The sequence below is a fragment of the Neopelma chrysocephalum genome, unplaced genomic scaffold, assembly GCF_003984885.1.
Source record: "Neopelma chrysocephalum unplaced genomic scaffold, ASM398488v2 Primary Assembly neopelma1_59, whole genome shotgun sequence".
NCBI lineage: Eukaryota > Metazoa > Chordata > Aves > Passeriformes > Pipridae > Neopelma > Neopelma chrysocephalum.
This window is the reverse complement of record NW_020897714.1, coordinates 13,212,759-13,284,847: the sequence shown is the minus strand read 5'-3', so window position 1 is coordinate 13,284,847 and position 72,089 is coordinate 13,212,759. Positions and strand designations below refer to the sequence as shown.

General features: G+C 38.2%; 2 protein-coding genes across 3 annotated transcripts in view; both read right to left on the bottom strand.

The window, feature by feature from the left end:
- Nucleotides 1-30,095: 30,095 nt before the first annotated feature.
- On the bottom strand, nt 30,096-54,012 carry NEDD1 (neural precursor cell expressed, developmentally down-regulated 1). 2 transcript variants are annotated; one of them, XM_027679929.1, is made up of 15 exons: nt 53,880-54,012; nt 52,722-52,868; nt 50,741-50,835; nt 49,240-49,356; nt 47,938-48,078; nt 42,873-43,102; nt 41,651-41,852; nt 40,549-40,735; nt 37,737-37,868; nt 37,511-37,558; nt 36,877-37,100; nt 36,004-36,148; nt 35,541-35,697; nt 33,166-33,232; nt 30,096-32,478 (listed from the first exon to the last, which is right to left on the bottom strand). In XM_027679929.1, the coding sequence occupies exons 2-15, from the start codon at nt 52,855-52,857 to the stop codon at nt 32,374-32,376; spliced, it is 1,986 nt and encodes a 661-aa protein (XP_027535730.1). In that variant the 5' UTR covers nt 52,858-52,868; nt 53,880-54,012; the 3' UTR covers nt 30,096-32,373. The 2 variants fall into 2 exon arrangements, with proteins under 2 accessions (XP_027535730.1, XP_027535731.1); XM_027679930.1 differs by having other exon boundaries at nt 52,722-52,865; nt 53,880-54,010.
- Nucleotides 54,013-59,875: 5,863 nt separating this feature from the next.
- CFAP54 (cilia and flagella associated protein 54) overlaps nt 59,876-72,089 on the bottom strand; it is a 112,147-nt gene continuing 99,933 nt past the window's right edge. The window contains exons 63-69 of the mRNA XM_027679928.1: nt 71,955-72,089; nt 70,553-70,761; nt 67,418-67,591; nt 65,970-66,076; nt 64,979-65,168; nt 63,564-63,638; nt 59,876-61,071 (exon numbers count right to left, since the gene is read on the bottom strand). The exon at nt 71,955-72,089 is cut by the window's right edge and continues 66 nt beyond it. Coding sequence (XP_027535729.1) covers nt 60,952-61,071; nt 63,564-63,638; nt 64,979-65,168; nt 65,970-66,076; nt 67,418-67,591; nt 70,553-70,761; nt 71,955-72,089 — 1,010 coding nt within the window. The 3' untranslated portion in view covers nt 59,876-60,951. The remainder of the gene's footprint in view (nt 61,072-63,563; nt 63,639-64,978; nt 65,169-65,969; nt 66,077-67,417; nt 67,592-70,552; nt 70,762-71,954) is intronic.

The following is a 72,089-nucleotide window of genomic DNA, read 5'->3' as shown; positions in this document are numbered from 1 at the left end:
GGGAAGCAAATTAATTTTGATTTGTCAAAGCTGCCCATCTGGAGCTGTTAGTCACTTCTACGTTTACACTGGAACTTCAAAGCACACATTAGTGAAAATACACATTCCTCCTGAAGCTGCAGAGCTAACATCCATCTTAGCACAAACGTACTTAATTTCTGTCCTGAGCAGCATTCCAGACACTATATACCATACCTATGACTTTTGTTATGGCTTTTGTTTTGTCGATAGGGGGTTTTGTTGTTGTTTTTAACTTGGGGGTACTTTACCTCTACTACGGCAAATTGCTTCTTTCCATAGTGCATTGTCAATGACAATCCTGCACACTAAAATGGTGTTAAGTCTTCATAGTGAGATTTTCTGTTGGTGCCCAGAAACACATCTGCAAGAAAGAGTTTATTCAGAACTACGATTTTACACTAAAATATTATTGTTCGTGTTCCCTCTCCCTCACAGCTGGTGATGATTATAGGCTCAAGATGAAACACAGGCAGAGGTTGGTTCAGAAATACAGACCTTAAATATTGCCCTTTTATTTCACTATTTATCTTCTGATCTGACTCTTGGCATCCACAGTTTATAATCAACAAACATTTTTAAAAGCGTTCATATTTTAATTACAGATACAGGTAGAAATAGTTCAAAAGAACACAGGAAAAAAGACCTTCACATTCAAAGGCCTGGCTGTCTCCAAAACCCTGCCTGCCTATTTCACCCAGCAGACAGAGTGCTGTTGGAAGGGAATTTAAAATGTCCTCTGGTGATAATAACTAGAATTTCCCAATGTCAGACAGACACCTGTGCCCAAAGTCACCCCATGCAACATTGCCGTGTTTCTGCATGCTGCTGGTGTGCCTATGAAGGAATTCACTTCAGTGTGCTGAACAGAGTGATTTCTGAAGCTCTCACCTAGCAATGAAGCAAGTATGTACTCAGCTTCTAGGAATGAAAGGACCCTAGGGTTTAAGTGCATCATCCACACACATTTTGGAAACAGGCATTTGTTTAATGCACGTTTTGTCTTTAAACATAATCTCTGGACACCAATATTACATTAACAGTGACCACCATTAGTCAGGATGCAAGAGTAAACAGAACTGATACAAACAATTACCAATTTCTTTCTGACTAATTGAACAAAATTATTCATGTTGAAAGGGACCCTTGGAGGTCATCTGGTCAAACTGCCTACTTAAAGAAGGGCCAATTACAGCAGGTTGCTCAGACCTGCATCCAATCAGGTTTTGAATATCTCCAAGGATGGAGATGCCACAAACTCTCTGGGCAGCCTGGTCCATTGTTCAGTTGCCCTGAAAGAATAAATCTTTACTGCATCCAAACAGATTTTCCCATATTTCAGCTAGTGCCCACTGCCTCTCATGCTGCCACTAGGGACCAGTGAGAAGAGCCTGACTCCATCTTCTTTACTCTCCCCCCTCAGTCAGGTCGTTACACAAATGGATAAGATCTCCCTGAGCTTCCCTTCTCCAGGCTGAACACTCCCAGCTCTCTCAGGCTCTCTGTGCGTGTTAGATGCTCCAAGGCCTTTGATCCTCTCCATGGCACTTTGCTGGACACACTCCAGTATCTTGTAGCGAGATAGACAGCACTAGACACAACCCTCCATCTGTGTCTCACCAAGGCTGAGTAAAGGGGAGTAGGATAAGTGAGTGTGTAATTTTAACTAGATTCAGGGTTCATACACTCTTCCCACATGGCTGAGAAGGAATAACCAATCTGAAAGCTAGAGCAATCCTTTCTCATACTTCTGAACTACAGAATTAGAATTTATACTTCAAAAGTTCACACTCCTGTGAAAGTAAAACCACTTTCATTCTGACGTGTAAATCTGAGTTAATAAAATCTTTGGGCTTGTTACCACATAACCCATAAACTAAAATACAATCACAATTGTCCTTCTGCTTGTCCAAGCTTATCATTCTGATACCAAAAGCAGTATATCTGAACAAGTATATTTCTTCAGTATCAGAGAATTACAAAATAAAAGAAAATCATAATTCATATAAAACCATTATGACCTCCATCCTTCAGAACTTCCAGTAAAATAACACCAAATTAGAGACTTATAGCTAACAATAATAACAGCTAATGCAAAATCTACAGGACTCCATTTTTGTATTTGTGTACGTATATAAATCACACAAATACCCATACACATGATTCTAAAAAGGGACCCAGATCATCTTAGATCTTAGAACTTCTGAGCAAACACAGGAGTAAATATAGCTAAAGTTTAAAACTCTTTCTGTGATGATTCACTTGTTTCTGCCATATGTCTTGTGCAATGGGATCTACACATTAGGACAATGAAACTGCCTTCCTCTGCGTGGGCAGTACCTAGCGTGCTGTCAAGGCTACTGAAATACAAGCAGAAACAATAAGATTAAAAACAGCTTTTGAATGCAGGATATTTAAACAAAATTTAGAAAATAGATTTCCTGCCCTTTTTTTGAAGCTGGATTCCACCTTAACAGATCACATAGTTCAGCTCTTCGTACCAGCAATTTAGGTAAGACATTGCATTACAAAAACAACTGATGTGAAGGGCATTTTTAAAAGAGCATCAGTGTAGTTATTAGAACAAGCCACTTGCTCTTTAATGTGAATACATGTTCCAGCTGCTTTTTAAAAAAGCTGGTCTAACTCCACACAAGTTTTCACTTCCTAATGTTTAATATTTTAGAAAATAACTGAAAAAAATTAACAAAGGCATGAACACATCCCATTTTTGTACTACTAAGAGAAATCCTTCTAAAGTAATGTGGTCCTGTGATTCAAAATCTTGCACAGGCCCCCCTCTATACCTTCAGGACTGTATATAATACCATACAAGTGGATGCCTAGAATATCCTTGACCTAAGAAATGCTGGAGTGACACACATTATCATATCCTGAAGACAGTCTCTAAATAAGTGTCTGGTTAACTTAAAGTAATTGCCCTTTTCAGGATTATAACTTTTTCTTTGTCATCTGTGAGTATACATATAGATACATATTTGTCAGCAAAGGTTTAAAACTACAGCAGTAGGTAAGTGCAAGCTCACTCTGTCCATGGATTAGGAAGACAATTCTTAGTAGGATACAATCAGACTGTATATAGCATCACACATACCCAAATCCCATAGCTTTTCTGTTTTTTCTCTGGCTGCTGTTGTGTACCAGGCACCTTTGTGCAAAAAACCTGTTTGGGTACCTATTCTCCCCTGTTTAGGTATTTTACTGCCTTTTTGCTTTCTTTAGATTTTTCCAGATATAGTTATGAAGTACTAGTCAGTCAAAAATCCCATTTTTCTAGTAGGTATTCATAAAATTGGAGTTTAGAGAACAAAAATCCCATACAAGCCATTATGCCTTCTTTACCACCTCTTGAAGTCCCAGTGTTAAGCTCTTGCCATTCAGCAGAAGATTGTATTTATAATTCAGGAAAAATTATTTCAAGTTAAGGTAAAACTCTGCCAATGAAGTTCAGCCAAAGCAGAAGGTATTTTCAGGTCCAGTCCTAACAGCATTTAATCTCTCTGCCCCCCAACCTCCAGTCCCCTGCCATCAATTCTGGTTCTCAGGTCCACGTACCTGTATGGAACTGACAGTTTAGTTCAGTGACAAACAGGAACTGTTTTGAAAAGTGATTAATTCCACAACAGTTATGAAGTACTTCAAAACAGTCACTCGACAGACTGTCACTAGCATAACATGGTATTATTTTAATATACACACTGCAGATATTCTTCCTTTATGTTATAGGATCTTTAGGTATGAATTTGAATTTGACTTCTCCCTGCTTTGCAGAAAGAACACAAATGATGTCAAATCTCTTTTTGTTCAGGTATAAAACTTGCTGCTAGAGACTAAATACTGAAGTTTGAAGGCACAGCCTTATTAAATATTAATATTCAGCTGGATTTTTATATTCTGTTTCAATATATTTGTGGCCAATAACCATCTATTTTCCCTCACTTGCAGAAGCTGAGCAGGTGTGCAGGTAACTGGTTACCAAGACAACATACTGGCAAGGGATTAGAGCAGACACTTGTATGTGTATAACTCTGAATAATGCAAACACTTTTAAGTGATACATTTTTCATTATTTGAATATCACATGATGTTTTATGCCATTTAATTTTTTTTGCCTGTTGAACATGCTTCTGTTAAGGACCCAATTCAAACCTCACAAGCAAATGTAATTATAGTTTCATTATAACAATGAAAATACCACTTTATGCATTTCTTCCATGAGCTCAATAAGTACTTATACAAACATCTGTTCCATTTCCTACATCTCACATTTAGAAGGACTAAGCAGCAAGACACAGACATTTATAAAAACAAAAGTAAGATGAAGAAACGTATCAGAACTTTATCAAATATACCTGCACTTCACCAAGAAGGCTGGGTACCTTGACAAGGCATGTCTTTGCAGTAATTCTCATCTCAATGCTCTAGAGACAGATACGAGTCCTTTAACAATATCTTAAATTTTGTTTTGTTAAACTGTGGAAAGCACTGCAGAACATTTGTAAGTGTTATATCAACAAACTGTGAATTCAAATGTTAAGCAACAACCTTTAATAAAAGAAATGAGCACAGGTAAATAGAAGCCACATATTAAAAAGCCTTTCTGTTCTTAGGGATGACTTGAAATGCTCCTATTCTAAACAAAACCTTTATGGAGATTTGAATATATACCACCACATACTAATTTTAATGGTTCATTTTTATTTTACATGTACTGCCAGACAACAGAAAACCTATGGCCCTCTCCATATGTCTCATAATAATAGCACACTTTAACTACCAAAATATGTCATCTAGGAATGTGCAAAATAATGAGGTGGCCCTTTCTCGATACAAGATCAAACAGCTATGTTTTATAATTCAGCAAACCTCAATCCCCACTTTATTCATGACAATGGTCTATAATATGAGAGAGACAAATGCTTAAGTTTCTTCATATAGATGGAAAATGGTAAGTGCTACTGTCATTCTGTTTTCAGCAACATGAGGGACAAAGAGGTCCAAGTATACAGTCCTTCAAACATGTATTTCTAGAACTGGAACTAGAAGCAAAACTTTAAGTGCTGCCACTTTAAATTTGTAAATTTCAAAATGAAAAAGGCAAAACCTGATGTATATTAATGGCTACTCCTAGGCTTTTCAAAGGCAAAGAAGGACAGAAAAGACAAGTTCATGTGCTTTTCATCCTCCTTTACTGTATCTGCTTTCTGCTATGAGCAAACCACCTTCCCTTGCCCAAAAGTGTAACAACACTTGTTGTGCCTCAACAAACATTTTCAGATATATTTAAAAATCTTTATCGAAGTCAAATCTCCCCAAAATGCTTAAAGTTACCTGGGGGTTTAAATGGGTTTAAATCTCATTTCCAACTTTTCACTGAGCTCAGAAGACATAGAGGCATCTGGTGGATGTTACAAGCGCTTCTAGTAATTGAAACTATCTTTTCAAATACCTTGTGGCTAAATAACTCACCTGTCCCCATGCCTCTGAAACTCCCACTAAAATCAAAAATACCTTTGAAAAATCTGCACATTCAGGAACTAAGGGTAGACAAGAATTAAGGGTAGAGTCTCAACAGCTGAGTACCTAAAAACAAGCTTAGACTGCTGAAGTTCGTGGGGTGCAGTTAAGGGTTTTCGTATTTCTTAGTACTGTGGCTTTAGGGCCTTCAATATCACAGAAAGCCAGCAGAAATTAGACTCCCTGAGCTCGAAAAACCTTACCGTAGATCTTTACAGATTAAAGATACAAACCCTGGAAACACTTCAGCACACATGACTGACCAGTGGAGAAATTCCATTCAGTTCGATGAAGTAACTTGCATGGCCAAAATTATGCTTTTAATTAACTACCTCCTGGATTAGCGTTTTTACTTTTGCTTTAGATTGCTCAGAAAAGATGAGAGACTTAATCTGTCAGCTGTCAATCAGACTGGGTTGCAGTTCTCAGACTATCTTCCTCCAAAGAAACAGACATCTGTTTCACATTGCAAACATCACTAATGTCTCATGCTGCTTTATACTGAATTTAAGAGAAATACCTCTTAAAATCAAAAATCAAATCATGCAAAGAGACACTTGTAGGGTTAATACCTCCATAAGCTCACTGAAGTCAGTGAAACTTTACAATAGAATTAATTTTTCTAACTTCCATAAGTGTTTTGTCACAAATGTCAACAAAATATTACAGAGGCTTTGTCAGGATGCCAAGGACACCCCAACCCCACCGTCCCTGCCCAGCCCCCCGGGCCATCAGTCCCTGCCCCAGCAACTCAGCAGGAGTGCCAGTCTCCAGCTCCCCACATCCCTGCCCTGCCTGGCCACTGGACTGCATTCTCAACTACCCACAGTAATGAAGAGATAAAACGCATTAATTGAAATTCCAGATAAAACAAGATGTATTGAAATTAAAAATGGTTCAAGTATATTTCAGACTGTAATTCTTAAATAGTTCAACTAGATCTCTGCTTCTATTGCTTTTCACAGAATATTTGTGCCTAACATGCAACAGTGGTATAAAACACAGCTAAAGTTTCTTGCCATTAGAAGGCAGACCAGTATCTGCCTTTAACCTATCACAAGCACAAAGTGCTGGAGAAACCTTGGCAAACAGCCAAATGCCCACCCAGACACTTCCTCACTCATCTTCAGCAGGACAGGGGAAGAAAACAGGATGACAAAGCTTGTGCGGAGATAAAGGCAGCAATATTGCTTACCAATTACCTTCACATGCAATACAGATTTGACATGAGGAAAATTCCTTCAATTTATTGCCAAGAGAAACACAGAAACATTAAACCCTTTCTCCTTTCCCTCCCAGACTCAACTTCACTCCTTCAGACTTCTCCGCTCTCCAACCCCTGAGCAGCACAGGGGGAACAAGGGGACAGAGGCATTACAGTCAGTACACAGTACACATCTTTTGCCCTGCTCCAGCAGGCTCTTCCCAAAGGCTGTAGTCCTTAAGAAAAATTTTGGCTCCAGTAGGGGCTCCTCCTCAGGCTGCAGTATCTGCTCAGGCACTGTGAAGCATCTCCTGCTGATGCTCCTCCTCCTCCTTCTTCTCTGACCTCTGTTTCCCTCTGCTGTTTGTCACACTTTCCTCCCTTCTTTCTCTGTCCAGCCTTTTTTGTCCCCTTGTCAGTTGTGGCTGATGGGCTCTACTGTGTCTTGTGGTGGGTCCATCCACTGGAGCTGCCATGTCCAGCACGGGGCAGACCATGGGCTCTTCTCATAGACACCACCATTGCAGCTCATCACCTTCAAAACCCTTTAGGGACACCCAGTTCAATGCCAAACAGAATCCAGGTGCAACACCTAAAAGTTCTTGGAAAGAGATAGAGACTGAACAGTATATCAAAGTCTCAAATCTCAGACAGAATCTAAACATCATGGCATCACCCACAAGGAATTACAGATTAGAATGGGCCAAAAGATGAAAACAACCCTTATGATACAGCATAGAGCTCTGGTGATGTTAAGGAACAGCAGGAAAGAATTCATTCTCTCAAAATAGAACCACAAAGAAAACCATTTCAGCTCTTAGGGATGGGGGGAGATGGTTTACTGAACTTAAAATCTGGTCATCTTCACAATATAAGCAAAATTTCTCAAATGCATTTACAGCAGTAGGACTGCAAAAGCCTAAGCAATGCTGACCTCAGTGGCAGCACAGAACAGTTTGTGTCAGAGACATCACAGGCAGGTGAATAATTATCCACTCTGCTCCAGCCATTTGAGAGCTACTGGTTTTTGAGATTTTGTGATTCTTAACCTTTGTTTTATTGTGCTTATATCATGATCAATTATATAGGGTTTAGGTTGGTGCATTTGCCCAAGTGTTTGTCATTTCAGTTATCTCTGCTGTTGTCAAACTTTGGTCTCTAAGCTTTCTTCATTAAAAAACATATGCTTGTATCAATACACACTACATTTGCTTACAGCATTTCCCTTGCTGAAGGGAGGTCTCTTACTTGCCTTCAAACAGGGGTTTTCAAAGATGTAACATAAACATGACCCTGTTCAATTTAATTGCAATGGAAAGAGATAATTCCTGTGGTCTCTGGCACTCCAAACATTACAAAACAGAGACTTCAACTAAGAGCTAATCAGATGTTAAAAAACTTGTTTGCAAACACAGGTTTAGTTTAAGCATCCATAAGATTCTAATATGTTATATTTTATTTTCTTGAGGTTATGTATGTTATCTATTTAAGTGAGAATCTAATTCTACATTTTTAATAATAAACCTAAAGCATTTGAACTAATAGCTTTAAAAGATTCAATACCAATAACAGCCACCCTATTAGTCATTATCACACACACATAGCTGCCTGTACAAACTGTGATGGCCTCCAGTAAACAAAACTGGAATAGAAATTAAATTTTCACACTAATATAAATACAGGTCAGCAACTACTCTTTCATAAGTGATACTGTTTATATATCAAAGTAATATTTTTCAGGCAAAATAAATTATAATATCCAATAGTACTATCTTTCCATATGTTTTGAGTGGGATTTTTTGTTTTCTTTTTTAAAATCAAAGCACTGCTGTAATTTGATCTTCTAATTCGTTACCATAGCCTGAAACTTCTGAATTGCAAAACACCAATTTCTGCATCCTGCTGTTGATTCTTCTTTAATGAAAGAGAGCAAACATTGCTGGTCATCCTCTCCAGCCTTTCAAATACCTTTTACACAATCAACCTTATGGTTCTACTGAATCCTGTAGAGTTAAACGGAAGGATTTCTGATAAGGTTTTCTATCAAATTTAGTGCCACTCCAGAAACTGAGCATTAACAGTGTTTACAAAACTGCTCCACCATTTCCTCCCACTAACAAGGAAAAAAAATAAGCCAACTATACAGATTATAAAATCTTGTTGTCTTCCATACTTTAAGTCTCTAAAACTGGCAGAATTGCAGTTGCTTCAAACGTCTTTCTTCATAGCAAGAGACAGTTACAGGCACCTGTAAAGGTAACATTTTCAGCTGAGAACTCTTACAGGAATTGCTTTCCCTGGACATCCGCTTCTGTCAATGCATACACCAAGATGATGAATGCTACAATACCCACAGTGGCAATTTCTCATCATGTTTCTCTAACATGTCTGACCTAATCATTCAGAGGGATATGCTAATTGATTTTATAGTTGTGGCTAAAATTTAGTCCACTTGAAGCTGAGGCAATATGGCCAGAAGAAAACAAATGTAAGAATCTAGCAAGGATGTCAACTCATGCTTAAAGGGGTATGGTATGCCTCTAGTGTGCATAACATGCTGAGACTGTGTTTTGATACTGATACAGAAAACAAGTAATTGCATTTTTTCTGCATACACAATCATCTATTCTTCATGCTCACATTTAGCACAGATGTAAAACACTCCGACACCCTACAACAACCTCCAGTTGTAGAGCAGAACAATGGAAGACAAAAATCTGGTGTGGAACAAAAAGAGTCAGAGGCCAAGGGCACTGTCAATGGGCATGGAGGACCTGCGATAGCAGGAAGCAGGGACCTGCAATAGCAGGGAGGATCATCTCTGATGATCACAACTATAGAAAGAAAGTAGATTGCATCTCAGATGAAAAAAAGATAAAATCCCTTATTGGTTCCCAATAAGCAAGCAGTAGAATTCTTGAAGCCTACCTAGCATTTTTATATCATCATGGTCCAGACACACATAACCAAACATTTACTCCTTTCCCAAATACTAAGTAAACAGATAGCTAAAAACATGTGTCTTAAAGCTCTTGCTATAGGCTCACCTCTACTTGTCAGAAAAACATACTGCATGTCATCTTAAAAAAAAAACACCATCACACACACACAGATACATCAGCCTTGGTAAGGTGAAACAGCCACCTACTGCAGATGCAGGTCCAGCTAATCCAACCTACCTTTGTTTTACAGTTTGTGCAGTTTGCCCTAGGAATGCTGCTTGCCCCAGCCAGATACTTTGGGAATTAAATTCCAAAAGAACTGAGGTTAGTGTATCAAGGTACCCAAATCTTTATAGAAAAAACATGAAATCAGTTCAGGTTCACAGGGACTCATCTCCTGCCCTGATTTAGTTCTAACAGGCTGGTTCTGCAACGATAGTGGTCAGTCTGCTCTGAATTCTTTAGCACTCCAGTTCTGGGAAGGCTTGCTAACTCACCATGAGCATAGCATGAAAATCTGGGTTAATTTCAAGTTTAGTGCTCCAACCTGATAAACTCCCCAGAAACCCAAGCACCTCTTCATGGACCCAACTCGGCCTTAGCAGGTCTCACATGGTCAGACAATGTCCAGACACAGCAGTATTACTGAAATGAATTTTGTGACAGCACAGTTCAGCATGAATCTCACAGTACTAGAGCTACCAAACCCTGCCAGAACTGAACAGGTCAGTTTTCCCATAGTCTTTCATTTCCCGATCACACACTGACAGCTGGAACCCCATTTTGCACCTGGACAAAAGATGTGGACATCTTCCTCCCACCACTCGGCGCTGTCTCCTCAGGTCACAAACTGCTTCAGCTTCCAGAGTGCTACAATTTGTCAGGTGGATGGATCACAGTGGACAAGGCAGCAGACGTGGATATTTAAGTAAAGATAATAATGGCAGCATACCACTAATAATTTTTTCTGTGCCCTTTTAAGCCCAGTACCCTTACTTAATTTCTGTGTTTCCACAGAAGCACCAGATGAAAACTAAAAACACCCCTGTGTTGTTTTTCAGTTTCAATTTGCTTTCAGAAGGTAACAGAGTCCATGAATTGTCCACACAGAATTAGACTGGTACAGTTTAGATTAATTCAGAACTCACTGCATAGTTGTGCCCTTATCATGGAGCAATTAGAGCTGGCTAAAATGTTTCAAAAACCATGTTGCTTTTGCACCACTCGGATCATTCTTTGTTGTGTGAACTTTCTTCAGAAAGAAAAAGCTAGCATCAAAAGTCTGCAAAGCCCCTAATTGCTAGACTTCTAAAAAAAACCAGAAAAATAGATCAATGCATTCAAATTCTTCCACAGAAACACTTTAAAATTCTGTGGCTTATATTGTGATCTGCTCCACTGGCAACAGAGCTGCTCTGGAGTATTTCAGAAATATTGACCCTCTCCCTCAGTAGGTCACATAAGGCCCAATGCTAAAAAGAAGCGTCTAGCTTCAGATTAATTAAAAGATTTACCTGCAGTCTGCAGTACTTTTTACCGAACATGCATGCACTGGCTCTCATTGTCTTCTCTTTGTTATTTGAAAGACAACCCATGTAATCCTTCTGCTCTCCCACAATAATTTTCTTTATTTCCATAAAGTCATTAAAAAAAAAAAAGAGAGACCTGTCATGACATGTGTGCAGCAAGTTGAATTTCTTAAAGTAAGCAGTGACAGAGCTATTAAATCAGCCTCTACCCCAAGGGAAGAAAGTCTTCTAAGAGAAGGGTCCAGCCCCAAATAGTTACTAACTTCAAGTGAAGGAGAAACAGTAAAAGGAGATCTTATACATGGAAAAGGGTAACTGCTGAATGTGTTCTGCTATGCTAAAACTCACAAGCACGTGTCCTCAGAGTTCATGAGATACAAAGATAAAGGCCATGTTGCTGGGAAAGGAAAGAAAAAAACCAAACCACAACAAAAAGCCCCACACACCCAGCATATGAAAGAAGCATGAAGTTCTTCATTGGAGTAGATCTCATGTGAAATGTACACATAGCTTCCAAAAGAAATTACTATCTCCACTCATTAAAACAAACAAACAAACAAACAAAAAACCACAAGACCTGATGCTGAACAGTGGAGCAGACACATGACAGCTAATGAGTTTTCAGGGACAGAAATTACTGAGATGGAAGCAAAATCCAAAAAGCTTATTGCTGTCAAGTCTGGGCAGCAGAACAATCTTAATCACAGAACACCAAAAGAACTGGTACATGAAATTGCAAGTCTGATAGCACAGATATTAAATAAATCCATCAAATGAGGGAGTACCACATGACTGAAGAAAGCCAAATATGGCACCTACACTTGGGAGGAAAGATAGAGGGAAAAAAGTCATTTTGGTAATACAGACACATCAGTCATCTACAGATAGCACACAAATCTTGAAGAAAGAATGGAAAACAAAAGCATATAAAATGAATTACAGAAGACCAATCATGGCATACTAGTCCAAAATGTCTCTTTTCTATTTTATTCCCTCAAAAAATATTGTGAATATAATACATTTGGATTTTAATAAATCAATTGGCAAAGCACTATATAGGCTAAACTGGGAAAAGTGGGAAAAGTCTGCAAAAGTATAAGATGTATAAGACAGATAAACTAAACAAGAGCAAGGGAAAAGTACCAGAAAGAAAGCTCATTGGTAAGGAAGTTCCTTCACAATAGCCTCCAAGGACATAGAGTTGATCATCAGAAGGGAAAAATCATGACAATGGACAGTTTAAGATGCAGCACATGTAACAACTGCGAGTGCAAGTGCAGGATGATTCCAAACCATCAGCACAGTACCATCATGAGACCAGGAACGTGCAGCCAAGAGAACACGCAAATGCAACTGATATTGCTTTCAGAACTGTTTTGAAGAAGGGCCCTGAGGCTGGCCAGAGGCTTGAGGTGGATCACACTACTGAGATACTGGATCTCAATACTGAGATTTCTAAAGACAAGCACAAGTTTTCTCCAGCAGACTTGAGTCTTCAATCTCAAAAGCTAGATTCTATTAAAACCCCCCAAAACCAGAATACTCAAGTTGAGCTTGAACCTAGTCACCTGGTACTGACCTTTACACTGTGGCAACTGTGCTGCTATCAGTAAGCTCAAAGGTATTTCAGGTGTGTCTACAGGGACTCGCAGCAACAACTCTACTGTAAAGCATGCTCATGAGGTAAAAGCCATGTTTCTTCATGTAAAAACCACTGTGATTTATCTAAGCCAAAATGAAATAAAAAAAACAACCAAAAAACCAGTCCTTCACACCAGAGGAATATATGGGCATTTGTAACATGGGCACAAATAAATTTAAACTCAAAATTACACAGGTTTGACTGCTGAAGAGTTTGGCTTTAGAGCAGCTTTTCAGTAAAACGAACAATGGGGAGTCATTTGACTGATGTGAGGATGAAGCTGAGCTGGTTTTGAGGAGAAGCTTCACCTGCAGAGGACTATATGGTGCACCTGACAGTGTTAGCAGAGAATGAACCCCATGACTGGGTAGCACTGCCCACCAATCAACACCACACCAAGCCACATCTACCCATGCCATCCCATTCTCTCCTTTTCTCTCTGCTTGTGTGTGTCACTCACTTGCTATGCCTTTCTCAATTCAGATGGCAAACCCTCCAGGGCTGTAACTTGTTAGTTATACGTAGGGTTCCTGACAGAAGCCCTAGTAAAGCCTCAAGGCTTTAGCAAACATATTTAGAAATTATGCTTAACAGGTGGGCAGGATCCATGAGCACGGTCAGTAAAACTGATGTCTAATGTGGCAGTGCAGTGGGAATTTAGAGTGGTTGAGCTGTTAGATCAGACAATTTTTATTTGCTTCCTCCTGTATGGAACTGGTAAAACTCATACTATAAACTCAATCACAAAATATTGCACACATAAGAAAAAAACCCTCAAGATAAATCCTGTTTTGGATAACTTTCATCTTATTTAAATCATGTCTCAGGTTAGGTTACATCTATAAATAACAATATGTTTTGCCAAAACAATGCAAGAATTATGTAAATATATAGATAAATATATATAATATTAATATATTTTATATAAACATATATATAATCGAAGCTCAAATAAGGTACATATGAACATTTTACAAAACAAAAGGTATAAATACTTTCTGAATCTCAGTGGCAAAAGACACATCTCTGCATGAGAAAACTCAAAGTGCAAATGCAGTGGCAGCACTTTTGTTATACAAACAGGCAGAAATTGATGTGCAAAACCTGTTACCCAACCCTGGATCCAAAGACAGAATTTAGGCTCTCACAGGGATCCCTTCCTCAGGCTTGTGTAGCTCTTTATAGAAACAAGGGAGGGATGAGGTTTGAGGACCAAAAAAGACATTCAGAGACATCTCTGAGCAGATACAGAATATTCCAGTAGAACTCCTGTCTTCCAAGGCAACCTCCCTCCCTTTCCCACCTTGAGTCACCAGAGCCCATGTCCAAACCCCTCCTGTCTCATTCCTTCCCTCTTTCCACCTTCTGACACAGCCTGGCTTATATTTCATCTGCATTTAAATAACCTGCTGATCACCTGGTGCTTTGGATACAGAAGCTCTTTTTCTGTTTCAGATTGCAATTTAACCTCAGCCTGAAGCAACAAGGAACTTCTTAGGAAGATATGCTTAAACATACAGTAAACCCTGGGCTGCAACATTCTTGCTTGCTCAGCAAGGATGGAACATGCGCTGCTTAATTGCACAGAGGTGACAGGTAAGCTTTCAGAAAGTTATTACTGACACATTTTTCAGAGACTTCTAAACCTGGCAAAAATTAAATAGAAGCAGCAGAGTATTTTCCTCTAAAAATGCAGACTTCTGCCAAACCTACTCTGCAAAGCCCATGACACTGTGGTTGAAAGGGATTTTGCAAGCGATAAAACATTTTTTCCCCCACACATTCATTCTCAAAAATAATCCTAAACATTTTGATGAGGCAACAAACAAAAAAGACAGACAGCGTGAAAACCTTCAATATCAATATTTAAGTTTATTACAGCTTACCATGAGGGAGCTAGCAGGCCTGATAGAAAAGAGTATTCCCATCTTACAGTTCAGTAAGATAAATGTTTTTGATGCCTTGAGTTCCATACTAAACTCACTCCAAAGAACAGATTACATGTAGAGCAAAGGGTATTTACTGTAGCAGAAATACCAGAAACCATTTAGAAATAAGAAAAAAAGAAAGTCTTCTCTATGAAGTTTAATTTTGAAAAAGACTCGATAATTTGAGTTATCTGGTACAGATGATATTGGGATGGAATTTTAGGCCAGAAAAAAAAACATAACCAGCACCAATAACTACTTTCAACTTCATGGAAACCACAAACAGGAGGCTTAGAGAACAGAAATACCAGCTCAATCTGCTCCAGTGGGAACTGCAGTCAGCAGAAATACTAACTCCATTGTATTAAGCGGGGAAGAAAAAAAAAGAAAAGAAAAAAAAGAGGCACATTGACTAAAATCTGAACACACTGTTTACAAAACTGACTAACAGTATATGCCAGTCTGGTAAACAGCAGACTGGTTCTCTCTGTATACTTCCAGTCACCATAGCATGCTGAATAGACTGCTTTAACCAAACTGCAGCACTGTAAAGCCTATACATTAGAGAAGGACTAAGGCAAGCCATTCCAGAATATGCTGAGGTTCCATTTATGAAGGGACAAATTTCTCCCATTTGACCAGGGTTAGGCAGTTTAACAGAAAATATGATGATAACCAGCCTATGCAAGTGCTTCCATTTTTGATGGCAAGGCTAGAGGTAAAGAAGCACTAGAGGAAACAGCTTAACAAATCCTAACAATGACAGCAACACCTGCTCTGTACAGAGAGGGAACCAGACAAGTCTTTATTGCTGCTGTTGATTACACAGAAAGAGGAGCTTGTCCGCAATGTACCAAGTTAGCCAAAACTGTCCTTCCTCCCAAACTAATGTAAGATGGCTGAAAAACCTACCATGCAGTCTGATAGTGCTCCTCTAGTAAATTCTGAGCCTGACAGTTTCAACATCTACAGCACAAAGCTCAAAGAACTCAATGGGGAAGAGCTGGAATACTGCACATTGGTTTCAGGGATGCATGGGGAAGCTGCAAGTAATGGTGAGCAACCAGATAAAAATGAGAGGTACTGATGGGACATCATCCCCCACTGGGGATTCGGGGATAATTGATATCAACTTGAGTGGACAAGTGAAGAGTGAACAACAGTATAGGGAACCAGACTTCATTGATGCAAATATTCACAAATTATTGTTTCTTCATTTGTTGTGGTTATGTCCCATCCAGTCCTAACTTGTCGTGGTGAAGGGTACAGATAGAGGGAAAGAAAAAGTATAATATAACATTCCCTCTCTATCCCATTCCAAATGCCTCTGCATCCAGCCCCTGTTGCTCATGCATGCATCCTTTCTCACCTTCACTCCTCTCCATAGTGCAATTTTATATGAGTGTGAGAAAAACAAGGCTGCTGGAGCACACAGGTGGGATTCTCACATCTAATAACTTCTCAAATATTACTGCAAATCCCTTGCAATTCTCTCCAGAGACATCTTACTCCACTTATTATTTCATTTCCTGTTTGTAAGTTTCCTTTTATTTAATTTCATGCAGCTTGGCAGAATAACATCAAGCAATTAAAATGAGGCACATATAACACTCACAAAAATACTGCAGAAGTCTCCAGTGTTCTCTATATCGTTGGAATTAATTCACATTTCACAGATACCAGCCTACGATGTCTCTTTTACTCTGCACTTCATTCCCATTTGCAGATATTATAGTTAAATTATATAATTGAATCATTATTCATCAGCAGAACATCTAACTATCCACCTTCAATGTCTCTCATGCTAGAGTCGGCCCAGAGATGACGAGTCCCAAGGCAGGAAAGTTTCAGCAGCAAGAATGCAACCACTGATCTTGGCACACAACCATGCAGTAGGTTTTCACTCACTGTAGAAATTGCTCCTTGAGTGTGGGACCTCACCACACCAAAAACAAAACCTTTAATTTAAGAACAAAACACATTCTCCATTCTCACAGTCATGAAATCATTGACATGGACCAAATGAAATCCAATGCAATATCATCTTCCTTACTCTGGAGACAGCCTGAGCAAATCTGAAAAATTAAAAACAGTCATTCAGCTAATCCAGTTGATTCAGAAATCTAAACAGGGGAGGGGGACAGGAGGGGAGGGAAGAAGGTCTTAATCAATTTTGTGTCCCTGATGAGCTTCTCAGGAACATCTAGTTAAAACTGTCAATCTAAATTCAAAACTGTTTAAGTGTTCATCATCCTTTACTAAGCTATAAAAAGTCAAAACTCTTTCCAGCTCCTCTTTCAAAACTCTACAATGCAGTAAAGCAGTGTCAATATAAAAGTATAGCATCTTAGCACAGAACATACAGAAAAATTATGTGAAATGTAACTCAATTCATAAGTTTCAGGCACCTCTTTATATGCTGCACTCCTCTAAGTATCCATCTTGCTTTTCCATTAGAAGTTGCTAAATGGTTTCTAGTTTACTCCAAAATTAGACCAGGATATATGTCCTACCTTCTATCGCATCTTTGCAACTATGCTGGTGTGCCAAAAACTTCAGCTCAGGAGCTGCAAGGAAATCTTCACTGCAAATCTAATTTGCCCAGCAATCACATAACATAGAGCAATCTCTCTGAACACCGTGTTTCAAAATATCATGCATTTATTCACTCAGTCCTTACAGAAGCACAGTTAAAACATGCATGAGAGGTTTAATTTCTGAAGCCACTAATAAATAGATCATCCGCAACTTCGAATCACAAGGGGGCACCATATTCACTGCACTATTTCAGGCCAATTAGCACATTGCTTGGGAATGAGCTATTAAAACAACCAGTGAATTACAACATGAAAATAACAGTTTCCCAATTGTTCTAATTAATACAGAACAGGAAACTTAAGCAAATCCTCTGCTGGTATAGATCCATCTAATTCAGCTGAGCTCTGTTACAAATAATTTCAGCTTTATTACTTAGAAAGTATGCAAGTAACAATTCATTTGAAATGAAAAATCTCTGGCACTTTGTGTGGATCACCACATGACTATTAAGATAAAATTAATCACAGGTTTTCTATCTCAGCTTTGGTGGTTTTCATAGTTTCTCACTGTTGTAGCAGTGAGTCTATACTTCCTCCCTGTAAGTAAAGAGTAAAACACTGTCTAGAAGTTAAAGAAGTTTCCTGCATCTTTCCATTGTCACATTTATTCCCAGAGTATGAAACTCTTATGCTCTGTACTCGTTGGTTATGTCTTTCCCCCAGTTTCAGGATAACCACCTCTTCACATAATGCAGCTTTACAATCTCAGAAAGCAAAATCACAGAATCACAGAATCAACCAGGTTGGAAAAGACCTCTGAGATCATTGAGTCCAACCCATGACCCAATACCACCCTGTCAACTAGACCATGGCACTAAGTGCCACATCCAGTCTTTTCTTAAATACCTCCAGGGACTGTGACTCCACCGCCTCCCTGGGCAGCCCATTCCAATGTCTGATCACTCCCTCTTTAAAGACTTTCTTTCTAATGTCTAACCTAAAACTCCCCTAGCAGAGCTTAAGACCATGCCCTCTTGTCCTGCTGTTAGTTGCCTGGGAGAAGAGATCAATGCCCACTTGGCTACAACCTCCTGTCAAGGAGTTGTAGAGAGTGGTGAGGCCTCCCCTGAGCCTCCTCTTCTCCAGGCTAAACAGCCACGGCTCCCTCAGCCTCTCCTCATAGGGCCTGTGCTCGAGTCCCTTCACCAGCCTCGCCCTTCTTTGGACACTCTCCAGCACCTCAGTGTCCTTCCTAAACTGAAGGGCCCAGAACTGGACACAGTACTCCAGGTGTGGCCTCACCAGCACTGAGTTCAGGGGCAGAATCACTGCCCTGGTCCTGCTGGCCACACTGTTCCTGATCCAGGCCAGGATGCCATTGGCCTTATTAGCCACCTGGGCACACTGCTGGCTCATGTTCAGCTTCCTGCCAATCCAAACTCCCAGGTCCCTTTCTGCCTGGCTGCTCTCCAGCCACTCTGTCCCCAGCCTGTAGCGCTGCAGGGGGCTGTTGTGGCCAAAGTGCAGGACCCGGTACTTGGTCTTGTTGAACATCATACCATTGGATTCAGCCCATTTATCCAGCCTGTCCAGGGTCCTCTGCAGAGCCCTCCTACCCCCCAGCTTGGTGTCATCTGCAAATTTGCTGAAGGTGGACTCAATGCCCTCGTTCAGATCATTAATAAAGATATTAAAATCCAGCCATTCATCTTCAGCCAAGCAATCAAGAAACACAGTGAACATCATAAGTTTCACTTTTAAAAGCTACTGTTCCTTAAAATGGGATAATACTTGTTTCAAATTTATTTACAAGTTGTTTATCCAACTCATGCAGCTCAATAAAATTAGAGGTTCATTATTCTACCCTGCTTTAGCCACATTTTAGATGCTTTATTTTCAGCTAAAACCACAAGTTAATCTCTGCTTGCTTTCCCAATACATTTCAAACCAAATAACCATCAACCTTCACATATGGTCTCAAGCAGACATTTGACTTTGTTTTTGTTTTCCTCTGCTTCAACACCTCCTCAGATTACTCAGCTTAATTCTCTCATACCAAACACCCATTAGCATCCAGTCTTGTTTTATTTACTACCTCCTCCTGGGTTTCACCCACTCAAGATCTCCCTTATGGTTCCTCAAATCTGAAGCTGTATAGTGCCGAGCACACGGTGCTTGTTTTCCCTGTACTACAAATTCATGCTACAAGCATCAGTGTGACTCAACTCCAAATGAGCATTAGAACAGTACTTGCATTAATTGTTAGTTATTTCCGACAGCCCTGGAGAGTCTTCACATTAAGAAATAGTCTCTTGAAACCATTTTAAGCTTGTTCCCCCATTACACGGCAACCAAAGACCAAAATGAACAGAAAAAAAAAGAGGGCAGACACTAGAAATACACATTATGAAAAGCTACACAGAAGGCAAAGAAGGTGCTACTCTACTCTGTTTTAACATAAAATGTACACAATGAAACTACTATAAACTGAGAAGATCTTGTTTTAAGGAAAAACAAAAACACTGAACTCCAAATTAATTGTCTCAAAACATGATGTTCCTATAGACCACAGGAGAAAGTCATGTACATTGAATGTGAAATATTCCCCATTACACTGCATTAAAGTAGAAAAAGAAAAAAGAAGAAAAAAAAGGCAAAGAAAAGCAGATCTTTGTCCAACAGACCCAAGGTAAACCTTCCTTCTGGGCTTATTATTCAGTAATTACTCACCACACCATGTTGCACACCTTCCTGAGGCACCAGATTCCAGAAACAAGAGTATCAATACAAACTACAGTGCTTAAGCCAGGACTTAACCCTAACATTTCAGAAATGTGGAGTAAAGTAGCAGTATCTCTTTCCCAACCTGGCAAACTTCACTTTTATGCAGATTTGTGATGCTGTTCTTTATTGCTTTATTTCAGCCTATTTGTCAGGAATACACTGCTTTTCTCCAAGTAAACAGAATAGCACTCTACTACATTTTCTAATAATAAAAGCAGAAGCACAACATCAGTGCAGTGATAGATGAAGAATAAATAAAAGCCATCATAAAGTAGCTAGAATGAAGAAAAATGTTTTCAAAATAAATATTTAAAATAGCTCATAAAGAACTATGGAGACACTGCTTTAACTAACATTATTAAAGTCTTTGAACCCTGAACCATTGCTTTTGCTTAATGTCATACAAAATGTGGGTGTTCCCTTGTTTCTGACGTAAATGCCAATGGCCATTACCATTAGTAAACACGTGAAAGATAAAAACAGTCCACAGACTCTAGGGAAAAATAAGAAAAAGGGAGAAAAAGGTGTTTCAGTCATGTGGAAATGACTCCATGACCTCACAAGCACCTTGCTCTTCCTTGTCCTCGCTCCTTTAAGCACACTACTCAACAGCAATGTTCAGCACAGGCAGCAAAGCTGAAGTGAACCTGGACATGCCTGCAGACTGATGAAGGGCAGGATGTACAGATACTACCCAACGTTGAGCTCTTAAATTATCTACCTGGGCTTCTAGTCATACCTTCAATGAAGGCAAATGTTTCCCCAGGGACTTATGCTCCCATGTGCCCTCACAGAAGTGATGTCTTCACTGGGTGGAGAGGGGACTCAGCAAGGCTAGCCAGACAAGTTCGGCATCCATCCTCTTCTCCAAATGTCAGGGATGCATTTTTAAGCCAGACCCACTAGGAAGACAGCCAAATAAAGTCTCAAATGCTACATTCAGTGTCCAAGGTCCCCCTCCAGACACAGCATGTGAGAAAGAATGCATCACCAGATCTCCGATCAGTGAACCCTTCTACAGACGGATGACATACACCCACACATACTTCTGCTGGCCTCTTCCATAGCAACTAGAAGCACCAACCACCAAAAGTCTCCTTGTTGCGCCTATGGTGGCATCATAGGTGTAACACATCTCCAAACGCCGCCTCCTACCCAGAGTGCTGAAGCAACCTGAAGTTGCAGACAGCAACCTGAAGGCTCATTAGTGAAGATGTTACCCAGGGATGTTGCTCTCTGCTCCACCTCTCAGCTCTGCACTGAACATAACATTTAGTTTGAAGTCTCTCTCTCGATGAAAAACTGAGGAACAAAGGCATCTGTAGTACCTATACCACCTACTGAGAACTTTTTTTACCCTAGGACCACAGTTGTATGCTACCAAAACTAACAGATTACCCCAAGAGAAGGCAGTATCCTCAGTGGCATGACAGGAACAAACCATTCTCTCAGACAAACTTGATCAGCTTCTTGCCACAAGTCCATTTAAAACTCTTAGCAAACGTCTCCATTAAACAACTAATACATAAGACTAAAGCTAAAACAAAGCCATGTAACTCAATCCTAAGAAACGCGTGAGTGATAAAAGAATCCACAGAAATTAACACAAAATTCCTCTCCTTCCTGAACTACAGCCCTTTCACACAGAAACACAGTCTCAAAACTCTTGTCAAGTTGAAATGGCTACAAAAGAAGAAAAAAGTGTCTCTGAGGACAGGCTCTGCTGTGCACTGAAGCCTAAAAGAGTGGAAACTAGTGAGACAGAGGCTTTAAAACCTCTTTGTTGCCTTTAGTTCTTATTTCCTCTCCAACTGACCAGAGGCTGATAGGAAATTTTCTTATTGTTAAGAGATACAAACATGACAGTCAAAGTAGCTCAGAACCCAATCAACACCTTACACAGTGGCCACAAATAACAATTCTGATCACAATTCCTCACCCTGTTGAGTTAGCTTTAAGGTCATCTGGCCTTATTCTTGGTATTTTTTTTCCTATCACATTGCTAACTCCTTTAATCCACAAAGAATAGCCTGACCTGAATTTCCAACAAATGAAAACAAGTGTAAAGGGACATGCTAAAATGTCCCTTTAAGCATCTAAGTATAAAAGCCAAATGCTAAAGTTGCCACCTGGCCCCTGTAAGCACCTGGAGCACCCACATTCTCTGCTGTAAGGTACATGAGGAACCACTTAAATCCTGACAACACTGAGTAACCTTATGCCATAGTTTCTATCCAAGCTCTGGAAGGCACTAAATAACATTGTCCCATGACCAGGCTCATTCATAGGACCAGAACCATATATACATATATATATATGTATAACACTACACAAAGATGACCATTGAGAGAGCATTGGTTCTGTGCGCAAGCTTTTGGAGTTGAGAGATTGTATCTTCAAATTCCTCCAAAACCCATGTCAAAGGGAATAGGAAGATGAGACTGTAAGTTTTCACTTCTTTAAAAGAAAGGACTGAGCTACACAGAGCCTTAATTCCACCACAATATGCCCCCCCATGCATGCTGATGCAGCCTAGCCACCCTGGAGTCATGTCTGGCACTTTCTCTTAGTTATCTCACACAGATGAGACATTAGCAAGGATGACTGATCTCCAACAGCTGTCAGACCTTGTGTTAAGGTGACTATTTCAAAATTTAAGATAACTTTTCTGGCAAATGAGAGTGAATTTGATGATTAGTAAAAGCTAACTAAAAGATGACATGGTCATAGGACACTTATCACGAATGAGGAGAATTTTACCTCTAGTCCCTGCTCTACCTGATTTGAAACAGAAATACTGAGTAATCCTTCTGTTTGGCCGTCTTGAGCTCCACTACATAATCTTTCCTTGCAGCCAAGAGGTGCAGCAGGGCACCCCAAAATGTCAAAAAAACACTTGGATCTTTGACTACAGGGTCATATGCACCTCTACTATTAGAGGTGCAGAATTACAACAACATTGGATTAAAGAAGGTCTGGTCCTTTATGAAAGAGATTATGAATACTGACTAAAATAGTTTAAATTACTTTTCTCCTTGCTCTTAGCTTTAGGAAGTTTACTCTTTTCACAGTGGAAGGAAATGGGCCAATGCAAAAGAAGTCATCTGGTAGCATCCTATTTCTTCTTTCACTCTCTCTTCTATCCCTAGAAAGTAATGTAAGTCCTGGTGAATATGTCATATCTTAATTACCAAGAACAATAATCAATTAAGAAAAAATCATTAAGGGCATATTGCTTTCATGTAGCTCTAAAATGAAATTTAAATCACTTTGCATCTCTTCAGCGTATATTTAAGAGGCTTCTTCAAAATGGACTTAACCTGCTACACCAGACCGCTGCCGTGCCGCGTCCATCTCAAGAGGATGGGCACGGGCAGAAGGAAGCCCGTTTCGGCCGCGGTAGTTACGGCTCACGCTGATGGGTAACTTACCGGCTGCGGCCGCCCCCGCCGCGCCTGCCCCGCCCGGCTCTCAGCTCGGCACTGCCGCTCCCCCGCGGTCGCAGCCCTGTTTGGGGCCGGGATTCACCCACAAGCCCGGCGCGGAGCGGGGAGGGGGCGCCGAGCCCGCATCCAGCGCAGGGCAGCCCTGCCCTCTGCGGGGGCCGGGAGGTACTGCCGGGCCGAGCTCACGCCTGCGGGGGCGAGCACCGCGGCGGGGCCGGCACACGGGTATTACACCAGGGCGGGTCTAATAGGAAGGTGCAACCGCGGGGTAAACCGCGGCGCTGGGGACCCACGGAGGCCTTTTCAGCAGTCACGGGCAGAACCCCTACGGAGCAGGAGCCCACAAGCCCCGCACCTACCGCTCCCGCCCCGCAGGGCACAGCAGCGGGTGAGGCGGGGAGCGGCGGCGCTCCTCCTCGGGCCGCCGCCCTCCCGGCCCCCCATCACCTGCCCGCGGGCGGCCCTGCAGCCGGGACGGCAGCCACAGGGAAAAGGGGCAGGAAAAAGGCTGTGCCCGAGCAGCCTGGGTAGCTGCGCGGCGGAGAAAGGAGATCTCGCCCGCCCGAACACGTGGGCTGCGGGCACAGAGCAGCAGGGCTGCTGCCGCCCCCACGGCGACTGTCTCATGTCCCCCAAGCTGAGCGAGGTCCCACTCATTGTCGCTTAGCTCCATCCTTCCCTCCACCTCTTCCATGTCAGTGTTCATCTCACAACCCCACAGGTACCAATTTATTGTCATGTTTTTAAAAAAGTCCTCAGACGAGCTCTCTAAAGTCTGATCATTTTAACGTATCCCACCCTCGGGGACGTTAATTTGATCCCTGATGCTGAAATAGCAGAAGGAGTAGCTGTACTGCTTTCTCCTCCAGAGAAGCCAAGGCATTATCAGGAAAACGCAATATGTGGCCGAGATAAGTATATGGATAGAAAAGTTTGTTTACGTTCAGCCTTGGTGTGATGGAGTGGATGCTCATTGAAAGAAGCATTTCAAGGACCTGGAGGGCTCCTGTTATTGAATCCTCAGTGCTGTGACTCAGTGTGTGGCAAGGGCTGTAAATCCTTGAGAGTTGTTTTCATTCTTAGATGCTCTTAACACACAGCAACAGTGGCAAGAAACGTCTTCATCTTTTCCTCTGCAGCTCGAGCTGGCTTCTGTTATCTGAGCCTTGTGGTCCCTAGGTTAGGCTACTACCTAGTAATTTACTAGAAAGAGCAGATTCAGTGTAGGAGAACATGAAACAGCTGATCTGCTGTGTAAGGGAGACATTAGAGGGATTTAATTTTTTTTAAGCATGTCGATTTAGAGGAACAGTTGCACTAGTATTTAAGGTTTTCCCTTCAATTGTAGATCAGCTTCAAGGTCCCCATATTCAAGGGAGATTAGCAGGTGAACCAGGTTAATTGTGCAGTCATCATTAAGTCTGTCTCTCCTTCTCCCTCCTTCCTAAAGATGCTATTTATGATCTACAAGTAGTAGGCTTTCTCAAGCTCGATGTCGATTCCTGGGAAAGGAGGACAAAACACACACAACACAGCGATCTGAGAGGTGGACTCTCCCCGGTAGTCATACTCTCTGTGCAAAAAGGACACTGCTAAATTGATTGACAGCATTGTAATCAACTCCCTAAGAAAGACAAATCTCCATGGTCCTGCTCAATACTCTCTCTCCCTAATAACTCTGGTACTATGTATGCAGAGACTAAACTGATGGAAGGCAAAAGTGACAAGCAGAGTAAATCATCGGTGAAATCTAAGGACTAGATGTGAAATATTTCGGTTTCTTTACTGTTGAGGAATACATTCAGTGCAGGTAGCTCTGTGTGCAGCTGCAGTGGGAGCTGCAGGTTGAGTTCTGGGTGGCGAGAGCCACAGGCAAGGGGCCGTGACCTGCCGACCCTTTGCATAACAAAGGGCCCGGGGACCCGTGGCGCCGGCCAGGGGACCGGACACTCAGAGACACGGCAGGAGTCAAGGACTCCAGACTTTGCGCGCTTGAGCTGTAAGGGGATAAAAGTCCAGGGTTTCCTTTGTTCGCAGTCCCTCCTCGGAGAAACCAGCTCGAGCTGTTATTTTGTTATTTAGTTATTGCACCAGAATGAAATTATTTTAAGGATCGGGACGTCTGAGACTGCTACGGGAAACCTGGGATCAAGCCGGTAAGAAAACCTGGTCTGACTGTGTGAGTGTTGGGTGTGTAGCTGCTAAGGGGCTTAGGTCCCACCTCAGGTGGTGTGAGTGTGACTGCCAGTGTGGCTCCTGGATCATCGGACAGGGAAGTTTCCTTAACATTTTACCTTACCCTGAGACCTCTTGACAAAGATGATTATTAGGTGGTGACTAGACTTGTCATTTCTGCAAGTGTAAAAGCCTTGGTCATTGTTGAGAATGAAATACTGACAAGCTACCAATTCCCTAGCTCAGTACAAGACTACTCTTCCCATGAAGTTTGCCACACAACTGCCACTTAAGGCGGAAACAAAAGTCAAACGCTTTCAACAGCGAAATAAATACACATGCTTCATGACTTGGCATTGAATGTGTGAGAGGTCAGCAGCAATTAAGCAGTGTCAATTAACTAAATGAAACCAAAGTGCATTTCAACTTTAGGAAGATAAACATTTTTTAAAAGATAGAGCAATGCTTATCTTGTTCGGTCCCAATGGTACTCCCATGTGGGTTTATACACAAATCCCTGTATTTCTAAAAAGCATAGAATAGCTTTCAAAGCATTCATACCACTGACCTCTATAATTTTCTTAGAGGTGGCAACACCTAGCAGTCACACCGATGCTGCTGTTGTTTGTCTAATACCTGGTGTAGAAAGGAACCTTTAAAAAAACCCCAAAACTAAACAAAATAAATAGCAAAATCAACTATAGGATGGGTAAACACAGAAATTGTAGTATCATTGTTGGAGTATCATAGTATCGTTGTCTGTCACAACTGGGTTTTCTGTTACTTCGGAATAGCACAGGACAACTCAAACACATGTGACTGAAGTGCTATAAGCTCCTTGCATTTCTCCTGTTGTTCCTGGCTTTTTAGTCTTTTCCTTTCTGAAGCATCAAAGTTACCATGGAAACAAGCAATGGCATTTATGTAGATATTCGTGAGCCCTACCCATGTGAAGTCAGTCTCGATTAACAGTGTGACCTGCATCTGGTGGAGCACATCCCTGTGGAAGGACACCCTGCAGCAGGATACAGGCTCTGGCAGAATGAGACAGTGCCAGGCACCTGCCTGGAGAGGGGCTCTTTGAGCAGGGCCAAATGCCTCCAAGGAGAAGGAGACTTGTAATTCCTTCTGCTGTTGCTGAGAGGCAGGGAGTCCACAGCTTTCTCAAAGCTGAAGGAGCTGGTAGGACTCAGGGGACATATATTTTGGACACAGTGCAGTGACATTTTTTCCCCACACTCTGAGGAAGAGTGGAAGTATGACCTCCAGCACCACATGCAATTTCTTTAAGGCAAATGTGTCATGGAAAGAATTTGGGGTATTGTGGTATGATGACATAGGGTCTGTTTAATTTAAGCTTGCCTTAACTTACTGACTTCTCTTGTCAAGAGAATGTATTTCTGTAATAAAATAACCAGAGGACAAACCTGCAGACACTTGTGTAATGTGGGAAATTTAAAACTTGAGCGCAGACCAAAGCGCTCTGACTCTTAAAGCACTAGAGAGATCTAGCACTGTTCTGTTTGTTGAGGTAGATTTGGGTAACAATTGCATCAGTATTTTGACTCATAAGGAAGTTCAGTGGTGAGAACTGGACAGCACAAACCCAGAACTGGTTGAGTTTAGATGCTATGAAATTAGGGGGACAATTCCCTCTACTTAGCCCAAAGCTTTCGAAAAAAGATTAATTGGGTTTGTTCCCCTAATTTTTGATTGGCTAATCTAAGACCTTATGAAAATATGAAGAATTGGTATTCAGAAAACACAGTTCACTCTCTGTTACTTGATAATTATAAAAAATATCCCCAGCTGCACACCTCTGGGTATTCAGTCATTCTGGTAAGTAGTGTTATAGTAATGCAGCTGAGCACTAGTATTTATTTATAGTACTAATTTTTTAAAATTAATTCTGAAACACTTCTGTCCTGTGTTAGTTAATATGTATTTTTATAACCAGGAAAGGCACTTGTATGTAAATAACCTGTATAGGAAATTGTGTTCTTTTCTCATGTGTCCTTTTCTCTGTGTAATTTCTTTCCTTCTCCATTACTTAGATGACAACTAGGGACAAAAAGAATAAATCAGAATTACCATTCTTGCAAAGTAATAGGCTGAAAAAACATTGTCTCAGTGATTTCCATATAGAGACAGAACTTTGTAGTGTAAGAAATTGGAAAGGAACAACAATAACTTTCAATTACACGTTCCTTGCTATTTTTAGCTAGAATGAGAGGACAAATGGTGAATTCAGGAGAGAGAGAGCCCAAGGCATGAGCATTTGTAGTGCAACTCATACATGTTAGAAGTAAAGGAGAAAAACATTCTGCTAACAAGAACAACAGAAGTTTCTACTGCTAGAACAGATCTCACATGATCCTTAGAGGTATAATGACCTCCTCAGAGGTAAAATGATAGTTTTAAACTCCCTCCAAAGTCAGTTGCTTGGAGAGTGGATGACTTAGGACATTCATCAGCCAATTTCAGAGCTCCAAGCTAGACACTCACAAAATTCTAACAGAGTTCAGTATCAAAAAATATGTGCATTACTGTTCATATTGCACCAACATTTGGAGACCAGAACTGGTTCAAAATGGGCATAGTCCAAAATAAACATGGCAGTTGTTGCTCTACCAAACATCTTCAGTCATGATACAATTTGTTCAGCAGAGAGAATGATGCTTTCCACTTGAGTTTAGGTCTGAATGTTTTAAGTACCAATGAGGCTAAGAAATAAATATTAGCAGTCTACACCTCTCTTTCTCCCACTTTTAGTCAGACATTGTCTATATCCAGGTGAAGAGAGAGAATCTCTCTTTCTAGAGATTTTAGTGGAGGTTTCTAAGCTTGCTCTCAAAGTTTAGGTGCCTTCTGGACCAAGAATATTTCTTCTTGTGTCATCACTGCCATTTCATAAAGATGCTCTGAAAAATCCACAGTTTATTATATGAACTGCCCCAAAAATTTCTCTGTTTATTTTGAAAACATGAGATATGCATTCTAGCTCTAGAGTAGCTTTCCACACAAAGAAATGAAAACATCTCATATGAGATGTTTTACTTAAAGTGGCTCTTTAGCACAAAGTGTTATTGGCAACTTATGCAGACAGCACACTACATATGGCAGATCATTGTCCATGTCAGAAGGATTGTGGCTCTTTGTCCCACAAATGTATCACTGCTTGGACTGCCGAAATTAGCTAAAAAGGATGTGGTTTCAATGACTTTTGAAATCATCATTGAGTATAATTCCACTGTTAAGTTTCCTTGTACCACGGCTGGGCCAGAGACAAATATGAAGTGCACACGTACTGTCTGTACTCCCTTGGCTACAGAGACATCCAGACTCACAGCTAATTTCACAGTTATCTTGAAAACACTTTAGAATTTTTTATTCTTGTTGCTCTAGCCTCATACCTTATCTTTGCCAGTGCCTGGCACAGGAAGCTTAAGGAAGAATATGAGATTTTTTTCTTGTTTGTTCTTTGAGAAGTTGTTAATCAGCGTCCCCCAGATGCACCACAAGTTACATGAAAATGGCTGTACTCAGCCAAACCAGAAGGCACAGCTCTTGACATGCACCAATAATGACCACACAGACACAAGTGCACTGGTGGGCAAGCACAGACATAGCACCTGCCAGTCTTAAGCATTCAGCAGTATCAGATCTGTTACCTTTATATACAAATAATCTGCAACCGTTTTGTATTTTCAGTTTAAGTATCTTGGGTATCTCCTAGCAAGGAACTGTACGGTTTGGCAATGCAGTCTGTAAAGCATGTTCTTTCTTTCGGTATGCTGTGTTCCTTGTATAGGAGAAGCAGTGAGCAACTTCCAGATTCATCCTTGTGGTGCTTATGAACAGTATGGCGTGCGTATCAGGCACTGGTGGACTTGTGCCATGAAGTAAGGACATGCTGGCATCTTGCATTCTTATAAGAAAAAATCAATTAGTCAAAATCAGTTTTCAAACCCTACATACCTTGAAACTGCAAATAAATTTCTCATCACAAAGTCTGTATGAGCACAAGAGAAGGGAACTAAAAAATGAAACATCTATAAGTTAAACATTAGGAAGACACAGGATTTCCAACTCACCTGGAGCTTAGGAGACAAGATTATTCCCCCGTCCAAAACATCTGCTTGAACATTATTTTTGGCTGAGAACTTGATCTGTTATGACTCTAACAGTTTTCAAGTTGGAAGAAGAAACTGCTCATCTGTCCTTTACTCCAAAAGCACGAGGTATTGTGAACATTTCTGTGAAAATGATCTGATGGTCTACATGAACCCACAGAGGCAGAAGAGAGATTACTCAAGAATTTTAGACAGACTGCACCTGCTGAGGCATAACAATTACAACACATATTATTCTCTTTAATAAGCAAGTCAACATAGCATTTTTTTTCTTCAAAAAGGTTAAAATAAGCTTTATTTTAACATACAAATCAGATCGTGTACAAGGCAAAAACATACCTCTGTAGTGATAGGCATATTGGGTCTCCACACAGCATGTGTAGCCAGTTGTGCTATAGTAATCCTGAGATATGGAAAAAAGCCCTAAAAATATTTTTTAAAAGGCAAAAATACCTCCTTTTAGTCACTCTTGCTATAGTCACCTTCATTTGGGAATTAAGAAAAAAGATTATAGAGTTCTGAGTCAAGAAAACAAATAATCTACAAGCAAAATACCCAAGATTTGTCTAATTCCCTGCTTTCATCTGGATACACTAGCAAGAGCACTTGGGGAACAAATCAAGAGACGCAAATACACAAGGTTACTTCTTTAACACTGGAAAGCATGTCGAAGAATGCCAAGATATTTTTGCTACCTTCAACTACTACTATCTTCACAAACTGTTTGGTCTATGTGTCAAGTTTACACATCCTATTAACTTAACACACAGTGTAGAGAATTAAGTTAGTAAAAACAGCCCAACTATCTTTGCTTCCTTTCACTATGAGGTTATACGTGATATAGAAATATCTTCAAAAGCTTATAAAAGCAGTAGAACTACAGACATTTAAAGTCATGTCTCTAACATTAAAGGCTACTTGAACACCTGCATTTTGCCAAAAGATTGTATTTGTCATTAACTGACATTAAAAAAAGGAAGTCTCTTTTCAAAGTAAAAGTTAAGGACAAGTTATAGATGGGTTTGGGTTTTTTTTTTAGTTTTGCAACATACAAAAATAAGTTACACTATATATTATGGCTTTCATTATCTACTCATTTAGTAGAAGAGTGTTATCATGGATTTAAACACTAGATGTTGTAACTAATTAACTTGCCGTGTTCTTCAGACTTTCCTTCTTTGAGTTTTCAATTTATGAAAAGAAACAACCAAATATCAGAGGGAAAATTAAGAATCTTCCCAAACAATTTAAATAGCAAGAAGCACTTGTAGAAGAAATCATTCAGAGAATATTTTAATTTATTTTAAAATTTTCACTTCATTTTTAAAGTAATTTAAAATTGAAGTTTTAATTTAATCTTCTTGGCACACATAAAGGCCAGGCCAAACATCCCACACACTTCAACAGTCAGGACTTCATACTGAGCCTCATTTCAGAAATGTTTACACACCAGTATGATACTATTATGCTACTGAAGTAATCATCTGTCTTTAATGTTTGTTATGTCAGCCATACAAGATAATAGTTAGATTTGGTATGCAGCTATCTTAAAAAGGCTACAATAATGCTAAGTCAACAAGATTCGAAACTACAACACAACTGCTCAATATTAAGTGTTGTTCACTACAAATAGGGAGGGGAGGGTGGGCACAAGATGCTCGAGTCAAAGACTGGAAAGACCTTGTTTACACATTGCTGTATTATTAATGGCTGTGCATACTTACATTTTGAAGTCTAAAGTTGAATTCAAATTGGACAAGCTATGAAAATATTCAAATACATGTAAATAAAAAGAATTCTAGTTTCATAACTAAAGTAGTAAAAAAAAAAACCAACTTGTGCAGTTGAAGTAGCATTTGCAACAACAAAGTTTACAGCAGACAAACATAAATTTCAGACTTAAAAATTCAATAAGGAAGATCGTGGCACCAAATTTGAGAATATTTTCAAGCTCTCAATTCAGGACAGAAGAGTTGCCAGTTGAATAAATTTAACTGACTACTTTCCAGCTGCTTGTAAACAAGGCTCCATGTTGAGCAGAAGAGGAGCTTTCTCTCCTCTTTTTCATAAAGAGAAGTATCTGAAAGGCAAGCTGCAGTGATTGTTTCTGACAGCAGTAGAATAAAGAAGCAGACAGAAAAGTAAGTATATAAAAATGTTCTTACAGAAAAGAGATCTGTCCTGGTTTGATTTTGTTTATGAAAAGGCACTTCACGTATTGCTAAAACTCAGATAACATACTTGTCTTTTTAGTTTTTCTGTTAGAAGGCTGTATTTCAAGGTGGTTAGCATGAGTATGCAAATGTTCTTTATACAGTGTCTATCTGTTACAAACTTTATAATTACATATAGTATCTTACACCAATTAGTTAGAAGAACAGATTTATGTTCAAAATAATAGCAGGTCTTGAAACAATACTTCAGTGATGATGGACGATCTGTCATAGGCAACACACCACCTGTAGTGAGTTCATGCTAATAAAATTAGCAATATAAATCAGAAGTGAGTCCTCAGTCTTTTGTTTTCCTCTCGTAGTCTCTCAATTTCAGCTATTAAGCTTTCATTTACAGAGTACCTTTCAAGTAGAGCATGCATTTCATTCTAGAGAAAAGAAAAAAGTCCCAATCAGTAAAGTTAACAATTCCAGTTTTATCCTATCCATTTTTATATCTCTTTTGAAAATTAAATAACGTAGATAATTCTGGTTTTAAAAACTTTTGATAAGAAAAGTAAGGGGGTTTTTATGCTGACAGTATTTTGATCATTAATACATTAGTGAATATTTTATCAAAGGATATTTTGCAGACCTTCAGGAAGAGAATCTACTAATTCAGATTCCATTAAAATGCTCAGTACCCAGACAAGGTCTTTTTAATGCAGATCAAAAGAACAAAGATTCATAAAAAGGTGAAGCTAAAGAATACAGAACAGTTCAGTATGCATACAGTACCTACAAGTAAAGCTTTCTATTTGAATTCCATCTATCTCCTCCTTACCTCAGCCCTTGGCCCTTTCCAAAGGACAGCTGAATTTGTTTCCCTTTTGCCTTTTTTCTAACTCTTGAAGTACGGAATTCATACTTACCCAATGCATATGTTCCCTTTATTTAGCAAGCATAAAACAAGTTAACAGATTCCCATTCATACTTTCTCCCTCCTTCACATCAAATCCTCACTTTTTTGGTCTCAATAAGCAAAATAGATTTTCAGTTTTGAGAGAAGATGGCATGCCTTGGTATTACCAAAATGGAAAACTGAATGTATTTCCCATCATGGTCTTTGTACATACCAACTGCATATGGAATTGTTTGATCATCTCCACTTGCAAATTCACAATATCTCGATGGCATGCTTCTCTGGGGAAAGAATTGCAAAAGGACAATGCACAGATTTATTTAGGAAGCAGTCTTTCTCTCCAATCTTCAGCACCAAAAACTCCACAATTCCTCACTTCACAGCATCATGAAACAAGAGTCTAAAAACACTTAAATCATGAAACATAATCCTCTACAGCTTATTTTCTGGAATAATTTTGTTATGACATTGATTTTCATAAGTACCATTTTTTTCAGCATACAAAAAGATGTAGGATCTTTTCTGTTTAGAAACCAGTATATACATGGTAATATCAAGATTGCTTTTTCACTTGCAAGCTGTAAGCTTCTCTCCTTTTTACGATTCAAAGCTGATTTTCAATCCCTAGATCACAAGCACCACAGAGAAAGATATTTATCTGTAATTGAAGATACAGCTTTTCAGTACATGAGTTTCAATACTTTTGTAAGACAGCCCAAAACATCAACTGTGATAAGTGATACATACATTATTCTCAAGCCCACAAAATGCTCCAGGTTCATCTACATAAAAAGTAGTGGCAGTACTGCCTGTGAAGTGACATGAATTTGTTAATTCATACACAGCCATTCCACATTACAAAAACCAGGCTTGAAAATAGCCTCTACCCACTACATAAATACAAGAGTTCCAGATGCTGAGGAAGAACAAGCACAGCTCACAGAAAAGCAAGAAAGTTCACAAGCCCTTCTTGAACAGCATATCACAGTACAATCACCTGAGACTGAATACTGTGCTCTGGATACCAGTGGCCTGAGATAGTAACGCGTTTCTTAAGTAGACACACATAGATCTTATTTCGTTCTCCTTTCCTCAAACACAGACCAAACCCACTTTCTCTTTCCACAGGTTATTGTGCTACAGAACTCCTACTGGAGGCAATCTTCTTTCAGTGTATCAAGTACAGATGCCAGCTGGCAGCTTAGAAATTCAAAGATGTAGATTATCTCCCAAAGACAGGAATATCAACAAACAAACAGCTTTTTGGAACCAAATGAATTATATATTCCTCCTGGTCCTTTTCTAGAGGTCCATTGTTGGTTTTTTCCCATTCCTGGAAAGGGAATGAATTTCAGGCAAGAAAGATAAAAATCCTGTCCTCAGATTCCACGGGCTAAAAGGTAGTTACATCAATAAGAACCTTGCGATGGCTCCTTCCCTCTTAGTGACCCCATTACAAAGAATCTTTTACCTTCAGTTTGAATATATCTACAACTTACAACCAGGAAAAGGGCCAGCAAAGCCTTCCAGGCACTCCAGGATGCGTAGGTCAGAAGAGAAACGCAGTATCTAAGGCTCCAGATCTCAGATATTGGAAGTAAAAGACTGGCATCCCTTCCAACTCTGGGATGCCTGAACAGAGACTTTAAAAAAAAACACATCTGCAATACATAGACTGCATTTTAAGTCACGTGAAGTTACAGGTTTTAATCAGATGTGTGATTATTGCCAAAAAATCCCAGGAGAGTTCTACTATACTATATTTATGCAAAGACATTTATAACCTTCAGTGTATTTTTTCTGTTGGCAGATACAGAACAGCCACAGCACTTGGACCTACTAGGCTAGTACTGCATTGCTTTTTGTCTTCAAGACAGCAGAATTACCCCTGCCCAGCAACCCTTTTCCTCTCCATCACCTCCATCAACACACTTTATCTTAAACACAGGTTGGGAAGTGATCTTAACTGCTCCACCTTCTTCAAACTCCACTCTCAATAGAACCATGCTAATTTGACTTTTTTCATGACAATTGGAATGATGGTTAGATATCCACAAACTAAGTGATCTGACACCAGCCATCATATACAGCATGGACATTGTTTTAATGAGGAGCTTCACCAGTAGAAATACACACTCACTATTTTACCTTACACATGCCATGCTAACGACAATCAAAGCCAACACAAATCAACCGTCTAAATCAAACTTTCCACGGTGTCAGCTTGAAGAGCAATTTCTCCTGCTGGAATGGGGAGGCGAGCAGGGAGGGAATGAAATCAGCACAAAGCTTCAAGAAAAACAGGAAGGACCTCGTTATGCAGATTAAATTTACCATCCGAGAAATGTTCAAGCACTCATTCTGAAAACACGTTACCAAAGTCATTCACTGGCAGCCCTCAGAGACATCAGTGTAATTAGTCATCAGAGCTATTAAAAACTAAGTTTCATACCTAGATTTCCAAAAATAGGGCTATAAATGGGCTATAAATTTCTAATCCAAGTAGAAATTCGTTGAAGCAGATGCTAAAACATCTTACTAAGAAAACGCGTCATTGAAAACAACAATATTCTGCCTGAATACCAGTACCTGAAGTCATCCATTGTTTCTTGTATCATATTCTGAATGAAGTTTATTTGCATTGATGTCAGAGGTGCATTTGGTCTGCTACTCCCAATGGTTTCTACTATTTTTTCTGACAATGAACTTGCAACTCCAGCAGTGACAGGTGATGTTATCTTTGGACCTTTACAATTAAAAACAAATTAATTAAACAAATAATTATTTTTTTAAATATCAGTGTAATGGAGTACAAGAGGTTTTTTTATTTGTCTTGAGGCTTGTCAATATTTTACCTCAAATATTACTTAGTTTAAAAAATAGATTTAGAATGAGTCTTTTCAGAGGCAACTAGGGACATTCTAGGAGGGCTAGCAGGATTTAAAGAAGGATCAAGATCAGATGTTCTTTTTTAATGTTAAGTCCATTTTATCTGATTTCATATCAGTTTACAATCACCACACCTAGAACTGGGCCAAAATTATCAACTTACTTGTTGAGGTAGTACCATTTACTGGTAGATCATACGCAGGATGGGCCTGAATATTCTTCATTAGTCTCTCATTTGTATCAGGAGTGGATGATGATGGAGAACTTAAAGTTATAGATTCTATGTTTGATGAGCTTGATTTTGAAACCTGACAATAAAAATAGTATTTTTTTTATAAAAAAAGATGAAATCTACGTACTACAATTGTCTAATTGCACTTGAAGACTAAGTTTACAGGAATGCACTTTCAAACATTTTTGCTTTTTGGAATCTACTCAGAAATATATGCTTTTCATTTCCTAGCAAGATATGGAAAAATTGCTAAAACATTCAAAATTCCCTCAAGTGCACACACACAGAACTGAGTGCAAAAGGCGATGGCCTCTTAATTTTCACATCCCACATTTTGTGACGAAATTATAGCATCATTCCTAGCAAACTGAACTTCTGAGAAGCAATACAAAAGCAGCTAAGGTCTCCACATAGGCATATCAAAGATATCTCAAGTAGGAAAAAGAGAGAGATGAAGAATAGGGAAAGAAGATAGTGGAATTTATCTAATAAACAACAAACAATTATACAGGTGCACCCATCTAGTGATCCTTCTTGATTTTCTAGAAAAATCAAAATACTTGTCAGGCAACCCCCATTTTGTTTTATGTGAACTTATGTAACCAGAGTTTATTTAAGAGAAACATCCATTTATCTTCCATTGCTGAAGGCCAAGGCACTTAAAGTGTGCAAGGTTTTACAGATTTGTGTCAATAGTGTGAATAGAGTTGCCAAATAAGATTAGATGGGGCATTATTAAGGATTTTTTCTTCAAGTAGTAGTATTCTGCCAAGATTCTAACAAGACCAATCATAACAAGAATACCTGCTTTAAGACTTCTTTATTTTCTTGTTTTCCAAGACTTATTTTCTTAATGTCAGTCTCTGGATGTTCTTCTTCTTCTTTAATTGGAGACCCCACAAGTGCATGTATTGGGCTAGATTGTACCCCTTGTGCACTACTGCCCACGGGGTTTCTTTTTACTGGAAAGGCAGCAGTGAGCTGTGGGAGAAAATCCAAACCCGCAAGGTAGGACTGAAAATCCAGACCTAAAACGAAACAGAAAGATCAATAAACAAGCACACACCAAATCTATCCCACAATTAAAATGCCTGCACACCCATACAAAGCCAATTAAAAAAATAATTGCACCCCACAAAAACTAAATCCTTACATCTAATTTATGCTGACATTTTCCTTATCAAAGTAAAAACATGAAAAGCCTCTATATATCACTATAAATTGCATAAAGGAAAATAAAATAATCACTTTAGGACCATACTCTTGATTTCCTGTTGCCATGTTCTATCTTAGCACTTCAGTGTGTCAGACAATTTCCAGCAAAGTTCATTTGTTTCAGTGTCTGTTTTTTTCATGTGTTTGTTTTCAATGGTATGACAAAATTAGCATGTGAGAACTAGTATAGACCTCCAGAGGCCTGTCACTGGCATATGCTTACCATTTCCTTTTCCTTGAAGATCTTCAGTCCCTTTATTTGTAATAATATCTACAAAATACCAGAACATAGACAAATGAAGTATTTATTTGCGTCATTAAATCAAGTTCATAATCAAAGACTAATTAAAATATCAAGTAGGTATCGTGGTCAATAGCACACAAATGACATAATGTCATAGTACGTGCAGATGAATGATGCTTTACAAATTTCAGTATTAGCAACTTACCATCTCTGACCGGAGAAAACACATCTCCTAAACTACCTCGACCCAAATGATCAAAACTATTTAATTCAGCACTTTTCCCATGATCTGTTTCTTTAGATGGAATGACATCCAAGCTGCAACTATGGGGTAAACCTTAAAAGGACAAAACCATTCAATTAGTACTTGAAGTTTTCCAAAAATAACATACATTATGCCTAAACAATCTCACAGCAAGCATGATACCTGGTAAGTCCAGTAAGCACTTTAGAACCATCTACAGATGTCACTAGAGGGTCAATTTAACTCCCTCATTTGAGCTGTCAGCAAAGGTGGATGTAACTAAACGCTAAGGTACTTACTAACAAAAATAAAATACAGTCGGAACTAGTAACTGCACCTTCTGCTAAGAAGGTAACCACATTCAGATGATCAAAATTGAAATTTGCTTTCCAACAAGAGAAATTTGCTCCACTGGGGTCAGTAAGTATTCTAAGGAAAATTCTGTGTCACATCTCTTTTAAAGCTTACCTAATGTTAATGCTTATTTCTAATATTAGGAAATAAAATTGGAGTTACAGCTGCAGGCAAAAATAAAAAACAAAAAAACAACAACTTGTTCCTCCACCTTTCACCACTCTACCAGGGGAAAAAAAGTTAGCTTTTATATGCATGGTACCAAGGACAGTTGTCTGAAGAAGTCCCTCCCCAAAAAACCCCCAGTAAATATTCAAACTACAGTTTTTAGAGATGTGAATTGAACTGCTCAGCCAGACATCTGAATAACTTTCACAATTTAGTATGTTTGGAAACCACATCAGGACTGCAAGCAAGCCATTATTCTGTCCTTACTGTACTGCTAACTTGAGAAGTGTCTAGATTTTGAATTTAAGAACTAGGCACAGAGCATTAGTGCTGTGCAATATATAAATAAATCTTTTATAAATAAATCACCTGTATATACAAAACCTTTACTTTGGATCTACTTTAATTTAAGAAAACCCCCACCAAACGAACAAGGAAAAAACCCCACCACTGTTTAAGAAACCTCTAAGTACTTCTCTATGTGGGATTACTTGAACAAGTAATCCAATGTGACTGTGTGGATGCCTGCAATTAATCATGTCCAAGTATCTACATTAACTGGAACTTGAGTCAGGTTTAAGATTTCACTTTTAAATGTATTAATATATCACATTTTCCAGTCCTTCAGATGTGTCAGTTGTGGCACATACATATGATTGCACTTGCTAGTGAAGTAAATACTTGGCACACAGAGTCCAACTAGAAGTACGGTATCAACCTGTGCCAGAATCTAGAGGATCTATGTAGGAAAAAGCACAATGTAAAATAGGGCAAAAAAGTCCTCTCTGCATTTTTACCTGTTCCCAGTAATCTAAACGTAGTAAGTACCTGAACCGGAGAACAGTTGCTAAATAGAAGTTTATGGGAAGCCAGCTCAAAGTACATCAGAATTTCTCATCATATTCTGACAACTTATATTTTTGGACTTTAAAAATACCTGTGATAGAAAGCCTCAATTTTGTTTAAATATGCTATCAGACCACTTTACTGAATGCCCCATATTTCTCCAAAGATAAATCCCATAATCAGGGTCTAGAAGAATTTCCAGAGTACAAATGCAGTTTGTGATCTCTCATCCATTCCCATTTTTAAGTTTAAAGACCTATCTTCTGGAGTATTCAGAGGTCTTTACTCCTAAAGTGAACACTCAGTTTAAGGACAACTATTTGTATAACTTGGCAAGCCTTTATTTTCTTAAAACATCTATTTATTACGCATGGTCCTGTTTAAGGGTTAACAACCATCTTCAAATAAAGATAACAAATCATACATTTTAACTGCAATAAAATGTTCCACACCCTCAGTAATGTTGATTAGCAACACTTCTTGCATACACAGGAAGCCTTCTACTTCACCTGATACTTCACTGCATACCCAAGGGAGGTCATTAATACACGTACCTATGGACTGCAGTGGCTTATTGCTTAATTACTGTTGCTAAATGTATTTCTCCATATTTAAAAAGCGAAGGGGAAAAGTGCTGTTGCTTTTAAATGGATTGAGAATTTTTTTTCAAGAAGCAAACTAACAGTGCTACTGATTTGATCATATTTTCAGAAGTCTTGAATTAAATAAAATTTAAGAGTACATTTCACACAGTGGCAGAATTTTGGATTGCTTAAAATTCTTACAAAGAACTTGTTAATTTCAGAAGCATAAATAGCACGTACTGTTATACAACTAATCATACTTGTAACTATATTTAACCTCTTTCCTACCATGTGATACTGGAATCATGCCTCTCACAAAAATTCAGTTCAGTTCTCACTTGGGTTTTTGGACTAGGTTTTTTTTCCTATGTTTTGTTTGGTTGGTTTTTTTAGATAAGGTCTGTTACTCCTATTTATTAATAGAATTACAAACCATTAGCTCTGCATTCCATGCAGACATTGCATCAGAAACTGCATTACATACATAAGGATATTCTACAGGAAGTCAGAACAAGATAGTCCCACAGTATCACCATGACTTTCTCCTTGGAAGTGTACATACTTCTAATTCAAGTCCAGAATTTAAGACTTCACATGTTCTAAGCTTATAGTAGGATCCAGTTCACTTCCTACAGTCTTACAGTACGTGTAATGCAGTAGGAGAAAAGAAGGTGCAGATGTGCATGCACATACACACAGTACTCCACACAAATGCCCTTCCCTCAGAGAAAATTTGTACTGTAACAGTCAAAACATGAAATATTCCTTCCATCTTCCACATTATGCCAAATATTATTGCAAGAGTAGGAAGAAGACCCTACCTGTTTTCTCCTGAAGAATCTCTCCTCCCTTATTCTCATTTGGCAACATAAGATGAGAGGAAACTGTTGCTGATGTCTGAGAGGCAATGTTTTTGATGCCAGTATTTTGAATTCCTCCAAGATTACTACCAGCTTTGACTTCTACTCTTTTAGATACAGGTTTATTTGAAGAACCTGTAAGGTTAGACTGAAGAAAAAAAAACAGACCATATTAAGAGAAGTTATTATTCCCTCAGCTAAAAATAAAAATATTAGCCAATATACTTTCTGTTTCAAAACACTTAAAAAATTCAGTTCAAGTTGCAAAGGTTGCCTAGGAGATATGCCTTTACAAATATGAAAAAGGTATCTTAATGTAACTTCAAAGAACATGGGAAACATCCATATTAGTATATAAATGGCAACAGAACTTAAGGTAACAATGGAGTGACCTGTTCCTAGGTTTAGACATAGGAAAAAATAAGAGATTACATTATTAGGGACTCCATATTTTACAGGAATAGTCAACCACTAGCAGGAAGTGTGCTAGAGGAGGAGGAAAGTCTCAGAGTGGTAAATAATCCACTTCAAAGGTTCCCTCAGTCTCCACTAAATGAAAGCATGGGGTTTCTGGATACAGTAGAGCCTAATTAAGTCTTGGAAGAACCTCTTAAGACTTCTCTGTTATTTAACTTCTCCACTGCTTTTATACGTGCCTAAAAAAGACCATATATAGGACCATACAAAATACCTCAAAATGAGCAGCTCTGTGTCTTCCCCTTAAGTGGAAGGGCCATTACAGACCTTTCTGCTACTGCCTAAAACTGAACCTGAGGTGCCACAAACTGATCGACAATGGCAGCACATCCATACCAGGAAATTTAAGACTACTTATTTCTACACTGAGGGAGGAGTGGGGGGAATTCCACATTAAAAACCACTAAAACAGCACTTAGGACTGAGCAGTTTATAATTCCTATGTTGGCATGTTGGCATGATCCAATTTTGTTGGCATCTGTAATGCTTAGAAAGTGAAAGCTAACTTTTTTTTTTAGAACTTAAACTTACACTTTGCTTTCACCAATCTGCATATTGAACAATAAAAAAGAAAGCTTTTTTTTACCTTGAAAAAAGTGCTACTGAACTGAAGACGTATGCATTTCACACAGCCTTTGTGAGCAATAACTGTTTTCACTGGTGATGTCAGTTGTCTTAAGTCATACTGGCAGATTTTTCCCCGGGAACATCCTATAGCCAAAGTAGTACCATCAGGCATGAAGTCTACTGTTGTCAGAGGAAAATCAGCTACTATTGTTGTCAGTAACCTTCAAATAGGAGAAAGGACAGGATAAAGAAGCTTTTAGAATTCAAAAGTTAGACTTTTATACAGAGTATCTAAAAAAAAAAAAAATATATATATATATATATATATGAAGGCTTTCATAATTCAGCTACAGGTCAGTAGTTCCACTTCTCCAGTGCCAAGTAAATTCAGTGACACATCTTATGAAACAGTGGATTAGGCTTATACTAAGAATTCATGCTTAACAACAAAAAAACCTGCATATGACCCAAAAGATTTCAGGAGGACAGGATCACATCAGCTTCCTAACAGCAGTTCTCACACCAACATTTTTTACTGGTATCATCATTTCCAGCAGCAATCATACTAACATACATCCTCTAGCTTTCCAAGTGTATCAACACTAATCTTCCCACAACTCTAGGAAGAACTTCAGGTCCTAGTTTGCATCCTTCTACTACACCCCTCCAAAATACAGACTCCTGCTGTTATTCAGCTAGAGGAAAAGCACAACTCACACTAGAACCAAGGTCCCATGAAACCACTTGCCATCCTACCCTCTTACTACACAGTACCATCACCTGTGTCCCATACTTCCTGCCTTTTCAGCCAATGCTCTCCCATATTTAAGGCTCGCTATCTCAGCAGCTCTGTGCACCACAGTTATGTCTTGTATATTGAACTAGAAAAGCAGGCAAGCTAAGCTCAGGTGGCTGAAGGCCCTCACAGGCTGTACTGTTCCTCAGAGAAGTTAATTGCTCTGTATCAACAAGAAAAGCCCATAAGCACTTGCAAGTGGTCACTCAGATGTAGCACCTCAATTAGTTCTCACATACCTTTTTTTTTCTGTTTGCTTGGTTTTTAACTACAAAAGCAAAATGGACTATGGGACAGGTTCCCCAGTAGTGATATGCCAACCACTTCAACCATTCTGAATGTGAGCTGAATTAATTATGTGATGTCATAGCTAAGCATGCTTTTTCAGTTCTTAAAAGAATCCTTATTTGGTTTTTTATAATCCAGAGGTCTTTGATATACTCACTTTTTACTTAAAGTGTCATAGAGAATAACTCTTTTATCCAAACCTACAGTTACAAGCAGCAGCTTATTGACTGGAGAAAAGCAGATTTCTGAGGCTGGTGCTTTATGAGTATTTTCAAAATTATGATATGGGTTCTGGCTATTTACATCCCACAGAGTTACATTTCCACTGTCAGAAACGCTGCCCAGCAAGGATTTCTTAAAGGATGAATATTTCAAGTGTCGAATAGGCTGTAAAACAGACATAAAAAATGAATTTTAATACCAATATCAAACACCATATTAAATTATCTTACAAAGGCTTCCACTCTGAAATATAAATAGTAAAACCTAGAAAATTCATTTTGCATTACAATGCCATTTTTATTATCAGGGGCAGACTATTTTTTTACCATTACAGGGTATCATATGAGCTGATTAGTGAAATGAAGGATAAGAAAAAAAAACTTCTAGAAAAGTTTCTTCATTTTTCAGCAAGTCATACAGGAAAAACCCACACCACATCTAAAATTAAAGGAGCAAAAAGGTACATTATTTCACCAACTAGTCTCCTGCCAAAAATGTTAAACTTAACTCCCCTTCACTGATTTTAAGCACTTGGATAGAAGCCAATTTGATAAGACACACAGACTCCAGAGTTAAGCAAGTATGTAGGTCCTGCAGAAGAACAGACTTCAACCTGTGGACTAGGACCACAGAAGAGGATAATATACATGGTATATCGCATGCAGCCTTGCTATCACAGAATCACATAACACAGGAACTTAACTACCTTTCAGAAACAGGTATTTTGTTTCCACTACATTGCTTCAGAGGATGTTTCAGAACCTCACTGCTCTAATACTAAATTACATTACTCAATTTCCTGATTAATTTTACCTATGACCCATCTCCACCAATTCACTCCTGTAGTCATAGTGCCCTCACACTTAAACTGTTATCCTAACTCCCCAGTACTGCTTTCCTATTTTAAGGAACAGCAACCTCACCTTCATTCAGGCTTTATTTTGCTATTAACAGGCTTTATTTTGCTATAAGTTAGAGAGTCCCCCAAGACTGGTTTTCCACTACTATCACAGTATGTTTGCAACTCTCCCAGTTTGACTCTTCCCTGAATATGGACAACTAAAATCTTATATGATCCTCAAAATATTTTGCAAAGGCAAAAAGCACTTCCTCCATTTTGTACTGTAAAGACTCACCATGAAATATCCTAGACTGCATTTTCTTTTTTGCGATCCAGACTGCTTGGGTTGCTTATTGTCATTTTATATCAAGAAATCCAAGTCCTTCTTTCCCTTGGGAATTTTCAAATCCTAGTCTAGTAAGAAAAGCCTCACTTGTAACCTAAGTCTGGTACCTTGATTTCTGTCGTAGTTGTTCCCACGTCTATTGTTTCGATCATTTTTGGATACTGACACATTGCCTCTTATTGGCAATACCTTCTAACTGTGTTTCATCACAGCTCTACTTAGAATCACAGAATTGTTAAGGTTGGAAAAGATCTCAAAGATCATCGAGTCTGACCATTAACCCAGCACTGCCACGTTCACCACCAAGCTATGTCCCTAACTGCCATACCTACACATTTTTTGAATGCTTCCAGGGATGATGATTCCACCACTTCCCTGGGCAGCCTGTTTTGATGTCTGACTACGCTTTTAGAGAAGAATTTTTTTCCTAATATTCAATCTAAACCTCTCCTGGTGCAACTTGAGGCCATTTTCTCTTGTCCTATTGCTTGTTACCTACAAGAAGAGACCAACCCCCACCTTGCTACTACCTTTTTTCAAGTGGTTGTAAAGAGTGATAATATCCCCCATTCTTCCAGGCCAAACAACCCCAGATCCCTCAGCTACTCCTCATCAGACTTGTACTCCAGACTTTTCACCAGCTTTGTTGATCTCACTTCTACTATCATAAGCATTACTGAAAATATTAAACAAGATTAGATGCTCAAAGATAATGTTTGTTTGGTTTATCAGTATAACCAATTTCTTACCCATCCTCTCTAATATTGTCTCACAAGGCAGTGATCAAGTACTTAATTCAAGCCAATAACAGCTGTTACTATTTTATTTGCCTGAAAATGCTCTCAAAAAGCTATTGTATTATTCTGGCATAGACCACACCACAATACTGGCTTTTATCCTATTTCTCTCTTTAACTTTATTTTAATGGAGATATGTGCTGGTTCATATGCCTCCAGCATTACTTCCAGAACTTGTATTGCACGTCTCACTGGAAGCCTAATTGCTTCAAACTGCTTTAAAGAGGTGGCACCTCCAACTGCATATTCAAATAGGATTGAATGTGACTGTTCATCATTATTATGGTCCTCTACTGGACACAACGGAGATATCTTTATCATAATTTTCAGGGTTTTATATTGAAAAAATATTGAGCGATTCAGGAATAACAGCTTCTATTACATACATGATCTACATGGGAAACATTCCTGTTCCTCACAATTCTCTGCCACTTCCTTTTCTCCTTTATCCTTTTAATTTCACAGGTCTAGACAAGTTCTCCACTTTCTTTCACATGAATACGTTCCCCATATTACCACTCCTCCTCATTTTTAGCTTTAAAAGCTGAAGACAATTTCACTTATATGGACTGGCCAGAACCCATCACACTTCTTTACAAATCAGCCAGCTGTTCAAACAGCTAAACTAAATCCTGTTGCTAGGAGAATAGCACCAGGCAGCAAAGACTTGAACAAACATTATGTTTTGAAACAAACCTTAATTCATCCTCACAACAGCAAGCAGATAAGAATCTGGTAGTCTAAATGAATGCCAACAGCAAAGACAAATTATGGGATCTGCAAACAACTGTGTGCAAGAACTCAATTCTAATAAAGCACACAGGTGTTTCTAAATTGAAATCAATTAACAGAATATAGGCCAATACTCCTATGAAGAGAAAATTGTTTAAAGTCACAGAAAGCACTGCAACCTTGGGCTATTCTACTACTTGAAGAATCTACACAATACCAGAAATTAACTGGCAAGGAAACTACATTCCATCATGTTGAATCAAACACAGACAAGCTAAAATTTATAAGTTTAGTTTGACTTCACATTCCCCAACTCTAAAAAAAGTTACTAGGGAGTGGTGGCCCCTCCTAAGCCAGACAGCTAGTGCCAGGATCAAACAGGATAATACACTGTTTATCTATTCAAGCTTACTTTTAAAGAAAAGGGGCCCCTAAGCTATAAATCAAGTAAAGGCTTTTTAAATTTAACAGAATTATACAAGTCTTCAGATATTTGCTTCACTGCACAATTAATCCTGCAATTCTCTACAAGTACCAATTAAAACCCAAAACAATAATAAAGCTATTTCCGCACATAAAAGTAAAGATCGTTTTTAGGATCGAAGATAAGCTGATAACTTGAGATATCCAACTGGCCAACCCATCACAAAGTTAGAGCTCAATTCCATTTTAAATTAAGGCTGTAATCAAATAACTGCCCTCCTTAAGAAAATGTTATAGACCCTGTAGAATGTGAACAGGAGAGCTCTGTGTTTGCAATTACTTCAACACTTCAAATAGCTTTATCCATCCTAAAGGTCACTCAGCTTTGCAGTAGGCCTTTTGATTTCATCTGACAAAATAGTTATTCATGGCATATCACTTACTCTTAATCACTTTTTGGTGGAAAGAATTGAATACATCAAACAAGTTGATGCAAATCGTCCTCACAAGAATTTCCAATTAACTAGCAGCATAGTCCCCACTCTGAATATTCACCTGAGCTGCACAACCCAGCCATGGACTTCCCTGTAGCTCCTGCCTCACATCCACATTCTTCCTAGGATCGTAACAATCAAATCAGAAAAATGAACTGACTACATAGATGGATTTTTAAGCTCAAACCAAGTATGAAGTACAATTTTGCTTCAATATAAGTATGAGACTGGTGATAGATCAAAGACACTGCGGCACCTAGGAGCAGAGATAGTTTGAATTTAACAGAGATTTTTCAAAAGAAAATATACCATAACTCCCAAGATGCTATGAGGTTGTAAGGGATTTTTCACCAAGTTATATTGTTCATGCTAGACAGGAGAAAAATTTAACTTGACACCATCTGCAATCTAGGACTGAAAAAGTTGTTGTAGTAACAGAAAAGGAATAAGTCACAACTTCAGTATTCTTTGCAACATTAAAGACCAGGTTTAGGACCAAAGCAATGGTTCTGCATCCCCTAGGCAGCTCCTACCTCTGTAAAAATGATTCAGTAAAAAATGAAAGAATGCCTAAAACACAAACGCATGGCTGTCTGCAAGACGACACTCGCACCAAGAGCACACACTGTAGTTTCCAGTGGGACAACACAGCTCATTTACTACTGCAAATGCTCTCATCAAAGGTATTGGCTTGTGATACCCACCAATTCTTATAATATCTTTTGAGTCTGCCGAAAGGAACTGCAGTGCCTACCAAGGTCCTCTAAGTAGTACACATGCTTTGTGTTAGTCTTTTGCACAGTCTTCCTTCAAACTAGTTCTCCCAAATGTTACCTAAACACCTAAGTAGGTAAGATAAAATCTCATCACTTTTCTTTTTGAGCAGCTGTGCAAGTTTAATCTCCAGATTAGATAAACTTATTATTTCCAAATACAGGCTTATATTCACCCTTACTGTACAGATGGCTTTGAATAAGTAAGTCAGAACCCAGGCTACATGGTCTTTGTCCTTTGCAGCAATAATTGAGTCGTCCATTGAAATTCTGCTTTGGTTTGTGGAGCCAACTGTGTCTTGATCAGCTCTAAGATCTAGAAGTTTGTTCTTGAGAAACCAGTGTCTACCAAGTAAAATTTCCTGTACCCTTTATAGAAGCAAAGGTATTTGAGAAATTTGTATTTCAATGCTACCTATTATTTAAGGCTAGAATGCACACAATAGTCTGATTTTTCCTTTCCTTAAGGGCACTCCTAAAAATTAAAATGAAACAGAATAACAAAACTTAAAAGCTGTTGATACATACTTTCAATTTCTAAAGACAGTCAATTAAAGCTTGGTACCTGAAAGGAACTTAATACAGATAGCCTACCTGTCGGGTGCCATAACCAAAGGGAGTACTTGATAAATTGGTGGTAACACTGTGTAGGATAATTTCACCACTCAAAGATCCAGAAGCAATGTAGCCATCATTCCAATTATATGCAATGCATGTGACTTCATCTTTATGATCCTGTAGGGAAGAGAGGTTAGAGGGAGACAGTTAAAGATATTCTTACTAATTTATGGTTTTGCAGGAAAACTTCAGCTTGATAAGGTTTTTTTCTGACCATCTGTAAGACTTAAAAATATTATTTAAGAGTTATTATGGAATATCACAGAAAACAGCAGCAGAACATGCTGAAGATCAATCATAATACTTTAACCACTTCTGATTTTTGCAGAAGATGGTTTTAATAAATTAGTAAAGATGATGGTGTAATTATATACAATGTTTTAATAAGACAACCAACAGCTATATCTATCACAGGTGTTATTAATGTTATTTTAAAAGTAAAGTCTCCCAGAAACCAGATGTTTGAATACGCTTTCTGTTAATCTGATGTACTACTGCCAACTTCCCCTTCTGTCACTTTTATCATTAACACATACACTTAACAACTAACTTTTCAGTATAGTCATTTGCAATGATGATATTGTGTTTAATGAATATATAAGGGAAGATAATCGAGTACTTCTAACCCAAAACTTAGGAATAGATATTTAAAGTATTGTATTATCTACTTAGTAGTTTTGTTTCAAATTCTAACTCTGGAAGTCCAAGAAAAAAGAATAAATCAAAGCTTAAATTTCATAGCCTCCTAAGTCAGTGGTGCTAAACGAGAGCAAATCATCTACTGAAGGCATCTGGGAAAGATATTAGGCCCTCCTATGTTTTGTGCATCGTACAGAGTTTTTAGATAATTCATACTGGATCAGTTAAAAGACAACTATCTCCCAGTTTTGCATAACACTAGTTCTACTACAGTATTCCACAAATACAAGTCTTTTCTTACGTGACATATCAGAAGGAGCAATTATCTGGAATGCATCCCTTGAAAAAAAGCCCAATCAGAGAATATCAATAAAAATTTGCAAAATTAGAAGTCTATTCTGAAAATTTAAACATGCGTTATTATAGAATTGTACTTTGAAGGCATTGAGTTATGCATGCTTGTTAAATTTGCTGTTTACAGCACATAAAGAACACAAACTTGAACAAGACACAGATGTGTGCTAGCTCCTATCTGTAACCTTGATCCTACAGATACCTGACAAAGAAAGTGTATTTTTTACAGCTGGCAGCAAAACCTGGAAGACTAGAAAACTACAGTTCTTCCTCAGCCAAACTTACCTTAAGGCTGCGATAAATCTTTCTGGATTTCAAATCCCAGATATTGACTGTGCTATCAAGGCCTCCACTCACGATATATGAAGAACTAGAATTCAAGCTCACACATGTCTGTTTTGCCTGATGGAGAAGGGGGGGATAATATGTTAAAGATAATTAAGGGATTTATTCAAATCTACTTAAAAGCACATTGATGTGTTTTTGTTTTCATCAGCACAAACAGTCCCACTGACAGACAGAACTATTAGTAATCTACAGTCATTTCCCATAAAAAGGCATTTAAAATCCAGTCCAGTTTGGACATACATTTAATACACCTTAAGATCTAAATATATTAATTAATAAACTCTCAAATGTTCACATTTTCCCATTTCAAATTTTTTTAGCACCTTTTCTTTCAATATGTGTTTTCCCTTTAAACTATAGCTCTGTAAAGTATAATCACAGTCTTCTATTCAGTACTGAGTTTATAAAAAGAAAAAATCCTAAGTTAAGGGAAAAAAAGCTCCTTAGAAGAAAATCAAAAAGTTGTCTAAGTCACGTACTTCACATTCCCTAAACATTACAGAGAATATTATAGCGGCAGACCTCATAATTCGGTTAAGTGATTCTTTTTAAAATAATCACTGAAGTACTAGCTTTTGAAAAAAATGTCAATCTTAATGATAGACCTACATCGAGGACAAATTATTATTCAGTTCTATCATGTTGAATATTCACTTTTAAGTTCTCAATATTTGAGTGAAGAAAAAACAAGTCCATCTAATTATTGACACGGTAAAATTGGAAGGGATCGCATTAGTTATAGATCAGATTCAGTGAAATCTCCAGGAATAACACTCCACCTTTGAAAGTGTTTGCTTCAGAACCCTAAAAGCAAGGTTTGAACAACTTTACAGAAAATTTCCCAGTCCAAATTAGCATTAGAACAGCTATCCAAGTAGAATAATTAGAATGGTTTAGAACACTAACAAGTAATTCAAGTGACCATGCCAAGAGAGTCTTCTAAAACAAAGTCCAGCTTCTTGAAGTTCACGGTACCACACTTCCATTTAACGGGAAAAAGAAGTTTTGACTGTAACAGAAGTTCTCCTGTTTCTTACAATTCCAGAAGATGTCACATGTACGCTCCAAGAACAACCTCTATATAGATTCTTATGTTTTTCAGTGTACAATTCACAGACATGCATGATACTGACAATTCAAGTTGGAAAATGAAGTTTGAACTTGAGCTCTGTTCCATCCCCTACACATTAGATCACATTTGAACCACTGACTGCCTCAGGTTATCAGTATTACTGCATTTGTATTTTTTTATTGTATTTCTTATTTTTATCCCCCCCCCTTAATATGTGTTTAACAATACACAAGCAAATGTTTTTACATACATGTCATAACTCATACTAAAATTAAATTGATCCCAATATGCAGAACAGATTTGAGACACGCAGGATACAAGGTGAAGTGGGGGAAAAAACAGGGAAAAGCATTTACTCATACTTACTCCTTCAGCTATTTCAAAGAGTGGAACAGGTTTGCTTTTACAGGTTGAAACAACTATTTTATCACCAGCAGCAGAAGCAGTGGCCAGGTATCTGTCTTTGTCACAAGTTAAGAACAATAACCGTAGGATACCAGTGATTAATAAAAGCAACAAAAAGTTTCCCTTACTGAACAGAAGACAGATTGTCTAAACAGCCTAAAGCACTGTACCTTGAAGAGACTAGAAATAGAAACATAAGGCTATTTTCCAAGCTTTCATTAAGAAGCTTTTGAATTAACTACAGCCCTTACTTTCAAATACAAGGCAGAACAATTTCCTTCAGAGAGGAGATGAGAAATATCTGGCAGATATTATTTAAGAGCTCTTTACCACTAAGGCAGCTTATCCAGTCTACAATTCTGTTTCACCACCACCCCACTGTAAGAGCCCCATTTATCACTACAGTTCAAACAAATGTCTGATGCTGTTAGCAGGCTATGGATTTAAAGAATGGTTCTGTTCATGACACATGCTAAATTATTTGACCACACAGTTTCTAGAGCACAATGAGCACTTGCAAATTTGTCCCCCTCTGTACTTAAAAAAGAACCCCAAAAGCCCAAAAAGAAACTTTTTGTGAAACAAAGTACCCTAAGTAATAAGAAAAATATTCAGTATAGAGCTACAGAGAAGGAAGACTACCTCTGCACTCCCACCAAATAAACCAAGTAATCATTTAGATCAGTGTCCTCTATGTCTTCAGGCCAATGTCCATTGTGATTTTATATTTGCTTATTTAAGAATAATACAGGTTAATTGGCTGGCTTTAACACAAGAGAACTGGTAGGCAGAGTAGTGCTTGCTATTCCTTTCATTATTTTAAGGCACTTTTTTAGCATACAGAATTATCCAGAACCAAAACTAATGCTTTATCCCTAACAAATTAAGAAGTATATAGAGCAAGATACTTCATTGTTTCAGTTTTGGGAGATGAAGAGGAAGCATGACAAGACAAGACCTATAGCTAAAGTTTATTAAACACATGTAAGCTTGTATTCATATACACGAAAATATTTCATCTATGCTTCAATTTCTCTGCAAGCTCCATAGCTAAAACATTCATTTGTGTTCTGATTGTTTAAACTTTTCATATATTCACTTATTTGCAGACTTAGAGAACAGACATTCAGAACTTGCAGGACAATTGCTATGTGCCAGCATACTGTCCTTTCACATCAAGCTGAGGCACCACCACTTTTTCCTGTGACTGCCATACAAGCTGTTCACTTGACAGCACACTAAAACTTCTCATATATTCACTTGGCACCTCATATCATTATCCTAGAACAGGCTTCCAAGTCAGAGGTGAAAGATCTAGATGGGTCAGATCCATTTGGATGCATAAATCACCACCATCTTATGGATGTTTCCTACATAACCAATACATTTGTACTTCCTCTCTACATGCTACCAACAATGCAAAGAAAGCCAGTAGCTACAGGGTAAGAGGTAAGTGCTATCAAAGACTATCAGAATCAATGAGAAGCTGTTCCAGGAAAATAATAACTCTTCTCTACACTATGCATAGAATTCTACTATACCAGAAATTGCTTTGTTCAACCTTGCCAGTAAATTAAGCATTGCTTTGAAAGTGAGTAACATAATCAACTGAAGAAACAAATGAGTAAGCTTTACAGTTGGCAGGCAATTCAGGCATATCATAATCATTACAAAAGTTTTTGCCTCCTAAAGGATGAGAAACTTCTACAGAATCATTTACCACTGTGAATTGATTCTCTTCAACACAGAGAACCACAAAATTTTCTTCACCATACATACAAATCTTTTTATACAAAACTTCAAAAAGGCATCAGGCCTGTGTTCTACAAACACCTTAGTAAAAGAAACAAAAACAAAAAGTCAAAACCAAAACGACAAAAAACCAAACCAAACCAAAACCAAAAACCTCACCCACAAAACTGGCTGAAACTGTAAAGGATACTATTGCTGGCCCAGCATAGTGAGCTGACTGGATGCGAAGGTGTATGTGGGTTGAACTGCTCCACCACAGTCAGCGATGAGGAATCCCATATTTTAATGTCATCTCCTGATGATGCAAAACGTATGCCTTCTTGCATGGTTGCACCTGCTTTTGCAGAAATAAATAAGAAAAGTGAAAATACATGTAGTAAAAATATGTAACAGGCAACCTCACAAGTTATAAGTAACTTCATCTGTACCATTTAAGATTGTTTTCTTGATAACCGTGACATTTGTTTGGAGAGTTACACAATGAGTACTGTTCAGCTGTACATACTAGTGAAAGCAGCAGACACTCCACACTTTTGTTACTTGAATTCTTGCGGGAAATGTGTGCTTTCCTTTTAACAAAGCCATCCCCTCTACGGCATCAAGAGACTAAAATGAAGCTTTTATCTCCACTGAATTTACAGCCGCCTATCACGAAACCGTGAGTACTCCAAGGACCCATTTCCCACCAGTAGATGGGGATATACAAACCAGAATTAAACTGTTGCAGGGCAAAGCTGGAAGTTTAGACCTAAAGGACTCACTTCAGTGTTCATCTCACCACCCAAAAGGAGACATACGAGAACCCTTTAGACTAAACCTCTGACAGTAGAATACGAATGACAATATGTTACTTTTCATCGCAGCTTACAAAACATCAGAAAACAAACAGGCCAAGAACAACGCACAGCTATTTGTTCTGACTGACACCGTTTTAAGAGCTAAAGCTAATCTAACCGATTCCTGGTTTGTAAAGTTTATTCTCCGCGTTTTACTCCAGGTAATTGTAAACTGCCAGCAAACAAGGACTCAAAACGTGAGCCTTCCCTTCAGCTGAAAGCACAGCCAAAGTTTCCGGGACATTTCCGCACAGCTTTAGGCCATTCATTCTCACTGCCGCGAGTGGTAAGGCTGACAAGACCAGTCACGAAACTCAAGGTCCACAACCGCCTTCGCTCGGCATCAGCCCGCAGGGCTGCTCCTCCCGCCGCACAAGGAGCTCCTCTCCCGCTCCTCACTCCAGGCCCGGAGGCCGCAGCAGGAGCCGCTCCGCGCTCCCGCGCCCTCGGCCTCGGCCCCGCCCGGCCTCGGCCCCGGCCCCCTCCCGCGCTTTCCCCGCAGCGCTGCGCACCTGGCCGGGCGGGCACCGGGCCGAGCCCCTGCTGCTTTCCCCGCCGGCCCGGCCCAGCGCCGCTTTAAGGACCAGGACAAGGGCCGGGACAGGGCCCGGCACCGCCCCGACCGGGCCCGGCTTCCCCCGGGTCCCGCGCGCGCCCGCCGAACGAGCACCGCCCGCGCGCTCCGGGCCGGCTCCGCGCGCCAGTCCCAGTCAACATATCCCGTCCCGGCAGCCCCCGCGCGCCGCGCGTGCCGTACGGCGGCCCGGAGGGACGGAGCGGGACCCCGCGCCGGGAAGGGCTGGGATGCACCTGGAGCTGTGACGGGTCACTGAGCCTGGCGGGGGAGACGGGGTCACTTCGGAGGGGTGACGGGGCGCTGAGCCCCTCCCGCGGAACTGCTAAAGGAAAGTGGCGCCGGCCACGTCTTGGCAATAAACGCGCCACGGGTGGGTTTGAGGGACACCACATCCGGCATCGGCCGCGCTCGGTGCGAGGTCAGTGCTCACAGCCAACATGGGCCGTGCACCAGGGATGCCGCGACATCGCGGTGTCAGGTCGAAGTAAATGACAGCAGTTCATACATTGCCAACAGAGAAATTCCCGATCTGAACCCATTAAGTCAGATTTTAATTACAGACTGTGTGTTAAGAACGTATCTATTTGTAACATACCCTGTTACACCCTTTGCGTTAATTCCAATAACATCAAATAACAGTGGATTGCTACGTCTGTTTCCTGGTTGGAATATAGGTGTTACTCTGGCCATGCTGAATTTTACATAAGGAAAGACTTTTTTGTTATTTTCATCTGGTAAAATAAAAGCTAGAACTCTGTTTAAGATAATATGTATTTTAACTACCTCTGCTTTCTAAACTTAAGCACAAGTTTATTTACTAAAAAATTGTCTTTAAAGGAATATTAGATGTGGAACCTGTAGTAAAATGGTTTCTATAGAGATGTTGTTTCGAGTGAGTCTTTACCCTGTGTACCCTCAGAACCAGCAGATCTGAAATGCCTGATGTACTTTCTTTTCTGATGGAGTCTTGATTTTCCAGGTTCATTTAATTTCTAGTCTGCATAAGTGAACTCAGAATCAGGGAAAAAGAAATCATGCCACTGTTATACAAATGCCATTATTATTATTTCCCTACAGCAATGAGGATCATGTCTTTATTGCATCTATTAATCCTCATTAACCAATCACATTTTATATCACCTTTATATCATCTGCCTTCTCAGATAGCTGTGTTAAGGTTTCCACAGCATTCCTACAAGTCTTCTACCCTCACTCTGTTGTCCTAATTTGCTTTTAAACCTGTCATGTTTCACTTCTGAGGCCAATATTCCTTATTCTGTTCTAGCTTCAATACAAAGAATCTAAAGCCTTTTCTTTCCCACCACCATATCCTCTGGCTTATTTTCTTTATCTCCTCACTGTGGAGCATAACTGTTTACAAACAGTACCTGCTTCCCAAGACTTGAAGGCTTGAAGTTGAACAATTCAAAATTTTGGGGGTTTTAAGTAAACATGATCAGCATTTTTTGCTTCATTCTGTGACAGCTCCTCAATTAAATTAGCTTTTCCTGCTGGTAGGACCTTTGCTGGCATTTTTGTATGCCAGTGACTGTGCTGTGTTTCTTCTTGATATTTGTAAGAAACCACTAGGACATCTTTGGGGAGGGGACCACAGCAAGAAGCCCAAATCTTAGAGCAGAGTGGTGCTGTCACTGAATGGGCCACCTGTGCAAGGCAGGGCATTCCCAGCAATTGTGCAAGGCTGTAAAAGAGACTCCCCAAGAAAGTTCCCTCACACCTGAGACAGACAGACCTGGTTGGATGGAACTTACCTTGCAGGTCGAAGGGAAATCCTCTTCAAGGAGCTTTCCAAATGAGGAGAATTGGTGCATCTCTAGGAATCTCAGCCACATATACAGTCTTTGACTAATAATCTTGTACAGCACTCCAATAGGAAGTAACTTCTGTCTTCCAAGTGCAGGTTGCACTCCTTTCATGAAGCTTTTTGCTGCATGCATGTTCAGATTTTAAAACACATAAAAGGTCCAATCAGTTTCCTACCACTGAGAAGAAAAGAGAGCAGTTGCATCACAGCTGACATAATGACACAGTGGAGAAGTGCATTCGGGGCAGGACAGTGCAGGCCTTAAGGAGCGGAGGCTCAGGATGGAGGAGAGGAGTACAGACATGGGATGAGAAAGGCTGGGGCACATCTCTGGCACTGCAGACCCCATGGCTACAAATTACTCACTTGCAGACCTCGTGCTGGACAAAAACAGTTTTCTTGTGTAACAAAAAGAAGAAACCCAAGTACCTAACATGTAAAATACCATGTATATTGAATTTAGGTGTAATATGAAACTACAAACCCATGAAGAAAGAGCAAGGTGCGTGTCAAACACATAACACACATCCAAATTGATCCAAGAGCAAGGGAGAAGAAAACATCAACATTGTATTCTTCCTGGCCCGACTCCAGATGTGATGGAGTCACTTCCTAACAGTTCCTCACACACACATACACTAGCATGAAACCACTGACCTCCAGACCCAGGGAAGCAGTGGAAGTGTAAGCAATACACAGGTGAGGAGGAGTAAAAATAGTAACAGTTTATATAATAATTTTAACTGTATTGTTATTGTTAATATTATTATTATTAAAACTTTTTCTGCACAGAAGTATTATTTCTTTTCCCATAATAATTAGATCTGGATTAAAAATTATTCTTGGATTAGGCTAAGATTTCAATTATACTAATACATTTTTGGCTTTAAACATACATTGGTTTCCTCTTTGCCCATAAACAAGGTTTTCATTGTAGCAGCAGTGACAAACTGTAGGTTCTGAATGATGAGCTGCAGAGTTCCTTGGCAATAAGACCAGTCAGGACAGTTGAGAAAAAAACCCTGGATTTCTTTAAAATTACTCTTTAAAGCAATTTTGAAACAGTTGGTATTACTCCGCTTGGTAGTGGAATTCTAAGAATGTAACAGAGCTAATTAACACAATGCACATTGTATGATGATAAAATGTATTCAATAATTTCATAGGATAGACAGACTAACGACTGTTACCAATAGCTCTGCCATATACTAGCTATCTGATGCCAGCATCCATGGGGAATGAAGCATGATGGCCAAGAAGCAAGGAGCTTTGACTAGCACATTGAAATTTTTTGATGGCTGCTGAAATGTTCTTTTCAACTCCGGATGTCTGGCCAGGAGCTAAAACAGCCCTGTAGGTGCCCTGTGTCTTCACAGAGCTTCACCCTCCACACAAGACTATAGTACCAGGTCCATCACCACGTGCTGATTCCTTCCACTTTGTGACACTGAGATTTTTGGTGTGATTTGCTTCAACACATACTTTTTTTTTTGTTGCACATTAAGTAGAATCCTAAATCATGCTGACATGGAAGACAAATGAGAATAATTCTAATTATCTCTGGGGTTTCAAAGTAGAAAATTAAATTGCAGTGGTAAATATTTGACTTCAGCACTTGCCTCTGGACCCTTTCACCCACTCTATTTTAAAGATTAACCTATGCTTCATATTTTCACTTTTCTCATTTGATGATGTACTCAGTATCTTTTAACTCAAATCTTTGGCAAGCATAAATGGATCTCTCTGCTGGCTTAATTAGTTCAGCATATTAGCTTGTAATTCCAACAATTAACTCTAGTTCCATCATTACTCTTTTTAAGAATCTTTCTTCTTGGATTTCACTGAAAATGGATTTGGAAACAAATGGCTATGCCTTTTACAGTGTGTCTCGATTGAATAACAGCATAAATTCCCTTTCTCTTTCATTCAAGGATCTGAAAATATTTTCCAAATGTTGATGCAGAAAACTTCAAATCCCTCACTGATGAGGGGATTACTGTTATCTTCAAATAAAGAAACTGAGGCATAGTGAGACTAATTACTACTATTATTTTCTTAGATTGATGTCATAAAAAAATTAGATAAAAACTTTGGCCAACAAATAATGAGTGTGAATTGGAGCTGTAGTGGAATTTAAAAACCAGTCACATACAATTGAATAAATCTGTGTGAAATTACTCATTTCCACATCATAAAATTAATTTAGCCAGACAAAATTTCAAGTTGCTATATATTTTTAGGCATGAAACAAATCTTATGAATGCCTTGAATATACAACTCTATTTCAAGGGAGCAATATAACTTAAAACTATATTGAAACAGTATTTGAAAACTGAAATATTTTAAAATCCATTCAGACCTTTCAATGTTAAGCTCCCTGTTCAATTTCAATTTAAGATCTAGCATGTTCTTGATCATGCAATTATTAATTACAGGACCAGAAGCTGGTTTTGTTCTGTTCACAGAACAGAAAATACCAAATGAATTTAAAAAAACCAAACACCTCTTTTTACTGTTCTTTAGTTCCGTACAGGTCCTTCTTGTCCCTCACCCAGGGGCTGTGCCGAAGATAAAATGTCATTCAATTCAGAATCTTTCAATTTGCCCCCACAGTGCTCTTTACTCTCTTTCTTTCCTTGCCCTGTCCCACAACTTAGCAGATAGGGAAGCACTATCCAATCCTTTCACAGGTGTAGAATGGAGAAATATTTCAGTTAAAATTTGAAAAGAATTGGTAAACATGCCAGTGGTTCAAAGCTATCAATGTGGTAAGTAGCCCTTCGGCATTGTTGTACGGGGCAGATCATAGAGCAGACCTTCCCACAGCAGGAGGGACATCCCTTACACAGTGAAATCAAAGAAGGTGCCTTTCCCCTCTTCCTTTTTTATTTTGGAGACAGTGACACAGACAAGTATTCTATGGAAATCGAGAATGGTGCTGACACAAATTTATTCTGGTTTCACATATTGAAAGCTTTAGTCTGCATTCATTGCTAAGGGAAAAAAACCACCCAAAATACTGTAATGCATAAAACAAGAAGCAATTTACTTTGAAATTAACTTTATACTTTTATTCTGTGCAATTACTGGAGATGTTTAGATATGACCTTCCTCCCTTACAAGCAGATATTAACTAAAGAGTTTAATTATATGCTAAAAGAAAAATGTTTTCTCCAATATTTTCTTCTGAAACCAGCATTGAATACTTTATCCTGTGTTTATGAGAATAAAATCTGCTGCTATGGTTACAGTGAGGTCAATGTTTCAAAATTATTATTTTATTGTGCTGTGCTAAAGGAGATGGTAGAAAAATATTTTTCTTTCAACAAAAATATCTTAGAAAGTATAATGTATTTTAAATGAATATGTAAAGCCTTTTATTTAATATTTCTCTTTCAAGCATAGGAATTATAACAAGTTCCAGGTAGGCAGCATGAAAAAACACCTTGTCTGTAATAGAATTTCACTTCCATTTTCATCTGATGCTATAGTGTGTTTTACAAATATTAATTGAGCTGCACAAAAGTCCTATGATAATGCTCAAGGTGACTCCAAAGAGAAAAAGAAAGGTTTATACTTTTTACAAGGAAAGACTGAACAGCTTTTTTTTTAAAAAAAGAGAAAAATGAGTAATGTCAATTTTTATCTTTTCTGCTTTTTGAAGCACTGGAGAACAATAAACTCTTTTAATTAAAGAATAATGCTAAGGAGCATCTCCTCCAAATTGGCTGTTAGGCAGTTGAGTTAAATAATCATACTAACTCAGTTTTAAAATTGTCTTGCAAAAATACCTTCCCTATCAATTACTCAGTTTTTGCTTTCTCTTTATCATTGTATCATAATCCTTCTAACTTTCCTACAACCTACAGCATTCCAGAAAAGACGACACAAAAATTAGCACAACTTTTAAAAGCTACATGTAACACAAATACATCCAGTCTTCTTTCTTTTATAGGAATAGAGAAAAATAGCAGAAAACCTCACCCTATTTTTTCCTGTACTGATCACATTGAAGATACTCATCATGCTGAATCTTACCTCTCCCTCAAGGAAATTTCAACCAGGTAACATTTTTCAGAAAAGTACAAGCCAAGGTAAATCTGCAATTTCCAAATAGCTCAAAATAGTTTATTGTTTTATCATTGGGCTACAATACAGGGAGAGCCTAACTGAAGTAAAAGGGACTGGCATTTTTCACAGAAAATGAACCCAGGAATGGTAACTATTAGTCCTGAATTTTCATGGCAGCACTAAAGCATAGCTAGTGATAGAACAAGTCTCGTGGGTCTTCTGCCCAAATGTCCTGTTTTTTTGCTGTTTGTTGCAAGCAAATCAGTGTAACTAGTGAAGGAGTGCCTGGCCTTGAGATTTGAGCAAGACCAAAGGGCCATGAGCACTCTCTTGTGTGCATTGGTCAACTAACTCACTTGTTCATGTCAGATTCTCCATCTCTAACACTGGACAAGCATATTGCCTCAGGTGGCTGTTGTTACGATTCATTTGTGTTTCTTCAGCACTTTAAAATAATATTTACAGCAACATACATAGAGGTTTAATTACTTTTTAGAATTATATAAAAAATGTTCTATATTGTACCATTTTATTCTTTGTACTGGCTTGGGGGGGGTTAGGTTATTTGTTGTGAGTTTTTTGTTTTGGTTGTTGTGTTTTATTTTGTTTTCCAAAAAATGCTTTGAAATTATAAAGACATCTGAATGATCACTTGCACCCTCAATAACCTGAAATGCAAGTTTCCAAATGGATATATAAAAGAACAAACTCAGTAATGATTTTAGGTCCCAAAAAAATTCTCAACCTCACAACTAACACCAATTTTTGATAACTGAAAAATCAACTTAAAAATTGCTGATGAGAATAAAACTTCGGGGAAAAAGGAGTATCTGTTAGCAGGCACTAGAAGGTTACAGACCTATTCAGCTTTTCTAAACAACAGGAAATTATTGAAAAGCTAGAAAATCCTCTTATTAAGAAACTACTTTTTAAACACCTAATTTTCAAAACTATTTAGGTTTAAATATTTAAAAATAAGAGAAAAATAAAAATTATAAAACACATCAGGAGCCAAATCCTGACGTGATTAATAAAGCTGTTTCTCTAACATTAGAAATTAAGCTTACATCTATAGCACTCAGCAAATGATGAAGTTACTGCAAAAGAGAATTTAGTGAAGCAGAGAAATGATCCAATTGAAAAGATTTTCATCAGTTATTATACATCCATTGGCAGGATCAAACATATCTTCCAAACTTGCTATTGATTGCAAAGTAACATCAAATGGGATCTGGAAAAAAAAAAAGGAAAAACTACCAAATTAATAACTTTATTAAGTTCAGAGGTACCAAAAAATACAAATAGCTCCACATTAAAGCCAGATTTCTGACCCACAATCAATAAATAAGTTAGAAATACTTATTGCCTCAGTATAAATTAGTGGTTAATGACATCTCTTGCAGGAAACTAGTAAAAGAGGATTCAAGGGAGAAAATTTCTGTGAACAGTCTTGCTCACAAAGTTTATCCAGATCACTTGTAGGTAAAATGAAGATATCAGACAAGAGCAGCAAGAATGATTAGTAATTTGGAAGGCTTTTTCTAAAATGAGAAGCTGAAAGAGTTGAGCTAACTGTAAAAGGTGAAACAGAGGGCAATGAAAAACTGGTTTGTGCATCCATTGAACATGGAGAACTATTTAGCTGTTTTAGATACCAATGGAAAAACAATTAAAGGAAAATAACTTGGAGTAGGCTACCTAGGGAGGTTAATTTTTAATGAAATTCTTTTATTTATAAATTTACTTTTAACATTTAAGATTGCAACTTCCAAATACTATACTTTGTCTCCCTCAAGGACATAGCTATTCATTAAATAGCATTGAAAACAAGCAGGCTGATCAATTTTTATTCTTAAAACAGTTTTGTCATTTAAAATGAATAATTCAATAAAAATGCACTTTTTCAATTTATAAATATAATCCAGGGCTGAATCAAAAGCACCGTAAGACACAAGAACAGAAATAAGAGAATCAAAGAAGAGAAGGTGGAACATGATAGGAGTTAAAGTGTGACAGCTCAGACAGTAAGAAAACAAATACCACAAATTAGAACTGACTTTGTCCAATCAATTCACCAAAAGATGAGCAACAAAAAAACTATGTGGTGGGAGAATGGTGTAAAACTACATATAAGCAATGTATCTGCTGCCTTCTCCTGCATGCTTGAAAACAAAGGGAATATACTGATCCATGGCATATATAGTCCCACTCTGAGCTTTCCGTCTCTGGCTGAGATAATGCATGCATACAACTTATCTGAAAGTTTGGAAATACTGCTTTAAAGTATGCTACAGATAATGAAGGGATGAACAGCCTACAGGTTCCATTGACTTCAGAGAAGAATGAAGATACTCAGCATCTTGAAGGATTAGGCTTCAGCTGCTCAACCAAAACTGCCATATTTAAAAGCATCTTAGTTTGAAGTCTTTATTTGAAACTTTGTGATGAAAAGCCCATTGTTCCACCTATTGAAACATTTTAGCTTGGGGAATTTAGCGAGAATAAAACAGAGCAGTAAACATCATATTCTTGCTGGAAGAACACCACTAAATCTGCTCCCTCATTTCTATCATAGACCCACAAATAGAAGTAGGCAAAGTCAAAGGAACTCACAATAATTTAAAACAGTTCCAGGAGGTTTCCAAGATTCTATGAAAGCTTGGCTGTATCTTTCCCTAGGTATCTGTCAACTCTCTCTACCATGGAAGATATTTCAGTGGGACTCTGAAAAGTGCAGCTTTGCAGAATGAATGTGTGTGTATCCTGATGCATTGATAAAGCCAGACTGAGTGATATGAAGGTCTGAGAGTCATTTGAGAGAGAACTTCAGGAGGAGTAACAAGGGGTGGCAAGAATGGTGCAGTATGTATAGAAGGGAAGTAGGGACTCTTAGGTACCGGACTGCAGGATGCACAGCACAGTGTTACAGACTCTCTCTTCTGCGATAGGCTACTAGCCCAACTGTTCTCACATAAAACTCAGGATCCTCTTCTGGTAGGAAGAACTACCTGGCTGGAAGTCTACAGTGGATGCCTTATCATTGTTATTCCATTGTGAACAATTAAAGGTAAGATATTTGAGGATTAGTTGAAGGAGTGATATGTTACAGTGAATTCCAAAATCTTCCTTGGAGTCCCTTGAGCCCTGGCAGCTGTGGTCCTTTCCTGATCTCTCTACGGTGGCTGAGAACACTGAACCACACTGCTGCTCGCTATGGGCCAGTTCCCATAATCTCCTCTGGGATACTGACTACAGCTGGGTAACAAAATTAATGCAACAGGCTGGACAAAAATTGGCATGCTAGCTCTCAGAACATGTCATGGGCAAGGCAGAGAAAGCTAAAGAAAATAGAATGAAAGCCTGAATAACTGCAAAAATGCAAGGATGGAAGGAAATTGATTTGGCATTTGCATCATGGAAATTCGATGGAGTCTGTGTAAACAATGACCAGAGAATGGTGGACAACCTATGTTAACCATTGTAAGCAAGATTCACTTTTAATACATTTTTGTATGGATGAAAAGGTGATTCTAATGAACAGTGAAGATATTCATAGTTTGTAATCACGCACATTTGTATTTAAAAATAAAACCCAAACAGAAAGCCCAAAAATGTATGAGAAAAAATGGGAGGATACTTAGGGGTATAATCCATGTTCCAGTTTAACTAAACAATTGTTTTGTTGTAGAGAACAGATTTTTACTCTTAATAAGAACAGCATACCTCAGTTAATGGTGAAGACAGGGCTGGAACAGACAGCAATGCTTTGACTTCAGATAAACACCTTTTAGCCATTTCCTAATGGTATAAAACAAGAAAAAACTAATGCTGTACTATCAGTCTCCTCCAATAAGCTAACAGATGGCTCAGCCTTACAAAATTTTTCAGAACATTCAAGTTTTAGGTTATTCTAATTGAATTCACAGCAAAATAAACTTTAGCTGACGAATATAAATTTTCTGCAACACAAATAGTTGTGTTTGCTGCACAAACACAAGTGCCCAAACTTTGTAGTTTCTACTGAGGCAAAATTGCCCCTGGTTCAGGTTTTAAATCTAGTGACTGAGCATACTTTTGCTACGTGTTTACTGAAGACATTATAAACAAACACCTTGACAAGATTATATTTATATATGTATAATGCATGACATGTTAATCTTATTAGTATTCTAAGTATTGTTTTTCCAATTACTGACATATATTAATGAAAGTTTGAGCAAACCCCTTCAGGTAATCAGAAACACCCACTAAAGGACAGCTCTGTCTACCCTCCCGAGAACTATGATTGGCCAAAATACCATTTGTTCTCCAAGCTGGGCAAAATACAGCCTCATAATAATGGCACAGTGCACAACTGTCACTGTTTCACAGCATCCATCACACAAAGTGACAGCCTCTACATCATTAATCATTTCATATAATAGATATAAAGAGAATCCTGTCACATGATAAATGTCTCCCACTTTGAAAATAAACGTCTATTTTGCCTTGGCATTTATCAAGCAGCAGTTATGCTGTGGCAACATTCTATTCCAATGACATTATCTCAAACAGACCATATGGAAAATTCTGAAATTACCTTTTTTGTGTGTGTATGTGGGGAGAGTTATTTGCTTATGGACCATATTCAGCTTTGCTAATAAAAAGAAAAGAGGAAGGTGGCATAGAGAAAATGAAAATAAATTCACTGTCAGTTTTAGTCCTCTCTCAATAACATTATTAGAAGGTTCTTATTTCAGAAACCACCACTCCTCATTTTGCATTGAAGATGTTTAACTGATTTTTAAAAAGCACTTTCAGGTTGATCGCCTTGCTGATTTAACACAGAGCCAAGCCTTTTCTGATGTAGATTACTATAAATTAGGCACCAGTTTCCAAATCTATGTACCTGAAGATGTAGCCTTTATTTTCAAGTGAAAAGTGAGAAAATGCTGGGTTTTTTATAAAGTGACAAGCAATATATAATGAAGACAAAAAGTTAAATATTAAATTAAGAATTAAAGTATTTCAACATTTCTTGAAAGGGGTGAGTGAAACTTAATGTCTGTCTTTATGCCTGCCTTCCAAGTTACCTGTCATTTATTTCCCCAAAAGAGACATTTTAAATAAAGCCAGAAATATGTAAGAGCAGAACCTACTTCTGTTTTTTCATCAAGATGCACTTTTGCAACACTCATTTGGGGTTTTTTTGAAAGACTTATCTTCAAAGTTTCACTCTGTTCAAGAAAACCTGTAGATTCGAAAGCTGACGACAAACTTTTAGAACTTTGCATCAATATTTCAACTTGCTCCTTCAGATTAGACAGTTTCTTCCTTAAAGAAATAATTCTGAAAGAAAACAAGGTTTTTTCATTATTGCTGTTATAAAACAACAATATTTGTTGTTTCCAGTTTATAATTAAGCTGACCTTGCTTTTATCACATATTGATTTGGTTCTACATTTTCTTTCATTTCAGAACTGATCTCATAATTTTACAAAAATAAGTTTTTCATTAAAGAAAGTGGAGATATGGAATGCATTAGCTTTTTACATTAAAAATTATAAGAAGTATTATTTTACGAACACCTCTCTAAGAAGTTGTTTTCATCCAACCAGTACAAGAGTGGCAGAGGCTGCAACTCTTCTTGGCCTGTTATTCCTTCCCTTCCACCTGCTCAGCAGCCCCAAAAATTTTGAGGCTAGATGAATGACAAGGAAGAAGTAATGAAAAATGCCACACGAAGTAAAATTAAGGGCTGCATCTGGGGCTACAACTGAGAAAAATCGTTGCACGCTCAGAGTTGTAATATGAGGTGGAGAAACTACTTGATCCACTGAGAGAGTGAGAATAAATGCTGGGACTGCTTCTTAGATCTGCTATGCTGCTATCCTAGTATATATAATTAGCATGTGTTACTCAGTTCTTTAAGAATCAAAACTAACATGCTAATGCATTGAAAAAGCATTTGTTTGGATGGGTTTAACACTTTGTACAACATCTTACAGTTTTTATAGTGAAAAGCAAAAAGGTATGCTTTTAAAGATTTATAGCTCTTTGATATTTTGTACTTTATTTTCTCTCATCCTAAATGGTTGACTGATCTTTAATACAGCATGAAATAACAGGATAAAGTCAGTGATTATTTACCTAGCCAATGGAATCCACAAGTGGCCTGAAAACACAGACATTGAACTGAAAATCTTGATGTTGCTAATCTTGACAGGCTGTGTATTATAAGCATAAAGCAGCAAAACCTGTAAAAAAGAAGGAATGGTTAAGGTGTCATGCAGTATGGTATAGAAGACCTGAGCTATTTCAGTGATACAAGATTATAATAAATACAGTGTATCGATGAAATTGTAGATAACTGACCTTTCAAAAAGAGGGGAGTGTGACCTCATATGAATTTGTGCTATACTCAGTTTTTATAGGCCTTAAACCACTATAATTATGAATATAATTTCTGTGGGTTTGAAAATTAGTGATACCCCATAGAGTCATCATCAAAATCCCACTGTTGTCCTGGTCAATCAGTCCTATTCACACTCATGTCCAAAGTTCCAACTGAAGTTAGGCTGAACAGAGAGCTTTTACTGAATTTCCAAAGGCCCTTTGTAATTAGCTAAATTTCCTATATGGCCTTGTGCATGGCTGTCATCATACCAGGTTTAAGTCCATCAAGTGTGCATAACTCACCAATCTAATAAAGCTGCATCAACATAAGAAAATTAAACAGAATGTTCTCATCTTTCACTGCAATAGTTTGCTAGTATGATTGAAAATATGCTTCCTAGTGGTAGCTGAGTATTTTGACTATATGGAGAATGCCAAGAATTCGTGTATTAGCTGTTCTGAAGAGTTGTCTCTGGACCTCTACTGATCTGTATGGCCATGCTAAAGTAACCTGAAAAACTATATTAAGAAGTACATTATTTGCATTAACTCCACAGGGCATCTATAGCTTACTAATAGTGTTAAAAGGGTCTAGTAGAAATTCAGACACTGATCTGCTATGCCAAAAAGTTTAGAGATCATGGATTTCTATTGCAGAAGCAGAAATTTTACCTACACATTGCTCCCTTGTTTAAAAATAAAACACATTCCATGTCCTAGTCTCTTGCTTTCCTGCAGCCCTTCCATCTCTTTTATCTTTCACGTTTAGTCTGATCCTTTAGGAAAATGAGGTTTACAAAATCCCATTTTCCTTGTATATATATATATATTTCCTTTTCCAACAGCCTCCCATCAAACTATTATTTGACTGTATCGGTCAGCTCTAACCAAACTTAACAGAGTGGGGATCTTAAAGACATCAGGGATCTGCAACAGGCATGAATACAACATGGCCTGGAAGCTCTGTATGCTAAACAAAGTTTTTTTTTTGGTCTGCCAACAAAAAACTGTAAGGGCATTCTGTTTTCCTGCAGAGCAGGTTTGAGGCACAGTAAATAAATATATAGCTCCCTGCTGTCCAGCTTGCCTACCAGGATATGTATATTTCAATTAAAAAGCTGATCAGTCGTAACATAAATATTCATTGGAAATGAGATTTAATTTGTTCCAATACCTAAGGAACTGCTTTGCCCTAGTTATACCTTAGTTTCTGTATCATTTGATGGCTTTGCCATAGAAGAAATGTACCACTGAATGTTAATTTCCTTATTTGAAGCATTTGCTGCCCTACTCTCAATCTGACTGTCTTCTGCGATGACAGAAACTGGAGAAACATGTGACACTTCTGATGTCATTTCTGTAACTTCAAGAGAAATCTGAAACACAAAAATTTAAATTATATTTTCTCTAGTGAAACATGCAAAATCTCTTATAGTATCTTCTAGAATTGGTATGACTTTCACTCCTGCACAAATATATGCTCATTTAGATAAATGGGTGGTTTTAAAAGGTGTCCATTTCACCAAGTTAAGGCTTTTCAAAGCTCATGCAATGAGACATTTCTAAAGGTAATGCAAAGCATCTTTGGGCTGGCTTAGAGAACCCACAGTAATAATAATTGTTGCCTTTGACTTAGAATCATCATGGCATTATGTTTTTTGCCCAAATCTATTATTTGACATGCTGATCATACAAAATATGCTGCTGAAAAAGTAATCTGTCAGCTATACATATTGGTAATTAAAATAGCATTCCGAATGTTAGAATAATGCTTTATTTATGTTTACCTATCTGTTTTCTCATTATCTGTGCAACTAACGAAGGGTGATACCTGCTGAAAATTCCATCACCTAATTTTTGAGAATTCATTGTATTTACTAAAATACATATAGAACATTAGCAGGCCATTCATCAAATAGTTACCATTAGCTGTATTTACCAGGAAAGAAATGGAGGAAAACTGTCAACCAACATTCATTCACGAACAAAATTTGTGAAACATTTGATTTAACGGTTGAACAGCACCACACCATCTCTACTTTTTTAAAGTGTTACGCAGCTATGCAAAGACAAAGAACAGCAGCCAAACAGTGGTATTTTGTGGGAATATGGAAGATATTTGAAAAGGTCCTTAGTGTCTCCATCATTGATTCCAAAATGTGGACACTGAAAACAGCTGCCTGGGGAGTTGTTTTCAAATTTTGAATGTTCATTGCTGGAAAAAAAGGAAGAATTTTACACACTTTATTTTCAGAAGATACAGCTTGTGATCAATATAGGGCAGTAAATGCAAGCGAGCAGAAGACGGATTTTTCACAATAACTTAATCTTACGCCATAAAGCCATTTAACATCCCATATCAAAATTTAGTAGAAGGGAAGATAAAGCTGAATCCATGCGTGGGAAGTAATGCGTTTGAGTATATGGATATGCCTTCAGTAGGCAGTGATAACTTTGGCCATAACCCACGATATGCCATGAGATGTGCATGGATGACCCATCTACTACAACCATCATTTACATAGTTCAGGAATGAAACACCCACTATCCTGCTAGCGTGGACTGTAAACAAATTAGGACAAAACACATATATGGAGGTGGGAACAACCTAATTTATGCTGTGCCCCTGAACTAGACCTCTTAAAATTCCCTTTTATGCTATATATTTCTTTCTAAAATGTGTGCTGTTTCCTTTTTTGCTGAACTGCATCTTTCGGTTTTTACATCATATTGAATCATTTGAGAGAGGATATTACAACTGCTTTTGACAAACTGGAGTGTTGCTGAATTACAAACATAAATATTTGTCTATTCAACTTTCTCAAAAGCCTGAAAACAACGAATTATCTTAGTTAAGTGTTTCCAGTCCTACAGACTATCATGGAGTGGAATAAAAAACAGGACAGAGAATTTTAATTAGACTTAATGTAATTTGGATTCTTTGTTCAGTGGACCTGAAAAAAACTTCAAGAATAAAGAAGAGAATTACAAAGACACATGTAAGTGAACATAAAAATCATTCTTTCAAAAACTATATCTTTTTGTGCTGTTAAAAATCCCAGTACTAAATTACATTTTTAAAATAACTTATACAGCCTTCTGAATAGTAAAGGATTCTAAAAATGTTGTGATAAAAATCAATGAAGCTTAGAATTAAAAAAAGTAAGAGCTTTATGCTTGTTAGCTGTCTACAATAGCGAAGCTAACACATGATTATGCAGCTTGCACCCGTCACGAACATGACAGTGAGCTCTGAAGCTTATTATTCCATGACACTGTAATACTAATTATGTCAAAAAAAGAACAGACAGAGTAAAATAATTTTTGATATATGATGGCTGTTATAAATGTCACATACCATATATTTACAATTTATTCAGTGGCACAGTCAGCTCTTTGTTGGGAAATGAGTAATGATATGCTGTCCAACACTGCAGAAAGTTCACCAACTCTAGAAGAGCTATCACAAAAGTATTTTTATTCATTTTTATAAGATACCAAGTTCTCCATCCTGAAGGCTCCCCTGTCTCCATCTAATACTGAACATAATAGGTAAAAAAGAAGCCATAGAGAGTGACCTTTCAGTTTAATTTTTTAGTGTTAGGATAATTATTGATGTGAGAAGTGGGATGGAGAAACTTCGAAGACAATTATTTTTACATTGGACAAACTTCATTCAATGTTCAATACATGTGCCATGGTCAGCATAGACTCCAGAATTCCAATTCAGGATTTATCTGAGTAATATATTCTGAGCTGCCTACATTTTAAAGCTCAAATAGGTTGTTCGCAAGCCAGAGATCTAAAAAGGTTGATTTTCTAGCTGGATGATAACAAGTGAAAAAAATTGGCACACAAGGCCTTCAACAAATTTTGAGAAAATATAACATATACTTTTGAAAATCATGTTTTCATTATAGACCAAATTAACAATATAGAGACTTGTACATATAAATTACAAAACAAACATCAGGATATTTTTGGTTTGAAACATGGAGACCTACAAAATTTAAAGCCTCAGTCCTACTGAGTAGAGGAGCCAATTTAATTAACTAATAAAAAAAATCTTTTTAAATATCATTCTGCCTAATCTTCTAGGGTCTAAATACACTGGCTGTGGGATCGAGATCATTTTTACAGGAATGAATAACACATGGATATTTGCATTTGTTAACTAAGTACTTCGCTGCTTGCACAGGATTTTGGTTTTGTACTGATCCTCTGCATAATGAATTTCATTTTTCTCTAGTGCCTCCAGAAATATCACCATTGGAACTATCAAATCTGAATGAAATACCAGTATTATATTTTTGGAACATCAAAAAGAACATAAGTACCTCTGAAGAATCAGCTGGCCTACTGAGTGGCAATTCTATGTCATGTAGCTCTTCTGGAAAATTTTCAAGACAACATATTGAATATTCAAACAAATTTTCTTTAAGAAAGGAATGCATTTCTGCTATGCGTAGAACAATTCCTGTGTCAGAAACAAAACTAAAGTGTCCATCTCTTGCAGAAAGTGATCCAGGTCCTGAGTTAGGGGCAGCTTTGAAAAGAGATGTTTTTATTACATCATTATTTGCCATTAAAATGTAAAGTTTCTACGGCTAATCTCATAAATTTTGAAAATAAACTATGTAAACAGATTCAATATCAAAGAAATGGATTTCCAACAATTATACTGATTGTCCTTAAATATTACTAGCTTATGCTATTTGTATTGTAATTTTTCACCAGTGATCTGATAATGAAACAAGCTCTGTCTAGACACTACAAAGTAGCATAAAATGGGAGGTGCAGTTTTGAAGTTTAGGTACTTAAATTCAGATCTGTAACCAGTATGTTCAGTAGGTATCTAAGTACCCACCAGAATAAATGCATATTTATTCAATACAGTCAAAATAAGCTTTAAGGACTTTCAAGACCCCAGTTCAGACAACTAGTGGCTGATCAGCTGAGTTGCTCCCTAGGCAAGCTGAGATATATATGCACATTTTGACAGTTACTGTCCATATAGTTCCATGGTGAGTCAGAATACTTTCCCTTCACTTGGTGCTGCAAGTTAAAAACCCATCCCTCTCTGAAATTATTATTTTCACAGTTGCTAGATTTCTCTCTAAACAGCATCTACATGTGCACTCTAATTTTGTTCTCCCTATCAGGTCATCACTTGTATATCCAGAAGCTGACCATCACATGTAGATGCATAGTATTAGGGCCTTGTAATGGATTCTTAGTTTGAAAGGTCCTATCTATTACCATCTTCTGTTTATAGCGAAATAACCCAAGTACGTAGATCACATCTGGGGTTTTAGTCAAAACACACTCAATCATGCTCAGCCTTCCCAACTACACTAGACTCAGTTCTCAAAAACAGTACCTCAAACTGAACAGATTTATTTCTGGACTTAAGTTTGATGTATCTAGAACTAAAAACAATATCGATTATGAATTTTTAAAAAATGCTTCAGATATAGTAATAAAAATTAAGTTTTGAGGGGGCTTTCCTGGTTTTGTGAAGGCTTATGAATACCTATGAAGAAAAGTAGTATTATCTTCACTTAGAGCACTTGTAATCTGACATAAATCTTGATTTCACTGAAGACTTTTTTGCAATTAGAGAATTTAAAGGAAATCAAAATTAGGCTATTTCAGATAGCCTTTGAATCTGACTCTGTTGGCCCTCAAGAACAGTATGTCACCAATGGCAGTTTTCTAGAAGAAAATAAAAATACATACCAAATTGAAGGTTTGTGTTAGAAAGCCTTTTTAAATAACTGTGGTAGCGAATTAGGTGAACCCATGTTATTGTATCTTTCTTCTCACTGGCCTTGGTGGTAAGACTTTCTGTTCCTTCACTTTCACTCTGCTTGT

Coding starts and splice junctions, on each gene's coding strand:
- NEDD1 (XM_027679929.1), bottom strand. CDS start 52,857: ATGCAAGAAGGCATACGTTTTGCATCATCAGGAGATGACATTAAAATA. Junction 37,101..37,510: donor TCTTCAAGGAAAAGGAAATG/GTAAGCATATGC, acceptor GTTTCGTTTTAG/GTCTGGATTTTCAGTCCTAC. Junction 32,479..33,165: donor AACAATTCCATATGCAGTTG/GTATGTACAAAG, acceptor TCTTTTCTCTAG/AATGAAATGCATGCTCTACT.